The sequence below is a fragment of the Phoenix dactylifera genome, chromosome 11 (genome assembly GCF_051530095.1).
Source record: "Phoenix dactylifera cultivar Ajwa chromosome 11, Ajwa_hap1_PhDact_Kaust_v1.1, whole genome shotgun sequence".
NCBI classification, from domain to species: Eukaryota; Viridiplantae; Streptophyta; class Magnoliopsida; order Arecales; family Arecaceae; genus Phoenix; species Phoenix dactylifera.
In genome coordinates, this window is record NC_143200.1 from 22,990,032 (window position 1) to 23,061,795 (window position 71,764).

At 38.7% G+C, this 71,764-nt stretch overlaps 4 protein-coding genes across 14 annotated transcripts; 1 reads left to right on the forward strand and 3 right to left on the reverse strand.

Moving 5' to 3' along the window:
• Positions 1–2,823: 2,823 nt before the first annotated feature.
• LOC103706455 (homeobox protein knotted-1-like 2) lies at positions 2,824–13,209 on the reverse strand. 2 transcript variants are annotated; one of them, XM_008790552.6, is made up of 6 exons: positions 12,300–13,209; positions 7,837–7,957; positions 3,936–4,129; positions 3,735–3,866; positions 3,393–3,516; positions 2,824–3,296 (listed from the first exon to the last, which is right to left on the reverse strand). In XM_008790552.6, exons 1-6 carry the CDS (start codon positions 13,092–13,094, stop codon positions 3,268–3,270), a joined length of 1,395 nt encoding a protein of 464 aa, XP_008788774.2. In that variant the 5' UTR covers positions 13,095–13,209; the 3' UTR covers positions 2,824–3,267. The 2 variants fall into 2 exon arrangements, with proteins under 2 accessions (XP_008788774.2, XP_008788775.2); XM_008790553.6 differs by having other exon boundaries at positions 3,380–3,516; positions 12,300–13,207.
• A 10,855-nt stretch (positions 13,210–24,064) lies between these two features.
• Positions 24,065–38,205, reverse strand: LOC103706531 (chaperone protein dnaJ A7A, chloroplastic-like). The gene is made up of 8 exons (XM_039128161.3): positions 37,956–38,205; positions 35,208–35,398; positions 33,016–33,157; positions 32,820–32,877; positions 28,675–28,717; positions 25,517–25,565; positions 25,333–25,413; positions 24,065–25,232 (listed from the first exon to the last, which is right to left on the reverse strand). The coding sequence occupies exons 2-8, from the start codon at positions 35,339–35,341 to the stop codon at positions 24,384–24,386; spliced, it is 1,356 nt and encodes a 451-aa protein (XP_038984089.2). The 5' UTR covers positions 35,342–35,398; positions 37,956–38,205; the 3' UTR covers positions 24,065–24,383.
• A 1,062-nt stretch (positions 38,206–39,267) lies between these two features.
• On the reverse strand, positions 39,268–44,632 carry LOC103706454 (uncharacterized). Of its 3 annotated transcripts, none has more exons than XM_008790549.6 (5): positions 44,091–44,632; positions 42,838–42,915; positions 42,469–42,531; positions 42,287–42,346; positions 39,268–39,789 (listed from the first exon to the last, which is right to left on the reverse strand). In XM_008790549.6, the coding sequence occupies exons 1-5, from the start codon at positions 44,529–44,531 to the stop codon at positions 39,625–39,627; spliced, it is 807 nt and encodes a 268-aa protein (XP_008788771.2). In that variant the 5' UTR covers positions 44,532–44,632; the 3' UTR covers positions 39,268–39,624. The 3 variants fall into 3 exon arrangements, with proteins under 3 accessions (XP_008788771.2, XP_026660226.2, XP_008788772.2); XM_026804425.4 differs by having other exon boundaries at positions 42,287–42,349; XM_008790550.6 differs by lacking the exon at positions 42,287–42,346 and having other exon boundaries at positions 39,397–39,789.
• Positions 44,633–50,067: 5,435 nt separating this feature from the next.
• Positions 50,068–65,311, forward strand: LOC103706453 (adenylate kinase family protein). 8 transcript variants are annotated; one of them, XR_015971361.2, is made up of 20 exons: positions 50,068–50,346; positions 50,421–50,525; positions 53,495–53,623; positions 53,704–53,838; positions 55,566–55,712; positions 57,440–57,514; positions 57,599–57,701; positions 57,847–57,887; positions 58,010–58,138; positions 58,392–58,427; positions 58,494–58,574; positions 58,683–58,821; positions 60,654–60,733; positions 60,823–60,888; positions 62,129–62,158; positions 62,246–62,372; positions 64,173–64,310; positions 64,426–64,455; positions 64,861–64,933; positions 65,070–65,311. XR_015971361.2 is itself a non-coding variant. In XM_088707305.2 (20 exons), the coding sequence occupies exons 1-19, from the start codon at positions 50,131–50,133 to the stop codon at positions 64,883–64,885; spliced, it is 1,815 nt and encodes a 604-aa protein (XP_088563431.2). In that variant the 5' UTR covers positions 50,068–50,130; the 3' UTR covers positions 64,886–64,933; positions 65,070–65,311. The 8 variants fall into 8 exon arrangements, 4 of the variants coding, with proteins under 4 accessions (XP_088563431.2, XP_088563432.2, XP_089782281.1 ...); XR_015971359.2 differs by having other exon boundaries at positions 62,263–62,372; positions 64,861–64,945; XR_015971358.2 differs by having other exon boundaries at positions 62,263–62,372; positions 64,861–64,940.
• The last annotated feature ends 6,453 nt before the right edge of the window (positions 65,312–71,764 follow it).

Consider the following 71,764-nt stretch of genomic DNA (forward strand, 5'->3'; position numbering starts at 1 on the left):
TCCAAATTCTATCAAATCTTGCTTGAAATCTGAACCCAACGGTCGTGTCCGAGGGCGCGGGCTACCACCGTAAATACCCAACTGACCCTCGGGTACCAGGCATCCATCCACCAATAGCTCCAATAAAGCATAGTAATGGTCCATAAAATGCGTGCAACACCCAAGAATGAATACTGGCAAAATGCTAAGAACGTTGTAAGAGTTCCCCCACCAACAATAGCTGATGGTCTTGCCTGGGGGCAATGTAGGATCGATAACGGCGACCAGAGGACCCAAGATCCGGTCAGAGGGTTTATCTCACCCAAGAGGATTCTCTTCTTTTTCTCCTCTCTCTTTCTCCTCCTTCTATTCATCTTAGACTAGGATTCCAAATCTAGCTAGGCTTCATTTTTATACCATTGTCTTCTTTGATGGTTTTAACAACATTACCTCTTTCTTCTTCTTTTTTTGTGCTGAAACGGATATTTCATACAGCACGGATACGAATACACCCAGCAGAATCTGCAAACAACAAGTTCCGAAATATACCGGACAAGTCATCCTCTCTAACCCATGGAGTGCCTTCTGAGTGGCTCGCGACATACACCACCATCCAGTCCGCCACCCCGTTAGCCTCGCGATATACGTGCATAGCCTGAAAAGTAATCTTCTCCCTTACCATCAATCATACATCACGGAGCAAAGGATGAACTCTTTCATTGCTGTGAGGGTCCTTCTGGACCCAACTAATTACCGTGGCCGAATCGTCTTCCAAGAGGATGGAGCTTGCTTGAAGTACACGTCGCGCATACCGCAGTCCTTTCCAAGCCGCTCATAGCTCTGCCCCTAGGACCGAGGTGTCGAAGATCTGACAACCCTCTGCTGCCATTGTGCTGGAGCTCAGACCCCTGATAACAAACCCGATCCATCTCTTTCTGCCTCCATTCAGAACTGAGCCATCAAAATTGATCTTAAGAAAACTCAAAAATAAAAAGCTTCATGTGAAAAATATCATATAAGAAGCTGGGGCTCCGGTATCATCACAACTTATTTTCTCAGTGCACCCACTACATTTGCAGTCCTGATCCATCTCACGGCTTTTTTGCAATCACCTACCTAATCATGAGAAGATCCCCGGACACGATATGCTCTGGAGTCTGGTCTAGGGAGGAGAAACCCATAATTGCAACTCTTGCATTTACCAAACAAGAAAAGGACTATTCGACAATCAGATCGGTGCGGTGACTGTGAGAATAGTATTCAGGTGCAGCACAAGTTACGATAGCAACGGAGTTCCACATGAGAGTGGAGTCCAACCTCCAAGTTCGCTTTCTAATAGTTAGGTGTGACTCGGCATCTGCCCCTCAAATCCATCCAACTACTTGAATACAATACGAGCTCTCATTGAGAGAAATGGCCGGGGCTTCGCCATTAAAGATGAATAGATGCGGGAATATTCAGGTCAAACATCTCGGATTGCAGGAGCCGCCTCTACAAAATATTGCAAGTTATAATAAAGTTCGCATCAAGATCTAACAACAATCGTGCTCATATCCTGACTAAAACAACTTCATGCATCTCTGAATCTTTGTTTTGGCACCAGAGATCAATTCATTGTTGCACCGCAAACTTGAAAGCTATTGAATTGGTATATGTAATTGTTTCATAGAGTTGAATGAAAAATGATTGCTAATGACCTTTCTATAGAAAAATTCCGTTGCAAGGACATATATCAAAATTTTCTTGCAATTCAAATACACTTTATAGAATACACCACTTATATGCTTGACCATACAATTACTATATTGAAACAGAAGCAATCTTTCACTACAATTGTCAAACGGACTCCATGTCTGCAACATTTGCTCAAGTTCTTCCAGTAAATGCCTATCATGCTGTCACACCGGGGAAGGAGCAAAGTCTCCTGCAGAAAGGATATTAAATGAATGCATTGCTCATTGTGTATCCACCGAATTGTTGAGCCCGTGCTAATAAAGAGCTCTATTCATCAATTTCATTGCAGTGCACCATATAAATCCGATTTCTCCATGATCGAAGAGGAACACCGAATTTAATGTGAACTATCCAATACTGCGAGTATTCAGGAGGGTCACCAGACTCGATGTACATCACTTTGACTACTGCGAGTATTCAAAAAAAATTACCAAACTCGATATGAAACATTTTGGCCACTACGAGTAGAATTAGACTAGATTCAAAAGCAATATCTGCCACATCAAAAAGTCGAGTCATATGCAAATTTCCAAAAACCGTAACTTGGTCATATGTTGGCAGATTGAGTTGATATTTTTTTAAAATTGAAAAACTTTTCAAGATTGACAACAAAAATTTTAATTGGCGCAAAATTCCAATATTTAGCCCCCAAAACGGACGAAAATTTTCTTTTTAAATAAGATTTTGATCGAAAAAAATCAAACAAAGCGACAAAAAAAAGAGTTGATTTAAAAATTAAATTTTATCTTTTTAAGAAGTTTATTTTTTATAATATTTTTAAATTTTAAGTCCAACCCAAATTGTGAAGGATACCTTTACTAGTATTATAAATAGAGGTCATGTATCTCAGTCTAAAAGATACGAATGATCAATGAAAGAAAAGAGGTCTTACGACTTTTACGATTTCTTATATCCTTTTTTTAATAATTTTTTTAAAAAAAAATTGAGCTGAGAGGGTTGAAAAAAATCTTCCTCCTTTTTAATCAAATCATTCCATCATTTAACCCTTCGTCAAGGCCAAGCTCCAAAAATTCCTGCGATAACTAGGGCATTTTTCAGATACAAACACATCTACCAAAATACATACATGTATACTTAAGTCCGCTCTGCTACACGATGCAAAATCACTATTGTCATTGTAACAAATCTTAGTAGTGCATCATAACAATTTATTTCATTGTACACCCAGACCTCTGCCTTTTTATAAAAATACATGTATAGTGGTAAAATAAAACATAGTCTACCAATACGTGGGTGACAAAAGTTGAAGACTTATCTTTTGACATTATCTTCTCCGCTACTACTGCCGTCGCACGCATTAGTATATCTGAGACACTTGCGGAAGCTGCAGGACGATTCAAATCAAGCATTTCCAAAACTATCTCCTATTAAGTGCTAACATCAGCTTTCTTCATAAATTATGCATGGGTTATCATATGAGGATCCCTGCAGATTCCTGTGCATCCCTTGATTCAGATTTATCATGCACTGATTTTTGCCAAATTATCCACAGTAACAGTGAAAATGGCTTGCAGTGGAGCCTCGTTTCTATCCTCAGCCAGTCATCTTGGCAGTGTCATCACCTGCATTACTTCAAATTTAAATAAGCAGAAAGTTCTTAAATAAAAACAAACCTTTTAGGGTATAGAAGCTTGCTATTGTGTACCTTTTGCGCTTACTTTTCAGAGCACTGGATGATGATGGATTGCTGTGCCAGTTCCTTTTCCTTTGATTGATGAACCAGTTATTTATCTGCTTTAGTTGTAGTCCTGTTTCCTCCACTAATCGTGCCTTGTCATCCTCCTGGAAGCATGCAAAGCATATGAGATTATTAAAGAGTTGGTGCACCACAAAACCAGCAAGATGCCAAAGAAGAAAATTTAAAAAAGAAAGAAAGAAAGAAATATCACTGACAATAGTAAAACAAACATACAAGGGTCAAAGGAAAATAAATTACTGCCAAAGCTAGTCTATAGTTAGATTGGAGTGACAAGGGCTAGATGATCGATATCTTCACTTACTGTTGGGTATGGCCACTTAGAGTGGGCCTGCCACCAAGCCTTCAAAACAGAAGTGGTATCCCCTGGGAGTTTTCCAGCCCTCCTCTTGCGCAGAATCTCCTCCCTTATGTCGACAATTTTCTCTTTGTACCCCTACAAATTTACAAACTTCGATTGGCAATCTATACCTGAATACAACCCTACAAAACATTACTTCTTTACCTGTTTCAGTTCATGCTTCAGCTCTTGCCTGACCCGTTCCATCAAGGACCTTTCAGTCTCTGTTGGAACAAGGGGGCCAAATCCCATGCTATCAGGTCCATCCAAGCTTCCATCAAATAAATTTGTTTCACTGTCTGCCTGGTCGTCATCATCATCAGACATGGTAGCACCTATGCCCTCACCAGGAGAGACACCTGCAATACCGACACATTTTTCAACAATCAATGCTCCTCAGAAATCCTCAACATAACGGTGTGTACACGAGTCATAAAGAATCTATAGTTGGTAAACCTCCTTGAACTTGTAAAAGACAGCATTATTTGTTACATAGTATGTCCATGTAGCACATCATAGTCATACTCAGATAAAAAAAAATTTAGGCAGACAATCTGATCCAAGTAACAATCCTACTGGCAATAGAGGAAAGAGATGATTTGATGCAAGACTGCAGAAAAAAATCTGAGGAAAGACGTATTCTTCTGAATTATATGTACCCGCGGGACTAATTTAAAAAACCGGTAGAGATATGCAAGAACAAACAGTTTTTATTGGAAATATCCCTCTAACGAAATAGCACAAAAAACGGACAAATAAAGGTATTTGTTTTCAAAATGTTGCATAATGGGACTACCTTCTTCCATAATGATGCTTATTGGAGATGATGGATAAACATTAGCAGGCTTTTATGGGAGATTTGGCAGTATGTTCTTTCATAAAGTCGCTTAGAGGCTGTTTGCCTGAAATTCAATTGCATGCAATTCAACTATATGCTGCAATTCAATTGCTTGCAAAAGCAATATGGCTACCCTGAAGTTGAGATGGTAAGGTTACCCCCTTGAAAAAAGTAAACTTTTAATTTTTCTGTTATCGTACATATTTTTTTTTAATAATTACAATGGAAAAATAATATTGCTATTATATTATTATTGGACTGGTATGACAATAATTTCTATAGTAATTATGTAGTAATTGTTCAATATATATAATTAGATATATTATTACAATCATATATATTACCGTATGCATTATAATAACTAATAGTTATTATATAACATTCATTATGATTACTATTATAATATTATGTATAGATTATTATAAGAATCACTATGATACAGCAGCAGCAGCAGCAGCAATAAACCCACCTGTCTACTTTCCAAGTGGTGAGCATATTCTGCATGCTGCTTTCCAATTGCATAGAATCTTGTAATTGGAATTGAGACCAATTTTGGCTGCAGTTTCAATTACAAGTTTTTGGCCTCTTTTTGCAATTGAACTGCAGCCTGCAGTTGCATTTTCAGGCATCCAAACACTTATTTTGGCACCTGAAATTTGATTGCATCCACCTGCCCTCCGAATTGTAGGCAAACAAACAGCCCCTTGTTGAAGATGACAGAAAAATCATCTGGCTTTTATCGAAGAACTGCAGAACCAGAAAATATTTGAATTTATCTAGACAATCCTATAGAAAAGGTAAATAATCCCAGGTGGTATGTGGTGGTGCAGACAATCATTCTACTACTACAAAATAAAAACTACTGTGGAGATTTAGACACTTTCATATTTATTTCTCATTTTTTCTACTTTATTTTCCAGTGGTCCATTTAACGAGTTGTATCTCCTTGATGCTTGCCGGCAATTTCAAGCTCTTGTTGGCTTGGCCAATCTTTCTCTCTATTTTATAATTTTAGTATCCCATCCCCTCTCGATAAAACTTGATGCAACTCAAAAAGAATTGCATTAGTAGGTGGGAGATTGGGATTCATTACTCTTATGAGCCTGCACATGTTTTCGCAACGCAAGTACCTTTGTGTGATTACAAGCTTCCATCGGCGAATGTGATAAGCATTATGACTACTCAAGATTTTCTAACAAATAATGCACTTAACATACGTAACTTACAATACAAATACAAGGTTATAGGAATTTCTTCAAATAATTAGGCTTGCTGTTTCAAAAAAAATAATGGAATGTGATATTATGTGATAATGATAGAGGCCTAAGCTGTCAGAGATGAACAAATTTATGACAAAAACACAACCAAATGTGCCTTTGTGCCTTTTCACATCATGTATTGTTAATTTTTACTCAAGAACATGGGAAGTGCTAAGAAGAAATGATGTTTTGGAGAATTTTGGAATATTGATAATGTTACAGATGCAACTTTGGAGAAGTATAATCTAGAGATGGCAAAGCCAGAAAAAAAGGTAGACAAAGAACATAGATATAGATACAGAAATATCAAAGGAGCTCCCAATGACATACTATAGGGTTCAAAGAGAAAATATTTTTAGGTAACTGTTAAGACCATGAATGCTATTCGTTATAAATATGTTGGACAAAGAAGAAGATGCAAATATCCGATATATGCTAAGGAGAGAAGAAAATGACAAGTTGGAAAGAAAACCAATATTTGGGATGACATGACACCTATGCTGCAGCAAAAACCATCTGAAAATGAACGGTGACAATGTACATATTAAATGTGGTCAGGTGAAGAGATTATCAGAGGTAACTTAGTTAATAGAAGAGATTAGATTTGAGTTGAAGATTTGGAGAAGATGATAGGGTAGCTAAGAAAAGTATGTAGTAGTAAGAACTTTTGCATAGCTTGTAGTCACCAAGTTTCTATCGATATATAAATGACAAAAAGGCTCCGCAAATTAGGGCATGGGTGAAACTATCTATATGTCTCCTAGTATGCAAGCAAACACAGAAGACTAAGAACCTGAATGGGAGATTCATGTACATAAGCAATTTGCATATGATGACAGTTTCAACTACTAGTAATAGGGAGAAGAGGAGGGGAAAAAAGATTGTTTATAGTGTTTAACTACCATAAAAGAAGCCCTCACTCTGTTTAAGTATTATTATGAATTTTGAGACTAAGAAATTAGATAATTTAATATGATAATTGAAGAAGAACAACATATTCAGTACATAAATGATAGATGTGTTAATCAGCTAGGAAGTAAGATTCGCAATAAAAATAGTACAGTATGACAGCAAGATCTAATTATTTAGACTTAATATAAGTTTTGTGAAATCTTTGTTTTTTGAAAAATGGGGCCACAAGCATACTGCAAATTACAACCCATGAAGGGCATTTTTGTAATTATCCTTCAGTTCATCCTAGGTGCATCTGCACATCTTTCGAGTCATAAATTATCCATAAAATGCCAGCTACATATACACTTTAATTAATTAACTTATTACATACTAAATATAAGGTCATGTTCTCAATCAATGAAGCAACTAATATCTACTACATCTTTGAGCTACTCATGAAGCGAAACCTTTCAGTCTAGTGCTTTAAATGTGATGACAACAACATTGGATTTAAAAGGCAAGATAAGTCTCAGATATCTACTATTTAAAGTCATGTTATAATATCGGCAGCCAGGATGAAGTTGTTACACTGGATCTACCATGTTGCATCCATGTACAGTTCAATTGTGGAAAGCTCTAGCATAACCATAGAGCCACTTTGAATTTGTCATAAAAGAAAATATTCATAGAAGTGTAAATAATAATTCCTCCTCAATATATAATAATTTTTCAATGATTTATGAGTTGACATACACCAGCATGCAAGTATAGTGTGTGAGTCACTTTTTGCTGGTTATGGCCATGAAACAATGGTCTATGCTGCTGTTCCATGCATGCTGATCAATGTCTACTGGCATGGACTAGCACAAAGCAGCACCAAAGCACATACTTTGAAATGAGGCCCCAAACACATGATCAACATGGCATGGTATGTACAATTAGCGAATCATATCAACCTGTGATCAGCATATGTATTGCATGCAACAATTGAATCCATATTATATTTTAGATTTTTTTTTTAACTTCTACTGCATGTGTGCTTATCCATTTTCAAAAAATAAAATATAAAAGTCACCTGTGAGGCTTTGTAGGGACTGTTCAAGCTCCCAGCAAGCCATAACTGCTTCCATTGCATGAACACGCACATGCTGTTGTAGTTGTTCTTTGAAGGAACATAGTAGCAAGACATAGTGTGTCTAACCAAAAGCAAGAATCATATATTAGTACACTCATGAATGTTCTGAGACAACAGATTTAAGAGACGAATCCTAGAAAGTATTACAATTCTTTATTAAAGCATGACAGCTTTGAGTTTCAGCAATATTCTCTGTAGATTCCATATGTCAATTTTCCAAACAAGAATGCCCTTGAACTTTTTCAAAAATATCTGTTGCTCTTCAGCAAATCTTAGCAAAAATGGAAATCTGTTCAGTCAATAAATGCCTTCTTTTTTTTCCAAAAATAAACATGGTGGCACACTAGTTTCTTTTTCCTCTACCTTTTTTCATATTTTGATTACTTGATTCGCTCATCTTTCTGATCACAAACTAATTAACCTATTCTAAATCGATTAAAATATTTCAATTTAAAATTTATAGATCGATATAATTATTCAATTTGGAATCTTCCATCTCCATCTAGTAATGTTTTCCTTTTAAGTTTCCCTCCCTCAGCAATCCATTTTATGTAATCTGATATTTTTATTTAAAATATAAATACTATATTTTGTATATAATGAAATTTTAAATTTTAAATTTTAAATTTTCCTTTTCCCCTTAACCATGCATTGCACGTGCTCAGTTGCTTGTTTCTTTAAGAACAGAGCTCAGGTTCAAGACAGTGAGATAGATATAGAGAGAGATTTTCAACTTATATTTTCCAACATTGGATTTGGTTCACCATCGCACAATTCATTAACCTTTGAAAAATGTCAGAACAAACATCATGCATAGTTACATCACCAATAGATTGAGAGCCATAGCACGCATGCCTATGCCAATCAACTAAATCAAAATGTGTAAATTTGGACACATAAGCATGTGGAGTTGCTATGGTGAAACAAATAGTTTAGTTCATAAATGAGAAAACAGGAGACCCTCCTAACTATGATTTATATTTTCGACACCAGTTTCATGTCTTCATTTGGTTTTTGAGTTTTGAACTGATATGTAGCTTGTAGGGCTGGGTTGTTGTACTATTTGGACTTGTTGGGCTCTCTTGGACTTTTTCTTTTCCTCTTCCTTTTCCCTCCCTTTTTCTGACTTTCTTCTGCTCCTAGAGCATGAGAACTTCATACTTTCTTCTTTCTTTTTAATAAATACAGGTGGTCCTTCTGTACCTCCCTCCCAATTAAAAAAAACATAGCATTAAAATAAATGTAAACATACAGTGACATATCTGACATTTCTGTGCAAGTTAACTATTTGATATGCAGTCATTACTATGTTGCATTAACCTAAGTGAGTCAGTCCAACCCAAGCATATGACTTGAAAAAAGATAGGTTGGACTTGGGTCATATTGAATTTGTGGGATAGGTCCTAAGCCTGGATCTTTAAAACCAAATTAAATCAGGTACAAGCTTTACAAGTTGGCTTAGGTGAACACCATGTGACCAAATCACATCCCTAAGATCAATAAAGCTAAAGTTATTGTTCGACAATCACAAAATTCTTCAAAAACATCAAGTTGGTTCTCAATGATTTTATCTTGGCAGTTAGGGAGTCTAAAGTCCTCAAAAGCTATGTTTTATGTTCTGTTATAAACCAAATTAAGAGACCGTTCCCCCATATGCATGAGGCCTTTGTGTTCCTTCGTCCATTACAATAATGTATTGCTAATATATACTCCCCTTCCTCTGGCCATAGGAAACTTCTTGATAATTCTTTCATTGGACCGTTCATTTGGTAAGAAGCATGGTACAGGAGGCATGGGACAATTAAGCACAACATCTATAGTACAATTACAGGAGTCATGATTGCTGGCAATGCAATAAGCACCTTCATCGACAATAGAAAGCAGGACAAGAAGAGTGTGTCAAACACTTAAATCATGCAGCAAGTAAAAGGATATATAAGCTCATAACACACAAATACCATGGTTTGTGACTACACCTTTGCCACACCATGAGCAATTATCTTATGACTATGGTTTTCAAAAAATAATGAAGTTAACCAAATCATACAATATACCATCACTGAACTGATCGAGCAATATCTATCTTACTTAGCATTATAGATTTCTTTATTTCAAAAGGATTATGGGAAGGAGAGGACAAGTCTTGTCTTACCGAGCCTTTAAGATAGCAGAGAAACCATGATCCAGCAGTAGGATAAAGTGTGTTAAGTTACCGTAATACTATCCGAGAATATGGACAAATTGCAGAATTTCTGCAAAAATAATGGGAACATGGAATAACACAACCAATGTAATGTTAGCAGGAAGGGCAGCATGCAGAACTGGTCGAGTACTAAAATAAGTGTCTGAAGTGTATTAAATTGCACATTTCAGAACTGAAGTGAAAAACCTCTGCCTCTCAGATATTCGAGTGCTACAAGATCTTCTACAAGATTCAGGGACAAAGGTCCTAAGAATACTATTGGCATTGTAATCATTATTAGATGCAAATAATGTCATCCATGTAAAGCAATACAACAGCAGGAGAACCCTTAAGGCACAAGTCAATGGGGGATGGTCAACAATGACCGAACGTCAACATCCTTGCAAATAATCAAGGGAAATTGGAGTAGCAAAAATAAATAAAATTAACAAACGAAATCCATACACTTTCGATTTACAAGAAGAAGAATATTATTACAGTCAATTCTTATGATCCTAAACTATACAAATTTATATTTAGAGATGACTAACATTTCTTGGTCTTCATGGTTGGGATTTCCAACCTAGTATACATGCAATATGTAAAGAGATAAACTACTTAATACGATAAGTGAATTGATTTTCTGCCTAATACGGCAGAGCTCTTTCCTAATTGAAAGAATGCATTGTATCAAGAGGTATAGAGGGATGAAAATAAAGGGAAAGGTGCTAAACAACACACTTAAACCATCCATAATGGTGTCACTTCATTAGAAGTAAAATTGTAGATGTAGTTTCGCAAGTAAAAGATTTGTTCAACTCCGGATTCAAGGAAAGGTCCAAAAAGGATATAGAGTTTAGATTGTTAAATAGGTTGACATTAGTTGGAATCAAAATTTCATAGCATTTATTTCAGTAGTCTCTTCAGAATGATTCACCAAGTCTAGTCTCGTGAAGATCGTCGAGCAATCATTGCTCATTTTTCTCCTTTCTCCAAAACCTATTGATAAGGAACGTGTTCAAGTGTAACGAATAATAAAACTTTTCACATATTTGTTAACATAGCGTTGGACAACTAATTCTTTCCTTTCTCCATGGCCTGCTTGCCATGACCAGCCTTACTCAAACTTGCGGCTTGATTAGAGTACCTAAATTGCTTTCTGGTTAACTGCTGACTTTCTTTGCTAGCTCACCCAAAACTCTAAGTAAGTTCAATTTAGTTGTTTCTTAGCATATTTCTCCATAATATATGAAATTATAAAAGAAAAGGAACTTGAATCAGAAGACCTATGACGACACCAGCCCTTAGTTGTAAACTTGCAGTTGCGATGAAAGAAAAGTGTGCTGTTTTTGGTGACTTTGCTCCCATTTCCGACATATGAAACCTTCAGCATTCGTTATGTAGTCACCAAATTAAAAGCTATCCTTTGTAAAATCAGTTTCCTTGATATAAGAATAAATGACAAGCAAACATTTAATACTCCAATATTTACTCCATGGTCATGCCTTGTCCAGCCAGACCTCATTGCTATGTTGAACACACGACTGAGATTGGTCCATAGTATTGGGTTCCACATTGCTCACGAGCAGTCAAGAAGAATCACAGGGTGGATAGATAAGCAGAAGATGAGAATGAAGAGGCAAGGAAAGTTGGCATGGCTGAAAAAACATGGCCACTTAGCATTTCCTTATATGCCATGCGTGATACATGCATGATGTATTAACATCGAGCAAATTTAGAAGACTAGACTAAACAGAAGAGTCATATCTCTAACAGAGAGCTGAGAAAATGTTTTCCTTGAGCAAGACTATCCAGAATATATAACCAGCGAAAAATTCCTCAGAACAGATAGCTCAAAATACGGTATTTCTAATATCCCGTTGTGATAAGATCCAAAGGTTTAACAACAACAATAATAATGCTTTCCTAGAATTTAGCGTTCCCAAAGTGCTTGCATTCGAAAATCTATATTTTCTTTCTTCCTTAAATGCTTCTGAGTTCTGACGACTAAAAGGCAGATCTTTCTAACTGTTTTCTCAATCCCAAATCTCTTTGCACCAAGAAAACAACAAAATAACCATTTTTAAAGAGTTGGCGGACAGAAACATGTAAATCTGTTCAGATAGACATCAAGAAAGATGGATGGAGAAGGAAACGAAGAAGGATAGATTAGAAAGCAAAGAAGACGCGAAGAAAAGAAAAGAAAACAAAAGGAAATTACCATGAACTGATCGAGCTCCTTGTTGTCTCCGAGCATCTGGTTGCCGTGGCCAAGCACCGAGTACTTGGCCACCACGCGCTGAGATTGGCCCAGCTGACCGTCGATCCGCGGCAGCTGGTCCACCGGCGTCGCGATCCGGAGGCACGCCACGTGTGCCGACAGCAGCTGCTCGTACAGCGGATGCGCCAGTATCTCCGCCTTGTACCTCGCGTTCTGCCACGAGCCCTCTTCTACCTGCTCCCCCGCCCGGCCTCCTCCGCCGCCTGCCGGCCCCTGCAAGCCCGCCTCCCCTTCCCCCAGCTCCCCTCCACCGTGGACCTGCTGGCCACTCCCCCCTGCGTCGGAGGAGATCGCCGCGGCGATCATGGAGTCACTGGACACCGGCACCTCTTCATCGCTCCCGCTCCGCTGCAGGATCGCCGTCCGCGAAAGAAACTGCCCCCCACCGCCGCCGGAGGCTGCGGCGCCGCCCGCTGGCGACGCCGACGAGTCGGAGGTGGATTGGAGGTGGAGGAAGCTCCCGTCCACGTAGTGGTGAACGTGCTGCCGGAGAATTGCGCTGTTGAGCCACGTCGGCCCTCCTCCTCCGCCGCCTCCGGCGGCAAGCGACGGCTTCCCGGCCGCCTCAGCGATTAGGCGGTGAAGGTCCTTGCCGTCCTTGGCGTCGGATGAAGAGGAGGAGGGCTGGCCTCCATGCTGGTTCATAGTTCTGAGCACCGCCGGGCCCTCCCCCAAATGCTTCTCCGAGTACTGCGGCAGCCCCATCTCGTGCGACAGGTGGTTGGGGAACGCCATCCGCTCACCTGCCCACCCCCGGTGCCCCGAGTCACGTTAACCCAACCACCACTCCCTAACTCCCTCTTCTTAGCGATAGACAGAAAGAACGAGATCGACAGGACGTTGAAAACCCGAAAGCCACCACGACGACGACGACGACGACGACGACAGGGGAAGGTCGCTATGACAACTATAAGCCCTCCTCTCCTGAAGAACGAAGCAACAAGACCATTAGTTGTCGCTAATCGTTGCTTCTAACCATTTATTTAAACGATAAGAAAATTCGCTTCTTTGTCATTATAATTTGTAAATTGATTAATTTGATTTTTTTCAAATGATTAAAAAATTCGAAGATATCGATTAAAATAATAATTACGACGCAAAGGTTGGCTGGGGGCCGTTTTTCGGAATTTTCCGGAAACAGCTTCGAGGGCTCCGAAAACCGCCTCCTGGTTCCTGTTACCGCCGCCTGATCGGACGGAGATATTGGTGCTTCTTGGAGGATAGTGGGGGCGAGAGTTAATGCGCGGCAGTAGTGATGCAAGGGAAAGGATAAATATACCCCTTTATTTTTAGCAAGCACACCCGGTTTTGTTTCTAGAAAAGAGAGTAGGTCTATGCGGTAACAACTAACAAGAACAAATAGCAGTGTTGTAATAAGGAAGGACGGGGACGGGTGGAAAAGGACGGGCAAGAGAGATCTTGGGATCGCTCGTTCCATCGGTTCGGGACAGTGACGGTGGGACACGTGGCGGGAGGAGGAGTGGGGTGGACCACTGCGTAGGGGACCGCGGGCCGAGCACGCCTGTCGTGGTGGTCCAGTGAAACGGAGCCACGTGATAGAGGAGGTCGTAGGGGCCCGGGAATTTTGACCTTTGAGTGGGTTGGGAGCCGGAGGTGGGGCTCCACCTATTTTGTACCTTTTTCGGTGCCACGTGGTCCCCGTCAACCTGACCTCTGGTAGGACCGTTACGGAGTGTCGACGTAATCCGTTAACTGTTATGGTGTTGATATTTTTGATTTCATATATTTCGATAAAGCAAATTAATTTGGTGCAATTGTTAATGCGAGTCTTTTTTAGCTAGAGATGATTTATATATGGTGAACATATATAAATGTGTACTTTATTGTTTTTTTGGCATGGTATTAAGTGAGTTTGAATTCTGAAAAATATAAAATATGCAAATTATTTTTTTATACAAAAAAATAAAAAATGTAAAGTATGCTGTGCGCGCCTCTCGTTTACAGATTTTTTTATGAAATATTTATTTTTATTAATTTTTTATAAAAATGATATAATAAGTAGCTAGAAATTACGTATGTACAACAACTTTGTTGAGATATGCGCATCTATAAAATTATCTTGATAACTTTAATTTCATTCTTTGATGTTTTTGGAGAAATTTGCACCGAAAATGTGCATCTATACAATTATTTCCTAAAATCAAATTTAGATGTTATGTCCTATAGAATCTTGTCAAAAAGGCATCTTCATGAATATAATAAATTTAGCATAAATAGAATTATTTTTAAAAAAAGTAATGGTATATAATGTACGCAGAAATTATGCTGAAGAATAACGCTAACAACTTAAGATTGGCATCCATTTATGTCTTTGAGAGCATAGCACCCAATTATGTAGTTTCTACACTATAGGATAAATGTTAAACTTTGCTTTTTCGAATTATTAGATAGGGTAAGTTCTAATCATGCTTATAGTCTAAACACCTCGCTTCATAAATTTATGAAACAAGCATAGCAAGTAAATCACAAGCAAGATAGCAACACACCAAACATTTAGCTTTCCTCACTAACTACATTTCTCTTAAGTATATACTACTTATTTATTATATATTTTCAAAATAGAAGCTCAACTCGTACGAAGCTCTTCTTTTATTACATGGGCACCAATACCAAATATACTCCACAAACATTAAAATTCATTGCTCAACGTACATAAAATTTTGACTAATAATTTTTTTTTAATTATTATAATTTATTATATGATTATATTGTATGTCAAAAGAAGAAGAAGAAGAAGAAACACAAATGTACCTCATGCCTTGTGGGAAGTTGATGTTAATAATACTAATGTTAATAACATAAATTTTTACAGAAAGGCTATGTTTATGCAAAACTTCACTTACCGTGATGACGAAAAGTTTTGCTCGATAATTATTAAAATTTATTACCTAATGCGCAACTATTGAATTATTTATTATAATTTATTATATTATTATGAAAAATGATAAAAAGTTTGTACGGTTACCATATTAAACAGCAAGCACAAATCCTACCGTTTTGTATCAACGCTCGCAGACCAAGTCCGTTAAAAGCCGTTAAATCCCCGTTAACGGGCATTATTGCTGATTCCCATCTGCACCCCATCGCGTGAAGTAGCTCGAAAGCTCAGAGTGGTCCCCTTCCCCACACCCACAGTCCCGCACCCACCATCGGCTCCGGTACCAACGTGGTCCCCATTTATACGGCCCAGTTGTATCCACGTGGCACGACATCGTCTCCTTCCGCAGCTGATGCTGCTGTGCTACTAGTAGCGCGGTCCCCGCCCTCCCCCTTTCCGCGCCCCTGCCCACCGGGTGGTTCTATATACACCCCCCCTATTGCTCAGGACACCCCCCAAAAATTAAAAAAAAATTAAATACTCTCTACACCCCCCCCCCCCCCCATTTGCTAAGGACACCCCTAAAAAATTAAAAATTCCTAAATTACCCCCCACCCTCCCCACCCCCTCACCTAAATTGCTCTCTACACCCCCCAAACCCCCCCCACCCCGCTCTTCCCCTCCAAAACACCTCGCCAACGCCCAAAACCCCCCCGTTCCCCCTTCTCCCTCTCGTCGCCGGCATTCTCCCGATCTCCGACCACCTCGCCGGCTTCTCCCGGAACCACCTCGCCGGCTTCTCCCGAAATTTTTTTTTTCACGGTTCGTGCTCCGTTCGGCACTGGATCGCCGAACAAAAGGCTTCTGTTCGGCTGAACAGTGCCGGACAGAAGCCTTCTGTTCGGCACTGTGCAGCCGAACAGATCTGTTCGGTTGAGGGTTGCCGAACAGAAGGCTTCTGTTCGGCACTGTTCAGCCGAACAGAAACCTTTTGTTCGGCGATCCAGTGTCGAACGGAGCACGAACCGTAAAAAAAAAAAATTCGGGAGAAGCCGGCGAGGTGGTTCCGGGAGAAGCCGGCGAGGTGGTCGGAGATCGGGAGAATGCCGGCGACGAGAGGGAGAAGGGGGAACGGGGGAGGAGGGGTTTAAGGGGGGGTTTTTTTTTTTTCTTTTCAAAACGAAACGGAGGAGGAGGAAGGGGGGTGTATGAGAAAATTTCAAGGGCAATATGGTAATTACACTAAAGGTTAGTTTGGGTATTTTTTTTTTGGTTTTTGGGGGGTGTCCTGAGCAATAGGGGGGGTGTATATAGAACTACCCCTGCCCACCGCCCCGGTAATAATGCGACCCCGAAAGTTACCCCAGCACATCCTAAAATAACGAAACTACCCCTCCATTCCCCGGCCCGCGCTGCCTGTAAGGGCATCTACGTAATTATGTGCGCACATCATGTCAAGCCAAGACTACGTGCGAGAGCCCGTGACGATCTGCGTGATGACCGTCATTTCCTAAAATGACCCTGATCGGCCTCTACAACAACGGATCTGCCCTCTCATCTTGATGGGTACATTGAGGGGTGTTTCGGTAATGGGGACGTAACGTGTAGCCGAGGTATGGAAGGGGGTTGGATCACGGGGTGGGGCCCGTGGGGGGAGTTAGACATCGCGTCGGTCGCTTTCTCGTGGCGCGCGTGCCGATGAATTTCCACGCTAGCGGGACCCATCCCTGCTTTTAGGGCGTATTCCCGAAACTGCCCCTCCACGCCCCGGCGAGCGGACGGCAGGCGACACGTGTCGACTCGGAAATTGCCGACGTTACGAGGAATCTGGCGGCAAAGCGGGGCGTCGGCGTCCGGTTTCGTGCGGCATCCGCTACGTTCCCGCCGGACCTGCCGACGTGGCGGGCCCACCATGGGACCAGAAGGGCCCAATCATTGCACGCAACGTGGCGAGGTGGAGGCAAAGCCGGTGGGCCCGGGTAGAGGGTGGGAGAGTCGATACAACGGTTTTGGCAGTTGGTAGCGAGGGGAGGAAAAGGGGCTTCTTAGGTACCTAACCATGCATTTTTAGGGGACATAAGGGTAGGTTTGTGTTCTTTTTTTAAAACTTAAGCAGAGGATTTGGTCAAGATTATAAAATTTAATAAGGGATTCTCAGAGATTATAGGTTATGATCATGGTTGGCAGTTACTATTAAGATTTTGATTAATTTATGGCCATGGTAATTTACTATTGCAAGTCAACAAAGGATATCATCACTAAGAAAGAGTGGGGTTGTCAATCCATTAAGTTTCTAATGTTATATTACGTTGCGATGACCGAATGATGGTTTCTTACATAGCACAAAAAATTTTAAGCAAATTTGCTTTGTTGCTGTATTAAAAATATTTGGATCTCTAATTCTGTATTAATTGCTGCATACCATGGCTCACAAACATATTACTAGTAAAATCCCTTTCTTAAAAAACACACATACTTAAGTTAGGTCTTGTTTACCTTTTACCACCATAATCCCTAATAAAGTTGCTAAAGAAACTTTATCCTTCTAAGTCAATTGTGAGGAAAACTCACGAGGAAGAGGAAAAGAAGAGGAAGCGAGGAAAAGAAGATAGAACAAAGTCCTCATAAAATTTTGAAATTTTAGTTCAAATGGGTGCTTCATAAATCTTTTTCTTGATTTAAGAAAAAATAAACCAATAAGGAAGCAAAAGTTGTAACTGGTTCGAGAGTCGCATGACTTAAATTTCTCTAAATTGTGGAAATATTGACTCATTTGCTCGACATTTGAAGCATGTAGGTCAAGTCTCGAGACTCATTAGTACAGTGTCCGACCTAATTGGATAGCTATGTTCCCTTGAGGACCCAAACTTGATCCACATGTCCAAATTCTCATCTCCTAGCCAATCAAGTCTCGATCTCTATCCAGGAAAAGAAGAAACAAAAATCAAATGTTATATATTGCACTATATTCTTGTAGAGTTTGGTAGGTTAGCAAAACACCTATCAAAAATCACATATTATATACCGACCGCAAAAGTCTTCTTAGAACCATCTTTCTTCTCCTTCCTTTTTTTTTTTTTTTTTCCTCTCTCCCTTTCATTTTCATGTTTTTAAATGCACACCTCTTGTCTTGTTGGTTTTCTTTTATCAAACTAATTGCTTATTTTTATATGGTGCAACGTTGGAAGAAGGCAGGGACCACAATGGATGTAGTGAAGAAAACTGGGTGGCTCCTATTTCTCAACACCACCTCTCCTGTTACCTTTCAACTTTCAAGCCAAGCCAGGGGACTGATACTTCCCACATGCTCCTTTGCATTAGAAAAAATAAAAAAGAGAACAGTGCAAGTATGTATATGTGTGTGTGTATATATATATATATATATTAGAGACGGTTGAGGAACCACAGGCTTTTATCTGGGCCTTGGTATAATTGCATGCCATGCAATAAAGCTTCTACCATGTAAAAAAGCCTGTTCCTTGCCTGGGGCATCAGTTATGTGGGCTGGGTTTGTAGGTAATAATTGAAGGTGGTTGTTATTCTTCAGTGGGGTGAAAAGGATCTGAACATCTGAGCTCATCCCATAAATTCTCTGGTAAAAGCTAGCGGCTACTTCCCTTTTTCCGAGGAGAGGTTCTCTCTGTTAGGGCCTTCAGAGTGCAGTGGGAGGAGGAGGAGGAAGAGGTCCTGCGCCCCTCATGAACTTTTTGGCAGGGGCTGCTTTTTCTTTGGAGTTATTTAAAGGGGAATGATGGTTTAAGTGCACCACACTGAAGAAAGGACACAAAATAATTAAGACAGCTAGGCACCACCTTACGTGGCATGGAATATTTGGAGGACTTGCCATGTCACTGGATTTGCCATATATCCTTAATTCGGCACCTTGGTTCATATGATGACACCAAGAGCTGCACCAAGGTAATTATTGCTGTAAAGCGTTTGTATTTATTTTATGAGTGATATTGACTTGGGTGATAGCTCAGCAACGACAAAGGAGAAATTATATCCGTATACGGCACGATCAAAAACCATATGGGCTAAAAAAAAAAAATTTATTTTACCTTATTTTTTTATAATCACAAGGATAACTAAATTTTTTAATAATCATAAGAAAATAAAAAGCCTGTCCGTTCCATATGCACCATAGAGTCGTGCATACCGCTGATTACAACTATTTATTTTTATAAATTTTATTTATCAAGTATTTATCTCGATGCATCATTATAAAAACAAATGGCTGCGATCGGTGGGGTGCACTATGTGTAGAACATAATTTCTCATGAAAAAGAGGTCGTAATAAGAAGATCTCATGAAACAATAAACAAGTATGACTTCTGAGTGATGCAACCCACAATCCGAATGGAAGAGTTAAAAATCAAAACTTTGTTGTTATGTTTCTTTCACCTATGGATGCTATAGAACTTCATCTTGCCGAAGCTTGGAGCGATCGGTGAAGATGAAGACATAATAACCCAATTGATGCGATGGTATTAGGAAGGCATTAGAGGAAGGCAAGTCGTGATATGAATTTATCTTAATTGTCTCCTCTCAAGCTGCTAATTAAAGTTAAATTACAAAGATTAAGATGTCATCCAAAAGGCATTATCCAGGCTTATGAGGCTTTGCATCTAAAGAAACAGAGACATTGTGTCATAGTAAATATGAACATACCTTAGCAAAAAAAATGAACCTGCCATTGATGTGAGGACCCGTGTGGGCATGTATTTAATCTCATATCGATTATTCACTGGGTAGATCTTGGATACTTATATAAAATCAAGGAATCCAATACCTTCCGACTAGTCATTTTGAATGAGATTCTGAATTGTTACAAATAGTATCAGAGCGACCCGGCCCATAACCTATATGGATTAGGGGATACTGCAGCACAGATCTATTGGGACTGACCACGAATCAATCATGATGTTTGTGAAAAGATTTGAACCCTTAGCCTGACGATGACATCATGACTTGAACAAGAGATATGTGAGGACCCGTGCGAGCGTGTTTAGTCCTACATCGATTATTCACTGAGCAGATATTGGGTACTTATATAGGATCAAGAAATTCAAATAATATTTTCTGGCTAGTTATTTTGAATGAGGTTCTGGATTATCACAATGGCAATTTGAACTGGCTTTATTTTTTAACCTTATTTTTACGGTGCCTTCAAATTAACAGTCGGGACATCATCATCCACAGCGAGATCTTCACTGGAATTTGATGCATGACTCGATAAAAGGATGACTTTTCCTGATGGCAAGCAGGGATGTCCCTGACCCAATGTGTACTTGACTTCTATCTTACCTTTCCTACCCTACATTTCTTCGATCATGGCAAATCCATCGACGTCTAATAGTCACTCTCAACTTCGAACTCGCCCATGAAGTCTCATTCAGCCAAACCATCTCGCTAGGTGCCTAACACGTCGCTAGGTGCCCATTAATGTCAAGTTCTACTTGAACCGTGCGCTTAGACACAAATGTCTTAACTTTATACGACACTAAACGCCCAAAAGTAACCCATCGATCTTTCCTCCTCCAATTCCATGTCAACCAGAGTTTGCAAACTTCAACCCGGAGGAAAACAAAATCCAACATTTGATGTGCCTTTCTTATTGACCCTTTTTCCCTTGGAAATCCAAGGCAGTCTCTTTCTCCATGCGTTTATTGTCCATCAGTCCATCCGCCTCACTATCCTCCCATCTCTTGGTATTGGCGTGTGTTCATGGTCTCTTGTGAAAGGAACCACCTCCCATCTCATCTTCTAGGCATAGTTTTTTGTAACCTTTATTGTTGGTCGTCAAACTGTTCCTTGGCCTCAGGAGAATTTTCCATTTTTTTTACTGGTGAAGCATGACCGGTAGCTCCATATAGTTTAACGACAAGGAGTTCTCCTTTCCACTGCTGTTCTCAGCCTGCTTGCTTCTTGAAATGTCATCAAAAAGGGAAGGAGTATGTGCGGTGGGAGAGGCTTGCTTCTAAGGTTGGATATTGTTGGAGCGTTCCTTGCTTTTTTAAGAATAAGAGATGTTGTACGAGTATCTACATGACCTAAATTGATGAGCAGACCAGCCACCAACCAAAGGGATATCAGGACTTGGTATTTGAGGTGAGAAGGCAGCCTCCGAGACTTATTCTGAAAAGGGCCATGCTTCAAGCGGCAGAGATTATCCAGCCCCTTTCCAATTAGAGAGCCTGTGATATTTGAGACTCTCATTCGGCTCTTGCAACCATCCGAACAATCGTCATTGCATAGGAGCTCCCACCTCCAATTTTTCAACTTTGATGACAGTGTGGCTGATGGCGACTGCAATGGAGGGACAGAGTTTGTGATTAGAAGCCTTGATTCCAGACTTCCTGTGGTAGATGGCAGTCGCATTTATCACACCTCTATCTCTGGAGCTAAGTGGAGGGCTACTTCGGAGGGCAATAGCTATACAAGGTACATCCTTGGAGCAGATTTCATTCACCTCGAAGATGACTCAGCTATGGTGATTGGATAGTTTTGGAGTCAACCTAGTATGGGTTATGGACATCCACAGATTAACGAGGGAGTGCGTTGCGTTTCGTGCAACTCATGTTTATTAGGTTGCATCCTATGTGGCACGACATTCATGTGGTATTTTATAGGCGGGCTATGGTATTATTTTTCTTCCCCTCTACAATATTATATTTTATTTGATATTTTTGAATATATTGGTATTAGACTTGCCTGACCTGTCCACCATATAAAAAAATAATAATAAAAAGGAGGTTTGGAAGTTGTTGGGTCCAGTGGCATCTCCGACCAACTCTCTTGTCCTCAAAAACGACCCTTGCCTGCTTCACGTTTATTTGGTGTGAAGACAAAGATAGGGAGATTCCAGACTGATATCTCGAGGACAGCTGGCCGAACGTTTGATTGGTTATTAGGTGTGCACATGTAGCCCAATATATCTGACCGTAATACATCCCCTTGGAATGGCAAGTGTCTGTGGAAGGCTGGTCGCTAAAGCTTTTGAAATGATTGGCTCCTAACATTATATCGCACATGCTTATTACTCCTTGCTTGTCTCCCATACATACTAGAAGTAGAACTTTAGTCTACCATTCTGGTTTTGGCAAACAGGATCAAACTCACTCATTTGATTGAGTTCTCTGGCGTTTTTCATGCGCAAGATGTTTTGCCTAATAAAATCCATAAAGGGAGTACCCCATTCTGCTCCGGCAATATCTCGTACGGTGTTCTTTATCCGAGAGCCCCCACCTCTGAGCTTCCTCAAGATCAATTTTAATGGATCTGTCTCGGATGGAGGTACGTGGGGTGGCGTGGAATTTGTTATCAGGGACCCGAACACCATGGTGGTGGCAGCAGGTGACTGTCAGCCATTCGATATTTCGATTCCTAGTGCAGAGTTGAGGGCCGTGTGGGTAGGCCTTCAACATGCCCAGCTAGGTTTGCGAGCTCGCTCAATCATCCTGGAGGGTGACTAGGCCACGGTTATTAGATGGATCCAAAAGGTCCGAGGGGTGTGGGTGACGACCACCCTCTACTTCATGACATCTGGAACATGACGAGGGATGGAGTGGCCTTTCAGGCCAAGCATATCTTCTGTGAAACTAATGGAGTTGCGGATTGGGTGGCCGCCTATGTGGCTAGCCATACGGGTAGTTTCATGTGGGCTGAAAATGGGGAGCTGCCTCGGACACTCTACGATATTCTGTTTTCTGGCTTTATTGGGTGTATTCGTACTCATCAAATATGAATCGACCGTCCTAACAAAAAAAAAAAAAAAAAATCCATGGAGGCGTTGTTCACAAAATTAATCAATAATCATCGAATTATTCACAAAATTCACAGTTCATATACAAATTGATTGCCGCCAATGCGACCAATTCAACTATGAAGGGCTTTGTTTTGTAACACCATGGAAACACATTGAATGTAAATTTTGCATTGCATATAATCCACTAACTCACAAGGAATGCTTCCATGATAGTCCTTTCAGTCAGCATTTGTCGCCCCTGAACACTAACAGGCTTCCTGCCTGGCAAACTTGCATGCTTTTGAACATCATATGGGGACAGGAGTTGTCTTTCACCCAGAAGAAGGATTTACCTTCCTTTCCGTAAATCCATAATTGGATCATGTCACCTTGAGATCTATGTAGACGGATGAATAAATAAGTTCAGAATACTTGGAGATCTGTGTGGCGCGATCCAACGGTCGATATCGTAAAAAAAAGAGCAATCATTCTTTGGCGCGAAAGTAACAACCCAAACCGTCGCATGGTACCTTTGCTTTGGGCATATCATGGTTTGTACATACGTTGCTTGTGAAGTCCCCCTTCTTTTCAAAGAAAGTTATCCAAACTGGTGAAATTTGAGTTCTACTTAGTTTCCAAACATGTTGATTCAGCAACCCATTAACATTTGCCAGGTTTTTCGAAGAAACCAATTTCAGCATCCAATCCACCTGATTGGCCAAATCAGCTTGCAAGCTCTGCGGAATTGGTATGCCATTTCTTCAAATTTCTGTTAGAACTTCCAAGACGCTCAATGAAGAGCCAGCACCCTCTTAGACAACAGTTTTCCAACAAGTCAAATTCCTACTGCTCCTTTTCCCCACAAAAAACTTGAAGCGGGCGGCTAAACGGCCCAACAAGTTCTGAGAATACTTTAGCTTGTCATTGCTCCTCTCCTTTTTCAATTTGCCTGGCAACAAGTTACAGTAACAAAGACCTGATACGAGTACATGAGTACTCACCAATTTCCAATTTCAAGGAAAAAGCCCGATCGCCACAAAAATTTGCAAGGGTCAGGAGCTTTATTATATTGCAGGAAAGCAATTATTATCCTTCTATGTCAGACTTGGACGCTGCAAATATTTGCAACTCAAGTGTTTCCTTGAAGCCCATCCACAAACTATTTATTAATACAATTCAAAAACATCAAATTGGCAAAGCACCTCAACTATAAATACAGATATTACTGGTTCTCTCCTACATGCTCCAACTTCTCCCCTATTTCATTTCTTTTTAAATGATCTAATGCAGCAAAAGGGTATAATACTATAACAACGAGGATGTCCCGACCTTGTCACACATTAAGTTTCTGAATTTTCCCCTTGCATGATTGGTGGTCAATATAACACTTGTTCAGGAATAAATAAATCCAAAATTCACAAGGGTAAATTAATCTCAACTATCTCCTACTGTTTGCAGTTTTGGCCTTGTTGAGGTTTGCAAGCTCTTCAATCAGCTTCCTCTCTTCGCTGCTCAGTCTCTTTGGAATCTCCACCTGCACGCGAACCAACTGATCACCCCTAGTGTTTGGCTTCCCAAGGTAAGGGACCCCCTTCTTTGCCATTACCAGCGTAGTGCCTGGCTGGGTCCCTGCCGGGATCTTCAGATCCACCATTGCATCCACTGTTGGGACCTTGATCGTGGTCCCAAGGATTGCATCAATATATGATACCTTGCACGTGTAAAGGATGTTATTCCCGTCCCGCTTAAGCACAGGGTCAGAGAGAACCTCTATGAATACATAAAGGTCTCCAGGCGGGCCACCCTTTCTTCCAGCATTCCCTTCCGACCGGACCCTCAGCCGGCTACCAGAGTCTACTCCAGCTGGAACTTTCAAACTGATCCTCTTAGTCCGCCTCACACGGCCATCCCCTCCACATGTGTTGCAAGGGGTAGAGAACTCTCCAGTCCCACCACAAGTAGAGCAAGTCATGACTTGCTGGAATACACCCAACGGGGTCCTTGCAGAAGATACAACCTGGCCCTGACCTCCACAAGTGCTGCACTTGCTTGGCTTTGTACCAGGTTTGGCACCAGACCCATCACAGGTCCCACAATTCTCTAGCCTTGTTATTTCAATCTCTTTCTCCACGCCGAAGACTGCTTCCTTGAAATTTAAGACAAGACTATAGCTCTCATCTTCACCCTGCATTGGCCGGTTACGAGCAGCTCTGCCTCCTCCCATTCCACCCATTCCACCCATGCCTTCAAACAATGACTCAAAGAGGTCAAATGGGTTACTGAAATCCTGCAATAATGAAAGTAACCACATAAAGCAAGCAGCAAACAGTATCTTAACTGATAAGATCAGAAGATCCAACAGATAACCCATCTCTTGCTTAACTCACCCCCATGCCCACGCCAGAGCCTTTAAGACCAGCTTCTCCATATTTATCATATATAGCTCGCTTCTCATCATCTGACAACACCTGAAGTACAATAAATGTTAAGAGGTGTAGGAAAAAGTAAATAATTCGTGGTGCCAAATATCGAAGTTTTGATGAAAGTATGCTTGCAAGAATAGGAACTAACCTCATAAGCATTGCTTATCTCCTTAAACTTTTGTTCTGCTCCAGCTTCTCTACAAAAAAAGAATATATTGGAAGAATGAGTCCTGGCCCACGTTTTGACAAAATTAACAGTAACAGATATAATACATCAACGTATCTGTCACAAGGATCAGAGAACATCAGAAGCAATCTAGATGCACCCCAGAGAGAATAGAGAACAGCCTACTCCCGTTTTTCACAAATTATTAAACAAAATAAACTACAAAGTACTACTTCTTATGGTCTGCATACATTGACATTGACAGTGTCTCCTTACAGTGTCTTGCACTGCAAAACCTAGTGTTACAGATCAGCATTTCATGGTATCTTTAGTAGGAAATAACTGGCTTGCCTTAAAGTGCCATGGTGTTTATAGTAACTGCTAGGCGAGTTTTTGGTAACTGACATGTTATTATTATGATCTCCAAAGCCCCATTGCAGGAATTCATTTAAGGATAGGTTTGGAATTAGCAATCTTGACATAGTGGCATCCTTTTAGGCTATACAACGAACTAGTCATTAACTTCTTCGCTCTAAGAAGTGAATCATGTAACTTTGATTCTTCTAAACTACTATGGTTTCTGTCCTTGCCAACATGTCGTGCTCCTTGGCCTATTTTTTGTGTCTTGGACATGAAAGTAGTTCTGTGTCAAACCATTCCTAGAGGGTATGGTTTCAAGACACTCAACACTCTAATAATGGCTCAACTCTTTTGCAACAAGACAATGAAAAGTGGTCAACCATCAATTTGCTTCACACTGGACATAAGTAAACCATTTCAGTTGGTAGGGCATTTAGAAAAATCATTAAATAACTATAAAATAATTTTAGAATCGTGAAGAAATGTACCAAATGCAAGAATTTAGATATTGATGCATGGACATGTACAGTCCTGAGTTGCTACAGTACAGCGCATGATCTGGGGGCAATACAGGCTCAATATGCCACGACTCAAATGAGCGAAAAAAAGGATGCATCATGACGTACAGGGTCAAACAGGGTAAGACACTTTGGTAAGCATGATATAGGGCAGTACACCTCAATACGATGTGATACGGGGTGCTTCAGGTCCGATGTGGAGGGCACAAGGGTTCCATATATCGGGGGCCATGATTGCTACCATATGGCTGATTCAAGGCCAGCATGCTGAAGTCTTAAATCCTTGGCTAAAAGCGCTTATGCATGTAGGTGAACACAACCTAAAAATAACACGTACTACACAATGCCCTTATTGTGGGGTACCACCTAAAAAAGAATCAAATTACCCACAATGATGAGGCATCCCTACTAGGTTATGGTTTAAAACTATAATTATTTGCAAAAGTCATTGGAAATTCATACTAGCATGATTTTCACTAAGTTGGCAGGAAAAACATTCTTATAGAAATTTGAGAATTATTAGAGAATTTACAATAGGTTTGAGAATTTTGTTACTAGGGCTAGAATGGAAGAGGAATGTCACACCACATCAGCATTTATACATAGGATATATATAGCCACTATTAATTCATCATTGTTGAAACCCATATATGAGTTTTTATTTGTCATAGGAAATGTAGCTGCTTCAATTATCATGATGTTTTAGGCATGATAAGCTATTTGAAAAGAGTCTACAAGGATCAGCAACATTTGGTAGCAAAAGAGAATCAGAGAGGTTATGCACTGACAATATACGTGTCTGATGGATGACCACATGGAACGCCAATGTAGAAGATGTATCATCAACTGTCAAATAAGCATAAAAGTGGCTAACAAGCCATGATGGTCAGAAAGCTTTAGCAGAGCACATTAGGGTAGTTCTGGCAGAATGTGGAACTTGTCTTCATCAAACAGAACATGATTGTTGCCACGCTCAGAACTAGACAATAGTTACTAGTGAGCAGCCAACTGTACGAAAAGCAGTTTATTAAAGATATGAAGCCACCCTACAACATGTAAGAATGAAGTAGTAGTTGATGTTAGCTACTGGAGAGTTCAATCTGCTTATATAAGTTTAACCAGGAGATGTGCTTAGCAATTTCCCATTGGATACTCAGGTTTTCAATTTGTCCGGATATCCAGTTCAATGATCAAGTTAGTAGTTTAGTCTTAGTTAACTTTGTATTTTTTAAAGAGTTCAATCTGTTCAAATAATTTCAGGAAAGAGATGTACTAAGAGTTGTCTCTCTTATTTATCTATTTATATATTTCTCTATCCTCAACTAGAGGGGGTGCAGACACATATCCCTTCTATTATGGTGAAGGCAAGGACTCAAACCCATGCCGCTGGTAACAATTCCCAGGGACTTTAACAACTCTGACATTGGCATCTTCCTCAGACACTACATGTTAGATAATACTGGTGGCACTTTCTCTGGACTTTAATACAAGGTTCTTTCTACAATTGGATAATGTATCGATACCTTATCGATAGGGTATAGTACGTCCAATGGCCGGTGCAGTCCAATACGCCCCCGCACACTGACACAGTGTTAGGAGCCCAATCATGTTATCACAAGAAATGGGAGGTATGGATCAGCATGATGCGAAATTGGATAGAATCAATCAATTCCACTTGGTACAGGCCAGTTCGGCCCCTGTATCGTATTGAACCTCCATACTATACCTATACCTTATCAATACAGTATGGTGTACCTAGCACCAGACTGTACGGGTCGGTACAATGAACCATTCTTTAATATTTGCATTCTTTCACCGCTGTTATTAGCAAAACTCATCTACTCTAGACTGATAACAAGTTTAAAATAAGAGTGAGTAACCATGACATCTAACCTTAGAGTGCACAAAGCTCGTCTGCACAATATTCAATATAAAGAAAAATGCTTAAAATGCTTAAAACGCCTACTCCTGACCATTTTGAAAATTCAGCCATGGTAAGATCAATGATGCAAAGAAAAAAAAGAAAAAAGAGAAGACTTCACCAGATCAACTCAGAACAATGACAATAACAACAATAATAGTAAAATAATAATGACATTCAATTAAAATACACAATAGGTCACTGATGACAATCATGTCCAATAGCAAATGCTATTCTTGAAGCGGAAAAAGAACTTGCTATCACAAAAATGCATTTTGATGACCGGAACATAATGATTACATCCTTGTAAATGTGCACATACTAGAATATTTTTTACTCACTTGTTCACATCCGGATGATAACTCCTCGCAAGCTTTCGATAAGCTGGGAACAAATAAAACAGCATATAATTCTATCAAAATAAAATGTAGCTAATAAAAAAACATAAGCAGATATGATAAACAGCAATTATAAGAAAACAGAAATTAGCATCATATATATATATATATATATATAAGCATGCAGATATATAAAATCACATTGATCGTGTTACAGCATAACCTCATTTCAAACATTTTAATGTTTAAAGAAAATTTAATACAGTAAGCAGGTCTAGTGACCCTTTTACATATATTTTTATTAGCACCATACAACAGAGATAGGAAGGGTCTGTTTGAAGAAAGAGATTTCTTATGGACAAGAAGCGGCAGGTGACTATCAAAAAAAAAAATTTACACCAGGGACAACTACTAAAGAAGGCTCCAGGAAAAGATGATTGATATCAAGTGGACGTCAATACCCTCTAATGTATTGTGCCAGCATTCTGACTTACAAAAGGAAGGAGTGGGCACCTACCTACAGATTCAGTTGAGTCATATCCTAAACAATAAGATTTCCAACCAAATTCCACCAGTTAACATACATGACAGAGCATCTAAATTAAGAAACCATGTTGTTGATCATGATCTACAACATTTAAGATGTTCAAGAACCAAACATCAAATATTTTAGAGGTTCTTACCCATTCATCTGATGGTCACAAAATGGAGAAATTTTAATGGAGAACCAAATATATAATATAGAAGCATCCAGAAGAGTCGAATTTTCACATGCATTTTGAGATACATTGATTATGATCACCAGTATAGAATTTCAAATTATATTGCCGTACCAAGTATCAGCTAGTTGGTTTGTGGCATTTTGAAGTTTGAAAATTGTAAATCATGATTAAGAATTCTAATTCAGATCTCTTTTCCCATGCATGTATATGAAATGCATGAATGAAAAATGTATAATGCATGTACATGCATGAATTGGAATCCTACCAGTGAAATTTGGACTCAAATCTTATCAGCATTAAATGCCTAATCTACCATTTTTATTGAAAATGCATGCAGTTTATTATCACCCAGTTTATTATGATCTACAAGCATTTAAGAAGCCTAAAAACAAAAAAAAAAGAGTTTTTTTTCCTTTTCAAATGTGTATCAAGTGGTTGCGAAATGTCTAGGTTTCCAGTGAAAAGCTGAAGTTGATTAAGGTTTAGAATCATTAAAATTCACTAAATATTAATCAATACATATTTTAAATATGTAGAACATGACCTGCAGTATAGATTCTCAATGCATATGGCTCACCAGACACCATGCCATCTAAGTCCGCCCATACAAAATGTGGAGTTCAATGGCCATACAATGATTTAGATTGCTCTGGTTTGGAAGCATTTAAAACCACTGAATTGTGGTCAACATATATTTTAAGAAGTACAGATCATCACTAGTTTTATGGTTTTAAACATAGCCCATCATTCACTTTGCTTTGGCAACCTGATTGTACCAATATCATAGATTTCGCAATGCATAAGCAAGAAACAAGAAATGTCTAACTTATGATTTATGCATATTTCAAATGTCGTAGATATGACTAACAAAGTGGATCATAAATTTTTGATGACTCATTCTGTATCCTGCATTTATAAAATTTACTCTCAAATCCTCCAAATAGGATTTTTAGCGCAAATCATTCGAACATTTAACATTCTTCAAGCTAAAAGTGGTTATGTGTGCAAGAATGCATCGAAAATCATTCAAATTGATAATCAAAATTTAATTGATGATCCATATTGTCCATTCCATCTCCCAGAATGCTTTAATACATATATGTATGTATGTATGTATCAAGTGGTCATATGATGATCAAATTTTCAATAAAAAGACACTTTCTTAATATATGCTCGAAGACTATTCCAGCCACTTGAATTGTAGTGCCCAAGTGATTAAGATGTGTAGATTCTAATAAATCATTTCGATCATAAATTTGGATAATCCCCATACATTTTTGTGCAAAAGCATAACCACATTATAAGGCCTTTGAAATTTGAAAGCCAGCACTTACACCTACACTAACATGTGCACACATATATACACACAAGCGGAATATTAAAGCTGTTTCATAAACATTAGATGTGCACAACAATCTAGGAGCCCCTTTCCACTTCATCAATTCTAATTCTACTAAGCTATCCTCCTAACCCTTTGCGCAATAAATTCAAGTAGCGTGAATAGTCACTTTGGGGTTACTATTTTCCATCATCTATGACCATGTCTCTTTCCCCATTGATTTCCATTAAAATTTAATTCTATAACTCTGATCTGGTTCTGTGATATACATCCCTTGTTCCCAAAGTATTTCTCCAATTATTTATAATAACCCTGATATAGTGTTGTTCATTAGCATTACATCATATGAAGGTTTATTCCATTATACAACACAAATGCACAGCTACACATACAAAGGTGCGCACAGTCATGCATCTGGCCTGACATGTTTCTCTTTCATTGCCAAACATATAAGAACTCTCTTATTGCTCCATTTGGCATAAAGCTTAACAAGATTTTAAAAAGACTGCAGTAGATGGACATTCAAGGGCTACCCAGCATATAGATGCTAGGTGATTCTAGAGGTGTAGCTCAAGAAATTATTAATAAATCACATAAAATATGTAGTGACTAGAAGGCAGTAACAACACCAGTGCTTCCTGTAGCAGTGGCAACAATATCAGTAGCCCCTTACTCTCCCCTCATGCTTATAGTGCACAATTCACTAGGGGGTGGGAAATTGGAGAGGAGAGTTAATAAGGATACTGGGCTTCAAGTTATGGACATTGGGTAACCAACCAGCTAAGCCCTCTTCGCTGCCCAAGCAATTACCTAAAAGTAGAACTAAGAAATTATAAACCACTCAAGCTCTATACGTCTGTCAGATGGTGCTAATCAAATTGAAAACCAAAAGTTGAAATTATGATGCACTCTTCTTAAGAAAGGAATGTTATCTAGACCTCACATCCATGCATAAAACAAAATGTGAATATGCATCCTCTAAAATTGCAACATCAAATTCAATGTATTGAACTCTTGAAATTTCCCAATGTAAAATTCTATATATTTTATAATCAATAACAAAGGTAAATAACAAAGATAACAAAATCTAAAACAATTTTTTTTAGCATATATAAAAATGATAAACATGAAGAAAATGATTGAAGAAGCTGATTTTTATCGTTAAAAAAAAAAATCTTTAACATATTTCTTGTATCTTAATTACAAGATATATTTCCAGGTTAATCCCAATACTTGATTTTCTGGTTTTGCCGAATCAGATGCTTTGGCAATCTAAACTTGATTAATATATTCATGCCACTACAAGTAATCAAATGAAGTATGAAAATTCCATCCTAGATTGAGTGTTAAAACAAAACTGTTAATAAGTCAGGCAGTCCCTTAGACCCCAGAATTAAGCCCAACACAACTCTATACTTATGCAGCATTTAAAACAGACAAGCTGGGGCCACAAGTAGGCCCAAATAGATGCCCAGTTTTGTCTAGAAGTTAAGGAGCTAGCAAGCTAGCCTATTATAACACCATATGCATTTTAATGTTTATATTAAAGCATATACTAAGTCTTTTAAACACATCTAAAATAATTTTATTTTCACTGGTTTCTTTACATGGGCCCATGCCTGTAAGGTACTAAGGTCATAACATGAAACCCATAACAGGGATCATGCAATTTAATGATGGTCGGATCAATCGCTTATGGGTGGATTAAGTACCTGAGGCTTGGTCTAAATTTTACAAGCCACAGGTCAACTTCACCCAAGACTTGCCTGGCCAACAGACAACTCAAATATTCTTAGTTGATATTGACTTAGCCTATTCATTACCTTACACTAAAAATTAAAATAAAATTACAAAATATGCAAAAATATTTAGTCACATGAGAAAGATTATATTTTTCTGATATGGAAAAAAGATAGAAGAAGAAACATATGTTCTGAAAGGTCAAGTTGTCAACAGTACCTTGACTTTAGAATTGCAAACATCATTTAAAGAAATGAGCTGTAAGCCCAAAACAGGAGAAAAAAAAAAATGCTATAGCATTACAAAGAAATACCAATCAAACACATAACCTAGTAGATGGCACTCACCACTTTTTATTTCTGATTTACTGGCATTTTTTGACACGCCAAGGACAGAGTAGTAATCCTGTAAAATAAGTGTTCCGAGCATAAATACAACCATGTGATATGCATTTACATAAATATGAGAATTTGCATTATCAATTGTCAAATTATTGAATTCTTGATCATAACAAATGAAGTAGGAAATCAAAATTACACTCACGCTATCAGCTCTGACAACAAGCCTTGCCCCCCTATTACGTCGAAGATTTTGACATGGCCCACTATTGAATAGAGTAGATGAAGGCACTGGGGCAAAGAAACTGGCACATGATGATGCCAAATATTTTTCCTTGTTTAAGGTACTGCAAATAAACTACCATTAGTAAGAAAAAGAATGCACAAATAAGACTACAAACTTAAAGCAGTAATATAACCAGAACAAATGGCATTGTCCAGCCAGCTGCTTGGTTATCAACAGGTGAGTCTTTTTCTCCATCCATTTTATATAAAGTTATATTTGCCAACAGAAAAAGCATCATCACTTTTTTCTCATGATCATAATGAAGCGGTCTCCCTACCCACTTTACAGAGATTATAATTCAATCCAATTACAGCATGCCATAGCAAACTGAAAAACAAAGTAGTCTAGCAAGTCATAGGAAGTAAGAAAGAAGAAGATATCAAGAGCAGCTTAGCAAGTCATAGGAAAAAAGGACGAAGAAGAAGTCCCAGGAGAGAAGTGGCAATGACCATTTTTTCAGTAAGAAGACTCTAAAGATGATTCCTTGTAAGATATAGTGAATCAGAAAATATCGCCTTTTTTATCACAGTGACTATAATTAGAATTAAGATCAATCAGGCAATGCACTGACAACAGCTAGATGAGACAACAGCACTGCAGATTTTGTGACTCTAGAGACATTTTTTTTTCTTTTTATCAGTAACTTGCTAACTTTGCTGCTGTACTTTCTTAGGAAGTTCAGATTAAAAAACATTTTATTCATCAGTGATTTACAACTAGAAATTCAGCACCACACCAATTAACTTGAGATGAAGAAACCTGGTATTATATATGATTTGGCTTGTTTTAGGCTGTATTGGGTCAAGGATCCAGACTAGAGTTCGGTGAGACCCAACTCATTTGCAGCCTGCAATGCGTCCTGAGTTTCCTTCAAAATCTAGAAAACATATACAATGTGTCGTTCCTTGCTATCCAGTCATGGTTTAGGATCTCCATGCCAGCGTTCAAATTTCACATTGTCCCTTATCAAAAGAGAGGTAGCAATATATTCCTCAAATTAACTGAACATTGCATGTAATTCTTACTGTTTCGCTTAATGGAGATGATTAAGATCCTTACACGACAAGCTAATAATTATTTGATTGCCCCACATAATAATAAGGCAGTCATGAAATACAGACATGCTTGCTGTAATTTGAACTAGATACTACATAACTATAACAACAGTTTGTGACAGCTTAGTGCAAAGGTAATTTGCTTAAAGAAGGCAAGGTAACACACAAGTACTGACTCTTCAACTAATGTGTAAAACACTGCTTATTTCAACCATCAGCCATCTTCAAAAAGACACTGACCTTCACAAAAGCCATATGTGAATGAAAGAACATCGACCCATACCAATCTACAATAAGATGCATCCAAACAACCACATAGAGAAGGAGAAGAAGTGGAAAGTGTTTTCAGATCAAAACCATAGCCTCCAAGCTATTTTGAACTGTAATTACAAAGATAGATAGCTCTTTGCTGAAAGACGAGAATAGGCTTTAGAAATGCTCAAATACCATTTGAAGGCAAAGTCTTCATAGATGACATTCATCTATCTATTCAAAGAGCCTTTAAGGCTATCCAACCATTAGAATGCAACAAACCTGTAGACCTATAATATGTATGATTTATGAGAAAATAATCAAGATGCAAAGATGAGAGAATATAGATATATATAAGTGCAAAGAAAAGAAAAGGAAGAGAATTACAGAAGTTGAGGAGTAGACTAGAGAAATAGAGAGAAAGGAAAAAAGAGACAAGTGGTCAAGCCATGCTCACAACTTATTGATAAAAGCCTAGTGTGCCTCCTCTAGGGTTGGTCAAATAAGTTAGAACCCAGGCAGCCATAGTAATGTGAATATTAAAGTAGTCAGCTGCTCTAATATTGATTGTTTATTTTGTATAAAAGTAAGATTTTGTATAAACTGCTAAAAACAAAAAAAAATTGATGAAACATAACACCTAAAGCCTAGCAAAAAAGTAAAGGACAGAACAAATGAACTGTTAAAGTTAACCTAGAGTATATGTGTCAATTCCATATGCACTCGTAAAATGTAAAGCATATCCAAACAGCATTTAGATACTAAATTTATTTCTGAGGTAAGATATCAAAAAGAAATGCTTACCCAGTTTGAGGCGTCAGCAACTTGGTGCTAAAGCAGCATGCCTTTGCTCCTCGAGATGTGTATCTGAACACTAATTGAGGATGTACTCCCAACTGAGGTACTGAAGTACCTCCACACGGTATGATTGCCATCATGCTGAGACTGGTTATGGTATAGAGGAAGATTGACAAATTCAATCTTCAATTATCTCTCTGCAAGCATAAAAAAGTAGCTGACATGATTCATATTTGGTGTAAAATCTCATAGCATATAACAGTTAAGTGTAACCAAACAATTTTTTTTTTTAAAAAAAAGAACAATGACGTAATTCTTGACATTTCTTTCCTCAAGTACAATGATATCATTTCATGCTAGTAGGGTCATAATACCATACTATTACAAGCCTTAATTTATTTGGCATAGCAATACTGTTAATGCCTACATGCTAGAGACGAATGACTTTAAGCTGAGTCATACTTAAGAAATCCAAGTAAGTGCTTTCGAGTAAACTAATATTTGCTCCAACAGTTCCCTAGTTGATGCAATAACAAAGGGTACATCACGACCACTCTTCATGAAGATTGAAGATATTAGCTTGACTAAATGATTTGGAAGGTAAACCATGAAATGCCGCAAATCAGACTCAAATGGATATATAGTCAAGACACACACAGTGGCAAACTAACTTTCGCAACCTGACTCTTCTGTTGCTTATTGTCTTTGTTTAATATCAGCAACTTACAAGCAAACATGCATGAATACAACATTGGAAGATGGGTCTCTTATCTTCTTTAATCTCCATCCACGAGGTATTACATGATTTTCTTCATCTATGATGTACGAAGTTATCTTCTTCATCCATGATGTATTAGGTGATCCTCTTAGGTCAAGGCTCTCTCTCTACAGATATAGTCTCCTAACAAATTAAAACAAAGATTAAGATTAAAAAATCTTCTACTAGTTGGCTGTCTATTGCTTTGTCTAACCCAGTATTTGTTCTTTTTTGCCCCTTTGGTGTCATTGCAGTCTTTAAGTTCCGACTCTTATAGGCTATCATGAAGTCAGCCATATTATGTTTAGGCAATCCTTAACCTTGTTTTCTTGTTTACATTTTCATTGCCATCCTTCTTATTTTTCTTCCTTGCAACTCATGGTAAAGTTTCCATCACTTCTCTTTCATGAAAAAGACAACAAACTGATTAGGGAGATCACAGTTGTTCTTCTAAGGAACCTCTTATCCTGTTTTTTATGGTGGTTTGGTTCTCTCTAATTGTTACAGGAAACATCATGGTTACAGATATGATCTCAAAGATAGAAGAACTCCATCAAGTATAGCATAAATGGAGATTGGTGATTTAACCTTCTTAGAATAGCTATATCCATCTTAATATCATTCCGACTGATCCAGCCACTTATTCAAATTATCCACATCTAAATCCCCATAAATAGGAATATCAGTTATAGCTTCTGCTTTAAGCTTTGGCCAACAGATTTTTTATATGCATGGCATATTGATACTTTCTCTCTCTTTATGACCATTGCCTTCACCTAACAAGATTTCCACCTATAAAAATGGTGAAAAATGGTCTAGCAAATGTTTGTTAGTGAAACATTAGACAACATCTATGGTAACAGGTAATCGTCGAGTCAAGAACTATATATGCCACTGATCTTCTCCATGACAAAAGATTGGATTCAAGGCATTTGCTGTGGACTGCTTTGGGCTCTCTTCCTAACAATTTACTATTCATTCTAGCCTGAAGATTCAACTAGATTCCCATTTTTCAAGTAAACCAGACGATTTTATTTAATCACAATTTTTTGCAGACTTTGATCAAAATTCCATTAAAAGTAGAACTGTTTCCCATTCTTTTTCTCCATCACTTGTTTATTTTTGTACCCATGTTCCTCATCAGTCTCTACCAACACTCTCTAAAAAACCTCTAATATGGACCATGAAGTTAACAATCAATATAAAACCTATTTGTTACTCAAAGAATCAACATACCAATGAAAATCACATTTTACACAATTGACACAGTGTTGTAGCTCAGTTCCTTCCTCATCTAAGTAACAACATTTCCTTTGAATGAGCGATCACTGTCATAGCACACAAAACCCTCAAAGAACAAATCATGAACTAGTTTTAACAGTCATAAAATCAATTCTTTGCACACCTTTATCGCATCAAAAATAAACTGCTCATATGTAGCTATATTATTTCGGACGAATTAATTACTTTCATGAAGTGCGGACACAATCACTTCTCCACCTCTCCCCCCACTAGACCGATGAGCATTCAGCTGCGTAGTTCACTTCAAAACCTCCCTGCATCTGGAATCCTCAGATTCCGCTCCAATATTACCTTCCACTCCATCTAACCATTCGACCCCGTGGCCAGAAACCAAATCCGTCACCCGTTACCCTAAAAACCCATAACTAGGCACCGCGAAATCATCAAAAACAACACAAGACTCTCTACGACTAAAAGGAATACGCTGCAAATCAAGGAAAGAATCAGTTAAAGCAATATCCTGACACATTTACACGTTAAACAACCCAAAGCGGAGAAAGAAAAGACGACGGAACCGCTGCTTTTGCCAAGACACATCAAGAAGGCAATAGAAGAAAAGATTTTGCTGCCAAATCCTCCACAGTTTCACCAAAAAAGAATAAAAACAAAAGCGTTGAAAGGGCTTAGAGCGCATTAATCTCCCCCGAAATCCTTTGGAATTCGGCGGTCTGGGAAGAGGATGGAGGGGCCGGTACCTGAATCGGACGCGGGAGGGGGGCGAAACCCTAGAGAGAAGCGAGGGAGGTCCTCACTTATTCCTTTCCCCTCGGCGGCGCGGCGTGGCGGAGGACTTCCGGAAGCGTGTGAGCCGTTGGCCGACCTCGCAAAACGATAAGGGGGCAGAGGGCTGGGGGGCGGGGGGCCGGGGGCCGGGTTGCCTTTCAGGCTGGTGTTTGGATGGTGAATAATTGCCGCATATTCCAGCAAAAAAATAATTGCCGCATCAATTTTTTATTATTTCAATCCGTTTTTAAATACACAAAAAGGTCGTAGAGTAATTATATCTCAAACCATTACAAAATCAAAAATATATTTAATAAATTATAATTTTCTTTCTCTTTGTCCTTTCCCACCAAAGATGCTTGCCTTCTCGAATAAGCGTATCCCAGTATACTATTATTTTTTTCTTGTTCCTTCCAAATTTATTTCACAATCAAATGTTATCTTGGAAAGTCCTTTTGGATAAACTGCACTCGGACCTCACGAACCGTTGGATTTGACTGGTGATATGCACAAATCAAGATATGGTCTCGACAATCAAAGGCTTGGCTTATCTTAATTTTTCTTTTCTTTAATTTTTTAAATAACTAATCTGTAGGTTTTTTCATATAAATGGTCTCTTTTCACTTTTATTACATTATCATACCAATTCCTTCGTGAATAGCTACAGGGACGACTTAAATATGCACTAAAAATTATAATTTTTCTTTTTGGGTACGTGCATATATAAAAATTTGTGTTATTATCTTAAAACAATATTTTTTATAAAGATGTAGATCCAGATATATTAATATTATATGCAGCCCTTAGCTACCCATGTATTATTATGGTAAATGCCCTTAGTTTATTTTGATAATTATTTTCACATTGGACTAGATGGCAGAAACGTGGAGGGGCTAAGAGGACGTAAGATTGTCAAAAAGTCATGCCGTTTTTCTTCTTTTTCTCTGATAGCGTGAAGGGGTTGACCTGTGTTTAATTAGACCTACAGCTGAGCTTTCAGATCATTAAATTCATGTGCTCCATCCCCTATTTGAAGTCTAATGGCTCTAGCATCTATGGATTGACTGCAGGAAAAACAGACCGCAGTCGTATCTTCTCAGCAAATACAAACCAGGCAGTCAAAGCATATGTTCCATATACCTTGAGACAAGCAAAAGTCTAAAAGGTTGAACTTATATACAGTCAAAACAGTATCATCTGGCCATTTGGTAAACTCAAGAAGGATCAGAAAATGGATATTTCTTTTAACCAAAACCATATAAAAACAGAAGGGTGGATCATCCATTGCACACCAGAAACCTTTAGATTAAAGAAATTTTCAAAAAAAAAAAAACAATTCTTCGACTCTCCAGAATTACTTGGATCATATTGCCGAAATAATTACATGTTACCCAAAAGGAGAGATTTGTAAAATAGCTGCAGAAACATGGGAGCATTAAATAACCAACAAAACAAATAAGTTAAGAGTTTCTTCTCTGGTACTCCTTTTCAGAAGCTAAAACAACTTTCCAAGTCCTCTTTATCAGCGATTAAACCTTCACTCTTTTAATGACCTTCACCGGTCTCCTTTTATGTACAGTTGGGTTATTCGCAGAACACGAATGAGTTAGCGAGTCCCTGCCTTCATAAAGTCCCAACATGTCAGTCCAGATTTTCCGGTAAGGGTTCATTGAGATCGGGTAGGAAGAGGAAATCCCTGCAATCCTGTACCGGCAACGGCGGAAGATGGTGGGATGATTCATGCTGCTTCGTTTGTATGGGCAAGACAGTAGTTGTATCCTTCGTCCTCTGCAACTCGAAGCTCAGCTGCATGAAACAGAGTGCTTATTAAGAAACTGCTTACTTCTTTTGGATGACTAAAATGGCATGAATAAAATTCAAGTCATAGGTTGAGCAAAACGAAGAAGGATGGAGCATTTCAAACAAGACAAACTAATTTTCCCCGTGAAGGCTTCTTAAATTAGACATACACTTCTGACTTGATGTAAGATACAGCTAAAAGCCATGCCTGCGAAAGGACTGGATAACCAATGTGAAGATCTTAAATGCTAGATCTATCGGTGAAATTGATAAATTATTTCAAGTTGGATGAACACTTGCAAATTAATACATCACATTTTTTGACACTTTATTTTTGTACTTTGCTTTATCCAATATCCTGCTGGCTCTACCACATAAATAATTTTGAGAGGAGAGGAGATCTACAATCTGACGGAACTTTATACTGTGTCGAGTGCTCTTGCTAGGAAATTTGAACAAGTAGGAGATTAAGCATAAAAAGGCATGTTTTAAGTTGAAGAAGTCATGGTACTTTGAGCAGTAATGCCCTAACCAATCAACCTTTTCCTAACATGAAATTATTATACAACTAATAGTGAATTTATGAAGTGTTTAATCCATTACATCTAATAAACATCTAGGCATTGCAGTAAACAAGTGCATATACAAACCTAGTAGAAAATTAGGATCTCCCAAATGTAGCACCTTAGAACTCCATTGAAATGCAAAAAACCATAAAGCCAAGCAAAGTCACAAATGTACTAATACAAGCATAAACGTTAGAGGGTCCATGGTAGTGAAATGTCATCACAAGGAGGCAGCTTTGGCAGCTAGGTCTCCTTACAAGCAAACTAGTATAGTTGATGCTGCCAGACCACCCAAATTGTCCACCATGGTACATTCAACCATAAAACCATTCCATAAAAAGAAAAGGTCTAGGCAGCCATGCAGGCAGTCATGGCCCGCTGTCATCTGGCTGTCCTGACAACCAGTGGCTGATGTTAAAAACATAAAGGGCAAGAATTAAAATTGCATCAGATCCTAATCATCATATGTAAATGAACTGCTAGCTTATTGCTTCTGGACGAGATAGATGAATGCATCACCAAAAGATTACAACAAAAAAATGAAAGCAGTCCCATTCATGATATTCAGCTCATATTGCTCGCATGTGCATATAGTCGCATAGTGGAGCCTATGGAGATTATTTACAATTATTCGGCTAATAAAAGGAAGGGTTTCACTTATGACTACAAGCCTAAAGACATGGACAATCCATGCTGACACTACATAAAGGAATGGCAATGCATCAGATTGGCAACAGGTCCTACATGGATCCTAATCTAAATTCAATATGCATTTACATGATCAAGAGCCAGATCTATATCCATGAAGATTTTAGAAATGAATTTGGAGGTGAAAATGCTAAGATGATATATGCCAAGAATTTACATCAAAATTTTCAAATCCTTTCTAGCCCATGTTCACTATCTGTGTACAACTAACAGAACGCAGTCATAAGTAACAGCCCCGTTCCATGTGGTCATGCAAACAGTAGAACTCAAGTCATACATTCTGAGTCAACTAGTGGTTATAACAACGTCATGCCTGCACCACCCGCACACAGGCAACAGCACACGCTGATGAGTTGATGAGCACCCAAACACAGACCACACACTACACACACTCTACATACAAACATACATACACACACACATAAGCATACACATATATGAATGCATACATAAGCATATACGTATATGCATATGCATATGTATGTTTTTTCCGTATATGTATCCGTATATGTATGTATGTACACATATGTACACACACACACACACACACACATATATATAGATACATATATATACCTATCTATCTATATGTATATACATGCATATGTATCTATATAGATATGTATATGTGTGTATCTCTATGTATGTAAATATATGTATCAATATGTAATGTATAATGAATGGAAACGTAATAATCGAGGCTGCGACAGGCTAAATCCCCAAGTCCGCGCTTGGTTTAGTAGATTTTGAATTGTAAACTTGCAACACTACGTCTTTTGAAAAGCCAGATTTGACGGCGAAATGAATTAGGGTCATATCCACCACTACATCGAGAGATGCAATAACCGAAGTGCACGGCCCATTTTTTCTGGTACATACGGCCCATTAGTTATTCAGTTATTTACCCAAATAGCCTAATAAACATACTTCGTTTCAACGCAAAGAGTGGATTTCCCGCGGTGGGGCCGGCAGCTGTCTTTTGTCTTAGGCAGCGGCTACCCATCACCTTTTTTTGCCTATCGGCTCAGACAGTGGGTAGCGTGAGACTACCGTGTGGGCCCACATGCCTGCCAATTGGCACCGGACACGGCAAACACGCAGCCTCAAAACTGAGACGGAGACCAGGCAGCCGTTCCGAGGGAGTCACGAAGGAAAGAGAGAGAGAGAGAGAGAAGGGGGGGGGGGGGGGGGGGGGAGGGGAAGAAGAGAGGAGGGGGTGATGCGGTCACCTTCAGCCTCCGGTTCTCCGCCAAAAGCGCTTCGTGATCCTTCCGCCGCGCTTCCACCTCCTGCTACACGTTCACGTACCCAACCGATTTATTTTTGCAAGCAAGTACTTCACACCAGCCGGTTATCTCCACAAAAAAACCACTACAAACAACAAATCAAAATGGAAGTAAGAAACGATTACCTTCTGGAGCTTTCCTCTTTCTTCCAGCAGTGATATCTCCAACGCCTGGAGCTCCGGGATCGTCTGCTCGCCAAATCCAAAAGGGCCACCCCATTTAATATTTAATTGTTAATCTAATACAGGCAAGCAATGCATATACTTCTCACCCGGCGATAAGCTTACCCACCACCTACGTTCCAGCCCATCTTGCAACCGTCCATTGGATGGGGTTGGGGGTGGAACGGGCAAGATTGCATTTAGTTTCGAGTAAAAGTAAGCTTAAACTTACCGCCAGGCAGAAATATAGATTCGGCACTTTTGCACCGTACGACCACTGGTCGGGCGAGAAAAGAATAAGAAAAGGGAGAAAGGTCAATAAGGACGGGTCACCTTTTTCTTCCCCGACCATCTGATGGATTTCGGTGCCGGAGCTCTTAAGACCAACGGCGGCCGCTCGCTCCCAAGCGCCTGAAACACAGCACACCAAAATAAAACGCGTCAGAAAAGCACTGCTACACGTTTAAAAAAAAAAAATCACTACACCGGACCAGAGGAATGAAGACGAAGAATCCAGTAACGCGGTATAAGTACCGCATAAAAGATGGCCACGTGGCGGTTTACAATCGGAAGAACGTAGATCCTTGCTAGGGATCCTCTGGTGCACCACCCAGTCTCAAGTTCCGCACTCCGGCTTTGTGTGGATGCCACGTGGAGACGTTACAGTGGTTTTCAAGAAAATAAAACCAGCGTCGGAGTCGCATCACGACCACATCCACTCCAATTCAAATACGAATATAAATTAGAAGCATAAACCAAACGTGGACGTAACGCCAAGTCACCAACCCCCTCCTCCTGTACCGACCAAGACCCTTTTTCCTCTCTATTTCTCTAAATATTATTATACTAATAATCGATATTTCCATTCCAACGCCTTTGTTTTTTTACACCGGCTGCTCTGGCTGTCTCCATCCAAGCGTCCAACGCCAGGCGGGAGTATAATTACTCCGGGTATAAGTATCATTTCCTTATTTATATTTTAATTTGGGACAGTTGGGCCCATAACGAACCCCCCACCTCGCCAGCACACGCGAAGCCGTAAAAGGAGGTGTGCGGGCGTGGCGTTTAAACAAACAAGTCGACCCTTGTTGACCGAAAAGCCCCCCGTAAGTGCATGGATGCCTCTTTCAAGTGGAGGTATTTTGGTCATGTTGGAGGGGCAGCAGGGCTTTGGACTCGTGGGATGCGGGAAAACCCGCCGCTCAAGAAAAGGAACAGGGATGAAGAGGGCAAGTAGAAAGGCCCGCGGTCGGACGGGGAGTCGAATTCACCTTCTTTATTCCACTGACGAAAATGCCCCTCTGAATAACTGGTCATCTCCAAGAAAATTAAAAAGGCAAAAAAAAATTAAAATTAAGAAAATTGTGAGGTCGGCCAGCAAGGAGATCTAAAGCGAGGCAAGTGATTGGAAATTCATGAAAAATTAGCAATAAAGATAAAAAAAAATGGAAGGAGATGAGCCAACCAAAATACCGTAATTAATTTCGGTTCTTGGTAGGGGTATTTTCGTGCTACACATAAAGAAAAGAGAGACTGTATCAAAAAAAACAAAAGAGGAAGCAGCGATAGGAGGCGGAGAACCTGACCTTTGTTGGATGAGGGCCGTCACCGCGCACGGTGTGGGGCTCGGCGGGCCTCGGCCGCTCCGCCGCCGCCAACTTCTCTGGCGAGCTCGATCCGTCATCGCCGCCGCTCCCACCGCTCGTCGACGCGCTGGATCCGCCGCTGTAGTAGAGAGGCGACGGCGGGCTGGCCCTCATCTTCCCCTTCTTCTTCACCGCCGCCGCCTCCTCCCTTCTCCCCTCCCGTATCCCCTCCATCGTCATCTGCCGGGACCTCTTCCTGACCGATCCCCACCTCAGTGGCGGTGGCGCCACCTCTGATGGCCCCTCGTCGTCCTCCGACGACGGAGGCGGATCGGGAAGCCAAGCGTTTTGGAAACTGAAAAGCACCTGAGCGGCAGCGAGGACGGCCTCCTCTTCCAAGGCGCGGCGGCGCCACTCCTCGGGGTCGTCGACTGCGGCCATGGGAGCTCGAAGAAACCCTAGAGAGAGAAAGGGGAAGGTGGAGAGAGAATTGAGGATTGGGAGGGAGGAGCGAAGTGGGGATGAGCGCCCGAAGGAACTCTTTCGGGGTATTTATAATGGGAGATAAAAGGGGAATAAAATAATGGGGGCCGTCCGGACCCTCTCAGGCCCCTCCCTCCACGCTTTGGACCGTAAGCCCTTCCTCAAACGGACGGTATTGCCCCCGGTAATGGGGAGCGCGATTCCATCAAATCAGGGTAGTTTCGTCTTTTAGTAATTGTAATGGCGGAAGGGGCCGGAAGCCGTGCCAGAAGCTCAGGACTGAGTTGCAACTCGGTCCGGGTTTTGTAATTATCGTGAGCTCAACTAATTTTGATCATTTGATAATAAAGTGGAATTTTATTTTTTTTATTTTTTTTTTTGGTACATCGGCGGCTCACACCCTACGGGTGTGGATACGGCCTGCAAGTGGAATTTTATTTTGGTTTGCTTATGTTGCCACCAAAATCCGAGCTCCAAGCTTAGAAGGGTTGGATGAGCTCCAAGCTAAGAGGTTGGCTGATAAGAGCAACCAGCTATGGTTGTGCTCGGATGAAAAAGCTTGTCTGGTATTGACTTTCTGATTTGAAAATAAGTCAAACAGAAAAAGCATAAAAACAGCGTATTTGAAGATTTTTTAGCATTATTTACATAGAACGAGGGTCAATGCTCGTTATTAAGTAAGGCGGACGCTACGCTTTAACTGCTTTGCCTTACAAAGCTTAAACTATGCATGATAATAGATGGAGCTATAACTGTTGGGGGGAAAAATACAAGTCGTCACGCTTGCATGAATATCCGAGCAGACCCTCCGACCTGGAGGCGACCGAGCAGATCCTTCGACCAGGAGACCCGGAGGCGCCCGAGTGGCCTCTCCGACTCGGAGGCGCCCGAGCGGACCCTCCGACCTGGAAGCGTCCGAGCGGACCCTCCGACCTGGAGGTGCCCAAGTGGCCTCTCCGACCTGGAAGCGTCCGAGCAGCCCTACCGACCCAAAGACGCTCAACTCGCGCGCTGTGGTCACATCCCCCCGCAGCGCGACCGAAAAACTACGCCTTGCCTTCGTCAACAATCAATGCGTATGACTCATACAGGCATTCGGTTTACTCAACAATCAAAGCGTATGGCCCCTACAGGCACTCAGTTTACTCAACAATTAAAGCGTATGGCTTCTGCTGTCTACGGACATCAAGCCCCTTACGGCAAACCTGCTTGGTTACGAATGATGGCATGACTCCACGATGATTTGAAAGCTTCGGCCTGATCCTCTACAGTAACAGCATTGATTCACACAATCGAGCATTAATTTCTACTACATGCCCAATCGTACGACAGACCGTTTATCCCGTCACATCACATGTAACCCAGCCCCCCTCTATAAAAGGGGAAGTTCTCCATTTTAAAGGGGGCTGGGAGATTGAAACTCTGAATATTCACTACCCCTCTCGTTAATACACTTGCCCCCTCTGACTTAAGCATCGGAGGGCTGGCGCCGGAAACCCCGGCCATCGGCTTCTTGCAGGTCTCCCGGAGGACGTTGCGCGCCGCCAGACCGCAGCTCGCCGATTCTCACCGGAGCTCCACCTTCCTAGCCCAGTGGTCGCCCCCGGGTCCAAATTCCAGCAACAATAACTATTGCCCATTTGAGAAATTTTAAAAGACTTTATGATGCCTTTAATGATGGTCATAAACTTATAGCGAGCTATTAAGGCATTTCAACTTTCTTTTTTTTTAAAATTTGGTATATTCATAGAAAGGAAAAAAAAATATAATTACCATTTACTGGAAGAAAAGGAAAAAAATAACAAGCTGTCCAACTCCATGCATAAATAGGATAAAAATTGGGCATATATCTGATCAAGATTGAAGGAGCAAGATTGGAATCTTCCCTAAAATTTCCTTCATCCTCCTCATGGATTCGACCCGCCTTATCCCGCAGCAAAACTAGTTCAGTGTATCAGCACTGACAAAATTGATGTGTATGGAAACATATATTAAATACAAAGAGTGAATTCAGATGGAGAGTGAGGTGATATGTTTGAGTGTGAAATAGTTTATGACAAAGACTAATTAGTTGAGCCTGAGCCCACTCAAACTGCGCATAAGTACCGATCCAGTCTGCCGTGATAGAAGACACCTCAGCTCGGAGAATATGTTGCCCCACTGCACTAGCCTCATTGCCTTCTCTAAATAAATAATAATTAATAATAACAAATATATTTTTTAAAATTATCACTAGATTAATGTTACAGTAACACACAATATAAAAATTCATTATATACCCATTGATTTAGCCCGTGTTACCTGCAGTATATGCCGTTTGGGTTAACTTCGTACAGCTACCTTATTGGAAAACATGACACCTTGCTGGCTCTAAATTTATTACATGGTAGCCAACTCATCTAGGAATTGCTAAGAATGCCATATGGCCCTGGCAGGCACCAGAGAAATAAGTACGAAGTAGGTTTCCTATTTTGCTACGTTTCTTTCAATATCCATTTAAAAAAGAAATTCAAAAGTTATAAGATTCTTTCTACTAACGAAATGTCAACCCCATGATTGAAAAATAAAATAAAATAAAATTACGATATATACTACATGGCCAAGTAATACATCAAACAAATTGTTCAATTAACAAATCAATACATTCATATAGGCAAATCGATACATACTTTCAAGAACCTTATGTTCACCTTACTAGTATATGATACATGGTTAGATGATATATACTTAGCAAATTAATCATTTAGCAATCTAATATACATTTCCAAATAGATTGATACATAATTTTTAGATCATATTGATCATACACACTATATGGACAATAATACATGCTCGTTGACTTTCTGATATATACTGCAAGTATATTTAATACACACCTAGAAGTGATTCAATGCACATCTCCAAATAAATCGATACACAATTTCTAGAAAATGCTTTTTTACCAATACACATTATATAATCAGATGATACACACCAAATAAATTAATCATCTCGCAAGCTAATACAAAGCTCTAGATAAACCAATACATAATTTTCATAATATAGTGTTCATCAGTACTAATACATAGTTTCTTAGCTTTGTCTGACATAAAAAATTATATAAATATCATTTCTTAGATTCTATAAACTCTTATGTACAAAGATCCTTAAAAAAAAAGAAATTTGGAGGAGGAGAAAGAAATTAGGAAAGAGAAGAAAGATCTCGCGGATGAGATAGATGGCTTGATAAGAAAGAAGATAAATAGAGAGGCCAAATGCAGAAGAAAAAAAGGCAAACAGTCTCTATTCATGGACGATCTTTTTTGGCACGTGTAATTTTATTTTTTTATTTTTTTAAAAGTTATGGGATTGACAAACTCTTTAGTAGGAGGAGCTCTATTCTTATTTGACTTTTGGGTTTCATGAATGTTAGAGAAAATATGGCAAAATAAAAATTTCGTTCTATATGATATTCTATAGTATCAGTTCTACATGATTTTGTTTGGTGTACGGTTTCATTTAACATATTTTTTTCTGAAAAAATAATCACAAACCAAATCCCTGAATTAAAAACCAATAGATATGCAAAACAGAGTTATTTATTGTGGAGCAGACAAAGTATACCAGGGCCAGCGGCCAATGTTAAGAACAATATTTTGCGAACAATATTTTGAGATCAGCAACAAAAAAAATTCAGAATGACAGAGTTGTGTTAGAGGGAGACTCACGGACTTTGGCGGCTTGGATCGATGCTCTTTTACCATGGGTTGTTCTCAGTTAGCTTGTTTCAATCGAGACATGGGCAATCTCTCTCTCTCTCTCTCTCTCTGTGTGTCGGGGTGTGTGTGTGTGTGTCATCTTGTATTTAAGATGCATTCATTTGAGCTTTGGTTTCTCAAGAAGGCACATTTGTTTTTTTACTGAATCTGTTCTCAAGCATTTTCGCCGCTGGAAGGTCAGTCACAGTAGTTGGTAAGATGCGTAGGTCTTTGTTAGATCTCCTCTGTTCTGTTGAGAATCTTGATATCATTTTCAGTTAGACGGCATTTGAATGTGTAGGACATCCTAAGATTTGTATTTGAGTGACCAAAATTTGATTGATTTGTGGGGGTAAAGCTCTTATGCAATAATTGGTTGTGGAGGCGAATGACTTCATAGTACAATTAGGGCTCTCATGTGAAATGACTTCAAAGTACGCTTAGGGGTTAAAAGGGGTGGCATTGAGACTAGGTTCTGCCCATCAGCTAGCTTGCGATTTACTCGAGTCAAGTGTCCTTGAGTTTGAGTTCCATCGATCGATGGGACTTTGGTCACCATTACCAGTCCCTACCCGAGAAAGGACCATTCTGTCTGTGAAGCGGTCCCATCACCTGTATATTGATTAATTATACCAAATGCAGCTAAGAAACAGGCAGGGTTAAGAAAGCTTCATATGCTGCTCGTCGGTGGAGTTTGGGCATGTGACATTTGTTATCAGAGATCATAGTACTAGACTGATTGCTATGAAAGGAACGTTGTTTCACTGAGGCCTCGGCATTTGAGATGGAGCTCAGGACTGTCTAAGAAGGGCTATCTCATGGGCAACATGTGATGGAGGTTGACAGGATCATTTTGGAGGGCGATCCATTATTTTGATTAATCGCCTTCAGTCGGAGAGACGGAAAGAGGTGGAGCATCCGCTCTTGTACGATATGCGTCGGATGATGCGGAAGTGTCGGATCATTCAGGTTAGGCACGTCCTTTGAGAAGTGAACCAAGCTGCTGATTGGGTCGCCTCCTTCGCTGCTTAGCATTTCAAAGAGTTCCTATGGACCTAGCAGTTCTTAGTTCCTCCTACCTTTTGTAGCCTCCTGGACCCCTGGTTAGTGATATAGTTAGTTATGCTCATGTGAGGGTAGTTTGAGCACCCGACCCATCAAAAAAAAAAAGAAGGAAGCTTCATTTGTCAATTACCTATTTGATATGCATGGTAACTCTGATGACTTCTATTCGAGCCGAGTATCAATTTTTTAAAGATCACGTATGAGGTTTAGTTTTATATAAAATAATTAATAGAAGATGGATGGGGTGATACATATGATTGGATTTAAGAGTGAATAGCTTAAATTTTTAGGTTGAATTAGGTTGGAACTTTTATACCAAGCCTTCCTTCGTACTTAAATTTTTCATGGCTTTCCAATAACTAGTATTAGAACCAAAGAAATTAGGTACGTATTTATATATCCTGCTGATTTTATATGACACTGGTAACCAGGGATATTTAGAAATAACTTTTCCACAACATTTACGGCCTCGAGTCCAAAATATTTTGGAAAACTATCTAGAGTTCCCTAAATGATTTTTTTTTATCATTTATCAGTCCCTAATTATTAGTCAGCAATAAAAGGATTAGCCCCTGGTGTTTCATGGGCGTTGAAATCCCATAAAGTCGTCAAACGAATTGCCGACTTTGAAGACAAACCAACAATCCCGGATTATCATATTTCTGCTATATATATATATCAGCGGCGGGCACTCCACCTTCCGTCCCTCGTTCCCCTCCATCCAAAGAAGCCTCTGCTATCGCTTCCCTCCCAAAATGGCCACCTCCGGCGTGACCCAGTTAACTCCCGGAAACCGCCGCTACGCCTCTCTCATGCCGTCTCTTACCATTCGCCCTCCTTCCGCTTTCCTCTTCTCCTCTTCCGCCCCCTTATCATCATCATCATCTTCTTCTCTCTCCTCCTCTCTGGCTTCCTCTCGCTCCCTTAGAGTCGAATTCAGGACTTCTTGGAAGAGAAACCCTAAGCCTAAGGTCAGTTGCCGGAGGTTTCGCCCATTTCTTTTAGCTCTTCTTGAGATTTCTTGATGTTGTTGTAATTTGTTTAGCAGGCGCTGAGGGTGGATTGCTCGGCTCAGGAGCCGCTGAAGGTGATGATCTCTGGGGCTCCTGCGTCGGGGAAAGGCACTCAGTGTCAGATGATCGTCGAGAAGGTGGGTTCTTTTTATCCCCTTGTGTGCCTTCTTTTTCTCTTTATGCTGTTTTCTTGTGCACGTTAATGTCAAGAATCATATGATAATTTTTAAAGGAAGGTGATGCATAAAGATTTCCTTTCCTTTTTTTTTTTCCCCATTTTCGTCGTCGTTTTTGAGTAAGACTGGAAAAAGAAGCTATTTTTCCCCAGTAAAAGAGAACAAGAAACTGAACGCGGAAGCATAATCCAACATGAGGGATCAGCTGGACATGATAATGAGAGATTTGATGCTAAACCTTGTTTCACAATGGATAAAAGAGCATTGCAGGGGGAAGAAAAAGCAGCCAGGAAACTTGGCATGCCTCCTATGGTTGGAGGGTTGAGCGCAAAAAGGGAAAAATTTTTCTTGAACAAGAACATTGATATGGTAAGGAGTCTACCACCAGGGTTGATTTGGAAATGCACGGAGAGGGATCTTACACTCGCACACCCATAGACAAGGCCCTAGCTTCAACTCCTGCATTTGCAGTATATATCTTTGGTTGAACTGGTGTTGCCTGTACGCTTGAATTCTTAGGGGTTCTTGATCACTGACATCAGAAGGGGGGAATGAAGCTGAGAGAAGGGGCAAGTGAACAGAAGCACTGGAGTCCCCTCTATCTAGAGAGATGCGTTGTTGGGGCACTATATGCTCATTTTTTTTGTCTTGCAATCATAATTCCCCAACCCTCGTGTAGTGCTAAGGGCCTATGATATTTACATGTATTTATGTACGATGCTATCTTTCTGTTGGGTGATGCTCTAAACTCTAAAGGTGTAAATGCAAATCATCCCACAAATACCTGTTTTGGCAACTATTTTGGTTCGGGAGTAATGGAATCAGCTGTATGGTTTATTGTAAGCTGTTCCAACAACTTAACATTAAGACCAAAATTGGATATATGCTCCAATAAATTTCAGATCTGGACAAATGTGAATATTCTTCTTTTTTGAGTTATGATAGTTCAAAATGATGAGGTACAGAGTAATAGAAGGGCAACAAAAATTAAAGAGAAAACCTCTCAAAAGAATCTACTTTATTCTGCAAATAACTCCTCATGGACCCTTGTATACCAATGCTCAAACAAGACTAACATGTTGATTCCTGATCACAGAAAGGATCCCCTACTTACAATGGACAAAGAACTCAACATAATTCAACTCAAAATAGAACTTCTAATCAACATAAACACTCACTTTCCCAGCAAAAAGCTTCACAAAAATAGAACTATTCGCATTTGCATGGAAGGCTACATGGAAAGACATGGAAATCATTTAAAAAGACAAAATCAATGATACAGAACCTTTTCTAACTCAATCTAAACCTAATAAAGTAGGAGTTCTAGGCAGTAATCCTACTCTAAAAGTTAGTGAGAGAAGTGCTAGAAAAATTCATATAAAAACCTAAAGATTGAAGTTGAAATATAATTTTTTGCATTGTTAAGTTTTCAAAAATTCAATTGCATCAGTTGCTTTCATTAAACTTGTTCACAGTTTTGTTGCTTTCGCAAACTGCTCCACCTATTCAGGATTAGGTTCCCACTAATCTCTTTGCTGGAGATAGAATGTGCATTGGAAGTTTTTTGAGTGAAGCCAAAATGCTTTAGGTCCGTGATTGCAAATATCTGGTTTGTTTGGCCTAAACCTCTATATGTTGCCTTGATTCTGCACTCTGATTAACATCATAAGTCACTTAGTCTTTGAATAATACAATAGTAAAAGGGATCAAGAACTATTGTTTTACTATGAGACTATCATGGTGATGCAATTATGCAACTTAAAGGGGATTTACTTTTAGTAGTTAGTGCACCTTCAAATTTTAGCTTTTGCACCACTTTTGCCGGGACAAAATTCTCTATACTTCCTTATTAGAGAATACTTTAATCTGCTTTCCACTATAAGCCATTGTAATTTTTAAGGCACTTGGGCACTTTCAATCCATGTATTATCCTTTCAGTATCCTGGTCTCTCGCAACTAGATCGTTTACATACTGTTTGCTAATTTATGAGGCATGTTTTATCATCTTAAAAGTGAAAGGAGAAGGTGATGGCAATGAAGGATCTGGAATCTCGAACACAGCATGCTGCTCTTATAACTTGCACATTTTCTTTCATATCCTCCATAACAGCCTTGAGTTTTTTGTTGATTCCCTTGGCGAACTCTCTCAACTTGTTGTCCATGATTGTGTAGGATCTCATTGCTCTCATGATGCCTAGATGCAGCCCCTTATCATTAGAGTCAATAAGAAATTTGATACAAGCTAAAATATAAACTCTAGATTTGGATATATCTGAATATTCTATTTTTATTATAGTCAAAACAGCAAGAAAGAGAGTATAAAGGAAAAGAAGAAGAAGAAGCATTGAAATAATGGAGGATTAGAAGCATAGAGAGAAAAAAGATAGGAGTAAATGAGGGGAAGAAGTATTCAATTTCTGAACATCCTAGTAGAGGGAGCTTAAGGAATGAATGGTTTTCTTTAAATACAGCTCTAAGCGCGAACCATATGCCGGCACAATTGGAGAGTGCTTTCCGAAGTTAGAAACATTCATTAGGCTTCACTTCGGTGATCGGTATATAGTGGATGTGAGGACAATAGAGTTTCATGTCAAATCCCATGTTTATTACAAGGATGTAACCTTTTGACTTGCACTTCACTTTTCTATAAAATTGTACAACATGCATGGAAGGAGCTGAAATTCATTATTTCCATTATTTGAGTTTGTGTTCTTGAAGTCGTGGGTGGATATTTCTTATGGATAACTATTGTTTTCACTTGCAATTACTATATCTCGATTATATGCTAGATTACAGTAAAAATGTACTGGGATGACAATACTGATGCCACTTTTCGATTTTGCGTTCATGATTATGAGGCTCCATAAATGTATAGTTTCTGGCCTTCAAGTATAATTTGGTTAACATGATTTATGATTTGTACCTTCTAGTATGGATTGGTGCACATATCAACAGGAGATCTTCTAAGAGCTGAAGTATCACAAGGGACAGAAATTGGAAAGAAAGCAAAAGAATACATGGACAATGGCATGCTTGTTCCAGATGATATCATCACAGATGTATGTTATACTTCAATTATCCTGCATATTTTTCCTTTTCTGTTCCAATACTATTCTAATTAGTAGTTTCTTTCCCTTAGATGGTGATATCACGGCTATCACAACGTGATGTAAAAGAGAAAGGATGGCTTCTTGATGGGTATCCCAGGAGTCCTTCACAAGCACAGAGTCTTGAAAGGATCAAAATAAGACCAGACATATACATTGTACTAGATGTATGCCATTTAAATTCTTTTATTCACTATTCTTCTTCATTGTTATATTAAACCAGTCCTTTGAGCTCCTATGATCAAAGCATGCTAATGCTAGATAACTGTGTGCATATGTGTCTCAAAGCTTGTGTCTTCTGCTTCAATACTGATTTTGTCCTTCAGGTGTATGCTCATCTGCTTTACGTTTTAATATAGATTCTTTATCATGTTAAGGTTGTTCAAATATATGAAGGTGCTGTATATAATATACTCGATTGGAAAAAACAAAATATTCTTCTTTCCGTTCATTTTTAATTTCTGTTGGATATCACTAGTGGACCAATTAATAGTTTGGTCCATTCGTACACCTTAGTACATTTCCCCTTTTGCTTTGTTTCTATCATTGGGCCTATATTTCTGATTGGGATAAAATTATTGTGATTGCGCATTTGGGCTGCAATTACAAGGCTAAACTGATGGATGAGACCTATCACTGGCGATCAGCAATATAAGTCAGTATTTGAGCCTGAATCACTCACAAGTGGTTGCCCCCTTGTTAATTTTACTAGGCACCACCTGGCTAGCTAGAGAATGACTGGGAACTTTCCATGTACGCTCCCACATTGAATCTCGTCCTTTCCTTTTCTCTTAGCTTATATAAGTAAGAATTCTATCCCCACGATTCTTCTTGGAACCCTTTCTGTATCATGTTAGTGCTATATTCTTCATGAAACTACAACATAAGTTCAGAAATTGTAACATCTGCAAGGATACCCATAATGGGGCCGTGCCAAGAAGAAATATAAGAGATTGTTTCATTGCTATTGAGTTTCCCACATGTGATATCTTGATTCATCTGGCCTCTCTTTACATGCCTTTATACATAAAAGCTCTACATAGTGGTTCATATCTAGATGGTGATGAATTGTTGCTCTTTTTTCTTTTCTTTTCTTTCTTTTTTGGGAGATATAATGTCTTTAGGCAACTTTAGTCCTAGTTGGCTGGATACAAAGAAGGCTCAAGCCCGCAACTTTTTTATTTACATGACATGAACATGTGAGCCAAATTAATTGATTAATTGAAAGCCATAATGAAGAGGTGTCTGATGGAAGTTGAGTGGTTGTTTGTCATGCTTGTAAAGGTGCAAGTATTTGTTCAGATTACTTAGATAGCTAATTGACTTCGCAACAAATGCAATATAAGTAATTTGACCACTATGGAGATGCAGATCATATGCCACATGATATGATCCAAGCAGCTATAAAAGATGATATGTGTAGCTGGTGCAAACCAAGCAAACCATCGAGCTTGAAAGAGATAATATAGATCTTGGTATTTTTTGGTTGTAATGGATGCCCAGATTACTCACCACCCACCATATAAATTGTTACATGCATACATCAAAAGAATCAGTTATATCTTCAAACTTGTTGGTGCAATCTATCCTCTTACTTGATTAACATTGTTAAATGTTGATCTACACTCCTGGTCTCTTGGTATCTTATCTTTATTTGCTTCTCAAAGAATTCGAATTGCCAATTAACATAAAAAGAAGATAAGCATTTTGTTTCTCTTAATATAGATGCCCTTCATTTTTTTTTCTATTTATTAAAGCATAAATGTACATATAATTTTTACACGTTGAAAGCTAAGCATTTAGATTTACTCATGCTACCTTGATCCAACCTGGTAATTTGGCCCATGAACCCGATTAATTTGACTATTCACAAATCTTATCTGTTCACATTCAGGTTCCTGATGAAATTCTAATCGACAGATGTGTTGGAAGAAGGCTGGATCCTGTGACTGGCAAAATTTACCATCTTAAATACTCTCCTCCAGAAACAGAGGAAGTTTCTGCACGGCTTATAGCTCGTTCTGATGATACACAGGAAAGGGTAACTTTTTTCTGTTATTCTCATGCTTTTTTTCTTCTTGTTTTACTTTATTGTCTTTATAACAAAGATGGGAAACATGTTTTGTGTGCTTCTATAGATTTGTTGATGTAGCTGTGAGCCTGTGACCATTTGCATGAGCAAGTGCCATGCATGGTGCCAATTCAACAAGGAAAATAACCAAAATGAAAAAGCATTAATATACCTACATGACTTTTCATCAAATCAGCTTCTGCTCATCTTATGAGCTTGATCGATCTATCCGATAAAACCTAATCTCCCCGGTCAGCCATGAAGGGACAATAGATATTAAATTTTGTTAACTCCTAATGGCTTTCAAATGATTCATTGGATTTGGGTTTAGAAAATGCTGAAACATGAAATAAAGCTCCTTACATGTTTATATACATCCATAAACAGAGAGAGAAGATGAATCAGAACTATAAAATTATTCATTGTCTTTAAACACATTGATAAAACAAGCATCCAGGGCATACTGGTTGTAAAGCTACACCAATATTAAAATTGCAAACATATTCATTAAGATAACAACCATAATTTTATGTGGTAGAATTATGGATGTTATGGTTCTTCCATGGCTTAGTTACCCATGTAATTCCACTACATTACTATGAGAAGTATTTGCCTGTCAGAATAAGTTATACTTTATGAGACATAGTGGCTGCTCACTCCATGTTTGCATAAAAGGGTAGATATTTGGACATAAGATCACTCATGTTGGAAATCTACTCCAAGTTCTACTCTTCTATAACAATGATGGCTCATTGTATGCAATGATAGTAAGTACTACATGCTGCCCCCTTGCTGGTCACAGGCCAGCACAGTACAAAACTATATTGTGTCGTGCCATGCTATGCCGGTCATGTGTCTGCCCTCATTCCAGGGCTCATAATGAAGAAAAATGAGTCAGTGTCACCCCATATTAATCTTTAGATTACTCATACTGGAAATCTATTCCAAGTTCTACTCTTCTATATATGATGGCTTGTTGTATCCAATAATAGTAAGTACCACATTCTGCACCCTTGCTGGTCACTGGCCAGAACAGTACAAAACCATATTATGTCATGCCATGCTTTGCTGCTCATGTGCCTTCCCTCACTCCAGGGCTCATAAATAAGAAAAATGAGTCTGTGTCACTCCATATTAATCTTTGCTGGCCCGTGCGACTGGTACAGATTAATGCAGATAGACTGGCCTATGCGACTGGTACAGACTGATATGGATAGACTGGTAAGCATGTTATAATGGTACATACACCCTGTTTCTTGCCTATATCTTGTGAGGAAGGTATGCATGTTATGTCATTGACTGGCATGCACTTAATTCATGATTATATGTCGATGTAACTCAAACCTCTTGACTAATGGATAATACTCAAAATGGCGTAAGAAGATGGTTTACACTTAAAAATAATGAATTTGCCACACTCTGCAAGCATTGTAGATCGATTTTGTGCAATACAGAGTGAGTCTTTTTTTCCCTTTTATTTCTTCTTTTTCTGCTGAGCTTGGTAACATCATCATAATGAGGCATCTGCATCCTGCAATTCTGGGACAGGATTCGTATGAGGTCCTTTTGCCAACATTATATTGCAATTTTTATGTGTTAGCTTATGAATGTATATCCATCATCAAGAGTTTATTTAACATTTTTTCCTTCTGAATGTAGAATGCCATGTCTAACTATTGTTTCTTATATATGGCCAGGTCAAATTACGTCTTGAGACATACAAACGAAATGCTGTAGCTACCTTGCCAACATATCTGGACTTGTTAAGAAAGGTCATTGCATACTCTGGGTTACATTTATTTTGACAGGCATTTGAAGAATGGTTCTTTTTATTTTAATATTTTTCGAGGAAATAGGTAGATGGAAATCGCCCAAAAGAAATTGTATTTGGAGAAATAGACTCCCTATTACAGCAGGTTTATAATGCTGTAAATAACAAGAACTTGGACAAAATTAAAGGTCAGTATTTAGCAACTTTTTTCATGATATATTATTTTTTACTCGATTGGTACTGAAAGCACTTAAAGGTTCATACCACTTGTTATCGCCACACAAGTATAAAATTCTTATGCTTCATTTTTCTTTGCTCTTTATCTATTTCCAGGAAAACTGGTTACCAATCTGAAAATGACAACTTCAAACAAGGTGTGCACCAAATTGTTACTTTACATCTACTGATTGCTGTTTGAATATAATTAGTAAATATTGTCATATGTTAAAATATCAACCTAGTTGCGATATATCTTGTATTATAAATTCTTTCCCAGGATAATTGGCGAGGGATTCCTACTCGATTGAATAATATTCCACACTCAAAGGAAATAAGGGAATATTTCTATTATGATGTGCTACAAGCTACACAGAAGGCCATAGAAGATAAAAGAAGCCGGTTAAAGGTCAAGAACTTGAATTTATTCTTCTTTTTAATTTTAAACTGTTAATAGCAGTCCCATCATCAAATTGTAAGTATTTTTCTTAAGCAAATTTATGAAATATATTAAGATCCTTAGCATTATATACATCTTTACCTGAAAGCTTGTTATCTTCTTGCATTGTTTTTTCAATCTATATCTGAACTTCTTGAATCAGTATTTTCTCTCTGAAAACTAAGTTGGGGTCATAGGTCTTACTGATTTACCAGATTCGCAGGTGGAGATCAACATTCCTGAACTTAACCCGGAAATGGTAAGGGATCATTTTCCCCCTTCATATCAAACCTATGCAGTAACTTACAGCTCCTGTCATGTTTAGGATGTCTACCGAATAGGTACCCTTATGGAACTTGTACGAACTCTTGCCCTTTCATTTGCTGACGATGGAAAACGTGTCAAGGTAAATCATCTCTGCTGCATACAAGCTTTTCTTCATCTGAGGTTTTTTTGTGTAATATCATGGGGAGCGAATTATTATTGGTGAAGTTTTTTCCCTTTTTTTAAGTAGGTTTGTATCCAAGGGTCTATGGGGGAAGGTGCACTTGCTGGTATGCCATTGCAGCTTGCTGGAAGCCGAAAAATTTTGGAATTTATGGATTGGGGCGACCATGGTGCTAAAGGCACCTTTATTAACATTGGCTCCATAGGTCTGTGATTGAAAACCTTACACAGCTGCACCTTTTTCTACAATTATAATCCTCCTCTTCTTACACCTCACGAAGTTGTTCTTTAATGCACTGCAGTATACATGTAATAAAATTATAAATTATCAGATGTTAGTGGACATAAAGTAACTTCCAAGGCTCACAAGGGAGGGAAAACTGTGACAATAGAAATATAAGGAACATATTTACAAAGAAATCAGCATTAACTGGACCAGAAAGGACGTTATGTAGACCGTCTTCAGCAATAGCCAACAAATAGACCAGCCAGCAGCCTCACACACAAGCCCTGCACTCTCTCTCTTTCTCTCTCTCTTGTTAGAGTCATAATCGATGCTAAACCGGCAATCCATCTGATGCATAGAAGGTTATCGTTCTTAATTTCTTATTATTGCATTTATGTCATCCTTTGAATCATCTTCTGTTTAATTCCGGAGAGTCTACAAAACCACCTAGAGAAACAACTTCCAAGTTTCATCTATTGCTTTTTCGTCACCAATTATCCATCCTTCTGCTCTATGTATCTTTTTATGTAATTTCTACAAAAAAAGCTGTCAAAAATTTTGTCAGCGATACTGAGTCCATATCAAAACCACATAACCTGAATCAGAAGTAGTTTCAAACATCAACTTAGCATCGACACGCGGACCGTGCCCTAAACCAATACTTGGGACTGTGCCGTATACCGACACTCGTGATTGTGCCCTATGCCGACATATAGGACCGTGGGATGCCCCACCATCCCACCAGTATTTAAAACCTTAAATCTGGAATTCATTAGGTTCAGTTGTTGTCTTGTCAAAACTTTCTATATTATGTATTCCAGTTTTGGATGCTCTTAATAAATTGCTCCAGACTCCTTTCTTGTTGATGTTATTACTTTAAACAATGTTATCTTCCTGATTCTACATTTCTGCTCAGATGTATATACTAAATACAGCTCATGCTTTCAGCTATGCAGATGTGAGAAAGTGATGCTTTCTCTCTACTTTTTTTAAGATATAAGTGTAGAGGTGAATAAATTATTATTGTTATGTTTTGATGAGATATTGAAAGCTGGTCTCTTTCTTTTTTCATTATTTGAGTAAATTGATTTGCGACTGCATTTATTATGACCATAATTATCATTAGACTTTTTATTTTGGGGAACTTAATACCTGATCCTTTCTTTTGACTGGACTTTAACACATGGTCCCTTGACCATTATCATTTAATTTTTAGTCCAGCACACACTTACACATATATTATACATACTTATTACTAGTTCTTGCACACAGTTATATTCTCCACATACACGGTTACATTGTCGCTGCACACACTCATATTTGTGTGTACATAGTTATTCGTAACTACGTATGTGTTGGAGAATTAGTGCGTACAGCCATTAGGGACCGGGAATTAAACAAACTTTAAAACTTCGGGCAGGTGTTAAAAGTCCCAGCCAACAAGGACTAAATGTTATGTCTGGTCAATGGAGGGCCAGCTATCAATTTACTGTTTTATTTTTGTTAGAGTCAAGTTCGTGTCAGATAGAAAAACTTAGGAAGTATTTTTGAATTGTGATTCACACACATAGAGATACATCCCTCAGTCATCAGTTGCCCACCGTTACAAATTCTGGGCTCTGCCTGTAATAATGCGAGCAGTGCAGAGTTTCTCTTGCCCATAATTCATTACTGTTTAACCATGCGAAATCTATGAACTGCTGGAATCTAGATATGCTGTTGTCTACTGTATTTTATTTTTCCATTTTTATATGCCTATTTTGGTTAGACATGATTAATAGTTGGGTTTACAAATCCTCTGTTATATCATAGGTCCTAGAGAGGTCGATGAACAAGATGATATATTTATTCTAGTGGCTCCCCAAAATGCTGTTGGGAACTGTATAATTGATGTGAGGAACTTGTAAAAAAATGTTGCATATATCTATAGTTTGAAAAAATATTTTGCTTTCTTTCACTAAGCGTGGAGTTGGATGTGCAGGATCTTAGAGCGATGACAGATGCAGCTGGTAACCGTCCTGTTATCCTTGTTAATCCTCGCCTAAAGGTTGTTTACAGTTTTTCTTGGTTTTCTCTTAGTAGGTCTTCACCAAGCAGATAGGATCCATCAACTTATCTTGCACAAAATATTTTAGCATGTAGTATACACATGGTTTGCGCTTATCTTTCAAGTCTTGTTGTCTTTTACTGTCAAAACCTACTTAAGCCAGTAACTTAGAGGATCTTGACATCAAATGAAAATGACTTTTAAAGATACAACTAAGATCCTGTTATGAAATTTTTGAAGAATTTTAAATTCTAATTGGGAAAATAGTTATATTATTCTAGGTACATGTTCTACATCTTAGAAGACTGTGCTAATGTAATTATTTTCAAGCATGGCTTTTACATTTTTCTTAAGTATATATGCTGGGAGATCTTGATCATTTCTTAGTTTACAAGCCTTTATTACCTGAAATTAAGGTTCAAATACCATGGGACAGGGCTGTCTTAGCAAGATTCGCCGTCTAGATACTGGATCTTTAACCGGAGCCACACTAGCACTGCATCAGTACGGTACCGTACGGTACGAAATTTTTTTGATATACCGAGTGTCGGTACGTCTTCCATACTAGATACTGGTACCGAACCGGTATGGTACGGTACGCTCCGTACCGTCCGATTCGGACCGGTACGGCGAACCATGCATCTTAGTTTTTCTATGGAACAGGATGCCCCATGTCCGGACACTTGGGACAGTGGATGGCCCATCCCATCATGTCCATTTCCTGACTTGTCCCATACCGATGCTTGGGAAGGCGCCATATACCAACATTCGGGATGGAGGGATGCCCCGTTGTTCCACTGGTTTTTGTAACCTTGCTTATAACCTTGCTATGCTGTCTTTTACCAGAGCAGGTAATTCTTCCTAGTCACATTACATTCCATCCACATGGTTATCATCATTTCATTTATTTCTGACTAAAAATGCTTCTGAGTGGAAACAAACATGTGCAGTCCTTTTTATGTTGCTGTTCCATCAGCTTAGTGCTTAGGAAAGGTGTAGCATGATTCTGTTTTTAAGATTGAAGATGTCCTTGAGTAATGCATAAATCTGGTTCTATGTCTGTGCGCTGTACCACTTTTCAACGTAAACTGCTTCCTATAATTGAATAGGAGTATCTCTGTGCACATGCTCAACAAATCTGTTATAGTTTCCTTGAGATGGTTTTGGACTGTATCAAACAGGTGATGCAGTTGCCTATATTTCTAATTTTTCTTCATGCTCTGATATTTTATGCTTTCAGGATTTGCCGGGATCAAGTGGCATAATGCAAGTAAGTTTGACCTTTCCTGTGCTATGATGCAATCTACTTTTGGTTGATTCAGATATGCTGCCATCCACAAATTTACTTACTAAGCAGAACCTTGAACATTGAAGACAATGGGAAGGGACAAGAGACTGGAGTATGCTGCATCATTTGAAAACTGTTACTCCTTTCGGCTTCTATATTATGCAGGCACACAATACCCAATTATGGGTGCTCTGAGGTTAGTTCATTAAAAATGTTTTGAATCTTCTGTATTGGATAAAGTTTTAGTTCACACATGGATGATGCTTGCTAGATCAGATATGATTAGTCGAACAATCTCTAACTCACACATGGATGATGCTAGACTTAAAACTTTTAAACTTTTAAAAATACTGATATATTTATTTATTTTTTTTAAAAAAAATCCAGTAACCCTCTCCATCATATGAAACATCTAAAAAAATGAATAATTTTTTCCATGACCAAATTTGTTGTTCTGAAAAAAATGAAATAGTATGCCTCTACATCTGATTTTAGACAACAGCCAAAGTAATGAAACAAAAGAGTAAATAATAGAAATATATGAGTAAACTATGAAGCAAATTGAAGAATATGTAATATTATATACATCATCGCTAAGGGTTATAAATGGAGAACTAATATTAAGAGTAATCATCGAACATAAGGTTTGCCAATTCTTTCAAAGTCAGGCATATTTATCACTGTAACCATAACCAATCAAGCCTTATCCCAACTACTGCATCTTCATTCACCAAGACTTCCTATGTGTGGCCATCTTTGATGTAATTTCAAGCTTTTCCATATTTTTTCTACAATCTCCACCTATGTCACTTTAGACCTTCCCCTCCTTCTACGCCTTCGATAAAAATTGGAGTAGCTCTTCTTACTAGTGCTCCTCAGTTCTTCATTGCCTATACCCAAACTATCTAAATTGATTTTTCCTTCTTCTCCTCTTCCTCCTTTTTCTCCTTTCCTCCAACTTCACCCCCCTCCTCCCGCTTCACTTACCTGCTCTGCTGCTTCTTCTTTTTTGCTTTTTTTGTTATTTTTGCCTGCTGGTGTTCTCCTCCTCCTGTTTGCTATTTGTTGCTGCTTTTTTTCTCCTTGCTGGCTTGTAGCTGCTGCTGCTGCTTCTTCTCTGTTTGCTTCCTTTTTTTTTTTTGCCTGCTTGCCTGCTGCATCTTTTCTCCCTTGTTAATGGCTCAAGGTTTAGGGTTTAGGGTTTAGGATTTATGCAATCCTAAATAATGAAACTTATCTCTTTGTGGTAAATCTTGCTTATCAGTCTTAATAGGAACCTATCTTCATCTCTGTTTTCACTAAAATTTCATTCTGTTTACTTTGTCTTTGTTCAACTGATTTTTAAGCTTTTGTCCTCCCTAAAGCTTTCATCCATAAATCTAATTTAGCATTTAATCTACTTTTCTCATCAACCAACACTTTATCATCTATAAGTAGCATCCACCAAGGCGTCTTTCTGAATATTAGCATATATATCAGTGTATTTATATGAAGGATTGCAAACTTTTGTAAGATGTTCATATTGATAACCATACTAACTATGTTGGACCTTCAATTCCTTAAAATTGCATTGTCCTGTACACTGTCAAAATTATTGTTGTGTGGGCATGGGGCCATATCTCATTTATCAGCAATTTGATATGCTTACTCAAGTCACTTATCCAGCCTACCATGTTATAAAACATAATGAAGAAACCTGTGTTATCATGTAAGGGTTGACTATATGGATCTCATTTCCCCCTTGTCCAATCTGAGGCATCCATAAACAAGATGCCATCTTGTATCTCCTTACTTTCTCCATCTGTTGTGACACCTGTAACATTTTTGATTTGCAACGGTTAAATTGTAATCAGAAACAAGTTTGATGGAGCATTCTCCCTCTCCTCTCCTTTAATTCTTGCTTCTAAAAATTACCAGATCAAGTAGATCTAAATTCAACAATATATGTCATAATTATAACAGTTTCATGCTAGCATTGTTGTACTCTTGATTGTAGGATGACTTACCCACATCGTTACGAACTGTACAAGAGGGTCGATGAGCCATCTGGAAAGGAGAAATATGTCATCATAGCTACATTCCCAGAAAAACCAACAGGCGATGAAATTAATGATGCTTTCCTAGGAAAACCAAGGTAAGACATGCTAATAGGTCGGATGTAATTTGTATTGTAAGTTGTTTCCATGTTAGAGTACTCTTTGGTGCTTGAAAACATAGTATAAATTGCTTTGTTCTTGATATGATTGCAGAAACAAAGAGAAAACAACTTCTGGACTCTGGTATGACATATCCCATCTTCTGAACATTTGGAGTATCTATTACCATGGTCTGCTATATTGACCTGTACCGATCGTACCATACCATACCGGTATGGTATCTACGGTGTTAACGTTCGGTTCGGTATATGAGCTGAACCGATCCATGCAGGTCCAAACTGAGCGAAGCCGACCCATACCACCAAGTACCGGCCCATGCCATCTGGTTTTGGGTAGTACCATGTCTGGGAGAAAAAGTATTAAGAAATTTGTCTGGGCACGAGATGCATACTGTACCGCATGAACTGTATTGTACCAAACCAGTGATGTACTAGTACAGTTCTCGGTACCGGTTTTGCAGGCCTTGATCTAGACTTTAAAAATTTGAATATATCCTGCTTATGTAATATCTTTTTCCTACTTTTCTAGGGGTTTCTTGAGCAGTATTCTGTGAGCAAGAAAGAGATTCCTCTTAACACCGTGCAACTCAGATGCATATGCTGTGAGTGGTAGTGTAAACCCTATTAACCTTTCATTTCATGAATGATCATCATTTAAGTTTCTTCTATTTCCTTTCTCATTTTCTTCCAAGTTTACTTCCTCAAATTAAATTCCTGAAATGTATGCCTATTGATCAGGTAAATGGGCTGATGAACAGACATTATCTTATTCTGTTTCCAGATTTTCTCCTTTGGAAAATTTATGAAGGGATCCTCCCATAATTATGTAAATTTGTATTTTAACCCATCTAGATCTTTCTTGAAAAAGCTACGATGAGGTAGGAGGGATTGTATTGTCGTTAGGGAGGAAAAAGGATTGTATTGTACTTTATTTGTAATGTTTCTGTTTGATGCTAATGCAGCTTAGCTGTTTTTTCCAATGTAAGTGGGTGCTTGTATTAGGTTCAACTTTTTTTGTGGCTGCCTACATAAGTAGTTTGCAATGGTGCATTTGGATTTAAGAATTAATGTGGAGAGCACATATTAAAAAAAAAACTTAACCTTGTTATCTCTTTGTGATTCAATTAGAGAAAAGAAAGATTTTTTTCAACTTGCTCAACTCGAATCTCTCAAAAGAAAATTAGAAAAAGATGAAGGAATCTCGAAAGTAGAGCTTTAAGTCTTCTTTTTTTCATTGATCCTCCTACACTTCTTAAAATGAGGTACATAGCCCTTATTTATAATATTAATGAGGTTTTTTTTCGCAATTTTGGTTAGATTCCTTTTCTATTTTCTAGTTTGGCGAATAATTTGTACTCCTTTTTGGCTAGGAAATAATTTGTGCTCTTTGAATATGGTCATAATTGAACTTCGGTGTTTTCAGCACAAAAAAAAAAAAAAAAAAAAAAAACTTTGGTGCTTGACCTTTACCTCGTACTCATCTATATCAATGCAATCCACTGATTACAAGACAGAAACAAAAGCTATTCCCATGAGACTTCTTACATTTGATTGAACCATACATATAACTTGGTGCTTGTAAAAAACACTTTTCTCCTAGTTTTCTCTCATGTCCTGGCCAAGTGACTGCATGTTTAAGGCGAACGTCTATCGAATTTATGTTTGATATTAAGGTGGGGATTGCGAGATATAAATAATCATCTGGTTTGATAGTTTGGATTTTATGAATTTAAGTTAATTAAGATAATAAGCTGAAAGTTTTATGATAAATTAATTAAGATGTCTGATATTGATGTAAACTGGCATCTCCCAAGGAAATCCCAGTCGGCTGTCGTGTGCGATTCATCGACCTAATTCGCTGTTCCCTGTCCATTCTTTTTCAGCCAATTCCGATCGGTGGTCACGAGTGAGGCCCGTCGCTTTCGGTCCCGCATGCTCTTCCCATGGGACGGGACCACTGTCCTTCTGCTCCCCCCTCATCTCCATGTAAAAACATCTATAAAGAGGATCATGAACCAGTCTTGAAATAAAGGAGGCGTACCTGGATCCATTGAAAGACTGAACGATCAAAGCTTCCTCTCCTTTCTGGATGATCAAATCCTTGTTCGTATCTCCCTCTTGGCCCCTGTTCGAACACACGGTGATGGAGACCGGTTTTTTTCTTTTTTTTTTTGGTTCGCATGATAGGCAGAGGGTGAGACCCGTTATGTTATCCTACCATCAAGGATAATGCTTCCACTTCTCACGGGATCGTAACTGACCACGATGTGGTCATGTGGGTCAAAACCCAACATTCTCCCACTTGACCCATATGACCATACTTTAGTTAGAAATGATATAAACATTAGGCGCGCATCATTCTAATCCATAGTCAATTGGGTCATCATAATACCATAATTAAACAACTTACTAATGCGAGTCAAGGCGGTTCCACATCAATATAATGACATAGTTCCTTCCAAGTACTACAACACTAGCAAATTATTTAACCATAGTCCATAAATGAGAAGTATCTTTAATGGTCAAACATTATGTCTTTGTCAGAGACAATTCCTGTAATCATACATTCAAAACCATACATGTACATATATTTGAAGAACAGGAAAATCAGAAACATAATCAATTATATCTAAGTGTCAAAGAAATAAACATAATACAATCCTCAACTAATATCATGGATTACAACTAAGACCCATTCTTTCAACATGCTCTTTAAAAGTCTTCGGTTGTAAACCTTTTGTCAAAGGATCTGCAATCATGAGCTCTGTCCTCATATTTTCTATAGACACATTTTGTTTCTGAATTTCCTCCTTGACAACAAAATATTTAAGCTCAATGTGCTTGGCACCATTAGAATATTTGTCGTTTCTGGAGAAATGGACGGCTGCAGTATTGTCACAAAAGATTCTCAGCGGCCTGGCAATAGAGTCGACAATCCCAAGTCCCGAGATAAAGTTACGCAGCCACAAACTATGAACCGTGGCCTCAAAGCATGCCACAAATTCTGCTTCCATGGTGGACGAAGCAGTGCTTGTCTGTTTGGCACTTTTCCATGAGATTGCTCCTCCAGCTAATAGGAACAAATAGCCAAACGTTGACTTTCTACTATCCACACATCCAGCAAAGTCTGAATCCGAATAGCCAATCACCTCAAGGCTATCTGACTTTCTATATGTAAGCATGTAATTCTTTGTTCCTTGCAAGTATCTCATCACCTTCTTTGCAGCTTTCCAGTGATCCATCCCTGGATTACTTTGGTATCTTCCTAGCATTCCAACTGCAAAACTGATGTCCGGTCTGGTACAGGTCTGAGCGTACATCAAGCTACCAACTGCAGAAGCATAAGGTATATTTTCCATCTGCTTACGTTCCAATTCATTCTGTGGGCATTGCATGAGACTAAATTTATCCCCTTTCTGAATTGGAACAACACTGGCTGAACAATTCTCCATACCAAATCTCTCTAGAACTCTGTCTATATATGCCTTTTGAGACAACCCTAACAATCCACGTGATCGATCACGAAATATTTCAATGCCTATCACGTAGGTTGCCTCATTCATATCTTTCATTTCAAAGTTCTTTGAGAGAAAAACCTTAGTTTCATACAATAAGCCAAGATCACTACTGGCAAGCAATATGTCATCAACATATAGGACCAAAAAGATAAACTTGCTCCCACTGACCTTCAGGTATATACACCGATCAACAGTGTTTTCCTTAAAACCGAAGGAAATGATGGTATCATTGAACTTGCGATACCATTGTCGGGAAGCTTGTTTAAGACCATATATTGACTTCTTTAATTTGCAAACCATGTGTTCTTTTTCCTTTAATAGAAAACCTTCGGGCTGGTCCATATAGACTTCTTCATCTAAATTCCCATTCAGAAAAGCAGTTTTTACATCCATTTGGTGCAACTCTAAATCATAATGTGCAACCAAAGCCATAATAATTCTAAATGAGTCCTTTTTAGATACAGGAGAAAAGGTCTCTTTATAATCAATGCCTCCTTTCTGAGTGAAACCTTTGGCCACCAGTCTGGCTTTATGTCGTTCAACATTACCCTTTGAGTCGAGCTTGGTCTTAAAGACCCACTTACACCCAACTGTCTTACAACCTTCGGGCAAATCAACGACATCCCAGACTTCATTCTGATCCATTGATTTCAACTCATCTTTCATGGCATCAATCCATTTAATAGAATCAATACTTTCTATGGCTTGTTTAAAAGAAACCGGATCTTTTCTTGTCCCTATATCAAAATCAAATTCTTGTAGATAAACCATATAATCATTCGGAATGGCAGATCTCCTTTCTCTTTGAGATCTCCTTAATGTCATCCCTTGTGGTTCTTCTACAACTTGTTCAGTGGTGATAACTTCATTATGGAGTGTTTGATCATTAATTTGTTGTTCATTGTTATTAAACTGTGTGACAACTGTAGGAACAACAATTTTCTTAGAAGTCATGGGTAAAGGGACTTGCACCCTAACTTCTTGAATTTTCACATTTTGTGGTTTATCACTCCCACTGGTTTCACCATTCTCAATGAATTTGACATTACCGGTCTCTATAATTCTTGTACTATGGTTAGGACAGTAAATCCTATACCCTTTGGATTTTTCGGGATAACCTATAAAGTATCCACTAATCGTTCTAAAATCCAATTTCTTTTCATGTGGATTATAAATTCTGGCCTCCGCCGGACAACCCCAAACATGCAGGTGTCTTAAACTCGGTTTCCTTCCTGTCCATAACTCAAAAGGAGTTTTTGGAACTGCCTTACTAGGAACCCGGTTTAATATGTATACAGCGGTCTTAAGGGCTTCCATCCACAACGACATGGGTAACGGAAAATTACTTAACATACTCCTAACCATATCCATAAGAGTACGATTACGCCTTTCAGCTACTCCATTCTGCTGTGGCGTTCCCGGCATAGTGTATTGAGCACGTATGCCATGCTTTTCTAAGAGTTTAGCAAATGGGCCAGGGTGTTGTCCTGTTTCATCATACCTACCATAATATTCACCACCTCTATCAGACCTGACAATTTTCACCTTTCTATCTAATTGTCTTTCAACCTCAGTAATGTATACCTCTAGGACATCCACTGCCTGAGATTTTTCATGCAACAAATAGACATAACCATAACGTGAAAAATCATCAATAAAGGTGATAAAATACTTCTCTCCACCAAATGATGGGGAGTCAAAAGGCCCACAAATGTCTGTATGGATAATTTCAAGAAGTTCTTCACTTCTTGTGGCAACTTTCTTTGTGTGTTTGGTTTGCTTTCCCTTAATGCAGTCTACACACATACCGAGATCAGTAAAGTCTAAGTTTGACAAAATCCCATCCTTTACTAATCTCTCTAATCTTTCTTTGGATATATGACCCAATCTTTTATGCCACAAGTTAGAAGATTTTTCATTTATCAGGTTTCGTTTAATTCCAACATTATGATGCAAGGTCATAAGAGTTTCAGCAAAATGATTATCAAGATTTACTTTATATAAACCATCACACAAGACACCAGAACCAATGAAGAGATTGTCTTTGAAAAGACGCAAACTACCATTCCCAATTTTAAAGAAATATCCTTCAACATCAAGTTTAGAAACAGAAATTAAATTTCTAGAAATAGAGGGAACATAAAGAGTCTGAAGCAAATCTAAATGACAACCAGTATTTAAAAACAAACGATAGGTTCCAACAGCAGTTACTGGAACTCTAACCCCATTCCCCAAAAAGATAAAACTTTCATTTGGATCTTGCATCTGGGTTGTAAGGAATCCCTGCATCGTATTTGAAACATGAACATTAGAACCTGAGTCAAACCACCAAGTATTAGAAGGAACTTCAGTAAGGTTTGATTCAAAACATACATAAGCCAAATGCTTACCTTTCTTTTCAAACCATGCCTTGCGTTTATGGCAGTCCTTCTGATAGTGTCCCAATTTTTTGCAGAAATGGCATCTATCTTTGTTTTGTTTCTTCTTATGAACCTCGGTATCATGATGAGGCTCTTTACCCTTGGATGGTCCACTCTTCATGCCCTTTCTTGGCTTCTTCCATTTCTTCTTGGCTCCATGACTTACAAGATTGACAGAATGATATCCTTGTTGCTTAAGTCTTGTCTCCTCTTGAACAAGCATACTGGTCAATTCATTCACATTCCACTTATCCTTAATAGTGTTATAGTGAATTTGAAATGATCCAAATTGAGGAGGCAAGGAGTTCAAAATAAATTGAACCAAAAAGGATTCATTCACATCCATCCCAAGAGCCTTCAGTTTAGCAGCTATATTTGTCATTTCAAGGATATGCTCATGCATCCCACAAGTACCATCAAATTTCATGGTGGTTAGTTTAGCCATTAATGTCCCAGCCAGAGACTTATCAGCAGATCGGAAACGTTCTTCCACAGTTTTCAATAATGCTTGGGCACTGTCACATTCAGGAAGCGTTGACTTGATATTATTCGCTATACTCATCCGCATAAACATAATGCTCAATCTGTTCGATCTTTCCCAAGTCTTATAAAAAGACCTTTCTTCCGAGCTGCTCAAATCAGTAATGTCAGCCGGTTTCTCAGATCGGAGTGCTAAATCAAGATCCAGAACACCTAGGTGAAACTGGACTTGTTCATTCCACTCTGAGAAATTAGTTCCATTAAAGATCGTAACAGATGAAGCTTGCGAATGAAGCGAAACAGGAATAGATACTGCAATAAGAAAATTAACAATAAGAAAATGCTTACAACATTAACACTTTGAGTTAGCAATAATGATGAATGACATAAACAGTATTACCATAATACACCTTTGGGTTGTAATTATGAAATACTAAATTACTATTATGGTGATTCCCAATTCACCTAGGAATAATTAATGATATAGGTCCAAAATTCAAATAGGTCTGTTGCCTTTGAGCATCCAATACCTATTAAATCAAGGATACTCATTAATTATCCTAACTCAGCAAATCAATCATTTGAAAGTGGTGCACCTTTGGGCCAATCCATAATATCTCATGATTGAAAAACTGTAAGTTATAATTTGCAAAGTCATTATCTTAATACATGGGATTAGAGTATTTGATGACTTGATGTCTATTAAACATTCTAGTTGGGTTACTTTGGCAACTACCAAACTATTTCATAATATAGACATCAAATTAAAATAATGACATTGCACATAATTGACAATTCATAATATGACAAATTAAAATAAAACATGTATTTAATATTTTACTAATCTACATAATCAGTACATTTGTCATATCATGCTATCAAGTATACTAAAATGTAAAATAAATGACAAATTTTTTTTTTTATCACATTACCCTACAAGGACCTCTGCATAAATAATATATTTTATAGGGACTAAATTAACATATTTTGAGGACCTCTAAACAAGTGATATGCT

Excerpts from the sequence above, each read along its gene's own strand:
- LOC103706455 (XM_008790552.6), bottom strand. The coding sequence starts at position 13,094 with ATGGCGTTCCCCAACCACCTGTCGCACGAGATGGGGCTGCCGCAGTAC. Across the intron at positions 3,867-3,935 it reads TGAAGCATGAACTGAAACAG|GGGTACAAAGAGAAAATTGT; the intron begins GTAAAGAAGTAA and ends GTAAATTTGTAG. Across the intron at positions 3,297-3,392 it reads ATCATCCAGTGCTCTGAAAA|GTGATGACACTGCCAAGATG; the intron begins GTAAGCGCAAAA and ends GAAGTAATGCAG.
- LOC103706531 (XM_039128161.3), bottom strand. The coding sequence starts at position 35,341 with ATGATGGCAATCATACCGTGTGGAGGTACTTCAGTACCTCAGTTGGGA. Across the intron at positions 33,158-35,207 it reads TTGCTGACGCCTCAAACTGG|TACCTTAAACAAGGAAAAAT; the intron begins GTAAGCATTTCT and ends GTTTATTTGCAG. Across the intron at positions 28,718-32,819 it reads TAAATCAGAAATAAAAAGTG|CTTATCGAAAGCTTGCGAGG; the intron begins GTGAGTGCCATC and ends ATTTGTTCCCAG.
- LOC103706454 (XM_026804425.4), bottom strand. The coding sequence starts at position 44,531 with ATGGCCGCAGTCGACGACCCCGAGGAGTGGCGCCGCCGCGCCTTGGAA. Across the intron at positions 42,350-42,468 it reads AAAGAGGAAAGCTCCAGAAG|CAGGAGGTGGAAGCGCGGCG; the intron begins GTAATCGTTTCT and ends GTGAACGTGTAG. Across the intron at positions 39,790-42,286 it reads CGGAGAACCGGAGGCTGAAG|CTGAGCTTCGAGTTGCAGAG; the intron begins GTGACCGCATCA and ends TGTTTCATGCAG.
- LOC103706453 (XM_089926155.1), top strand. The coding sequence starts at position 50,131 with ATGGCCACCTCCGGCGTGACCCAGTTAACTCCCGGAAACCGCCGCTAC. Across the intron at positions 57,702-57,846 it reads GAACTTGGACAAAATTAAAG|GAAAACTGGTTACCAATCTG; the intron begins GTCAGTATTTAG and ends ATCTATTTCCAG. Across the intron at positions 58,428-58,493 it reads CTGAACTTAACCCGGAAATG|GATGTCTACCGAATAGGTAC; the intron begins GTAAGGGATCAT and ends TGTCATGTTTAG.